The sequence below is a fragment of the Andrographis paniculata genome, unplaced genomic scaffold (genome assembly GCF_009805555.1).
Source record: "Andrographis paniculata isolate CXL003 unplaced genomic scaffold, ASM980555v1 Contig61END, whole genome shotgun sequence".
Lineage (NCBI taxonomy): Eukaryota > Viridiplantae > Streptophyta > Magnoliopsida > Lamiales > Acanthaceae > Andrographis > Andrographis paniculata.
In genome coordinates this window covers 1,280,548-1,352,636 of record NW_026137597.1, presented here as the reverse complement: position 1 = coordinate 1,352,636, position 72,089 = coordinate 1,280,548, and the positions used below count along the sequence as shown (strand labels likewise).

At 34.3% G+C, this 72,089-nt stretch overlaps 4 protein-coding genes across 14 annotated transcripts; 2 read left to right on the top strand and 2 right to left on the bottom strand.

Moving 5' to 3' along the window:
* The first annotated feature begins 1,330 nt into the window (after nucleotides 1-1,330).
* Nucleotides 1,331-7,576, top strand: LOC127260240 (uncharacterized). Of its 6 annotated transcripts, none has more exons than XM_051287942.1 (4): nucleotides 1,331-1,501; nucleotides 1,994-2,015; nucleotides 2,133-2,243; nucleotides 7,325-7,576. In XM_051287942.1, exons 1-4 carry the CDS (start codon nucleotides 1,409-1,411, stop codon nucleotides 7,477-7,479), a joined length of 381 nt encoding a protein of 126 aa, XP_051143899.1. In that variant the 5' UTR covers nucleotides 1,331-1,408; the 3' UTR covers nucleotides 7,480-7,576. The 6 variants fall into 6 exon arrangements, with proteins under 6 accessions (XP_051143899.1, XP_051143895.1, XP_051143896.1 ...); XM_051287938.1 differs by having other exon boundaries at nucleotides 1,331-1,506; XM_051287939.1 differs by lacking the exon at nucleotides 1,994-2,015.
* An 11,038-nt stretch (nucleotides 7,577-18,614) lies between these two features.
* Nucleotides 18,615-39,883, top strand: LOC127260314 (uncharacterized). 5 transcript variants are annotated; one of them, XR_007840702.1, is made up of 5 exons: nucleotides 18,615-18,768; nucleotides 18,854-18,971; nucleotides 19,569-19,656; nucleotides 38,963-39,001; nucleotides 39,547-39,852. XR_007840702.1 is itself a non-coding variant. In XM_051288033.1 (4 exons), the coding sequence occupies exons 2-4, from the start codon at nucleotides 19,610-19,612 to the stop codon at nucleotides 39,797-39,799; spliced, it is 345 nt and encodes a 114-aa protein (XP_051143990.1). In that variant the 5' UTR covers nucleotides 18,615-18,971; nucleotides 19,569-19,609; the 3' UTR covers nucleotides 39,800-39,883. The 5 variants fall into 5 exon arrangements, 1 of the variants encoding a protein (XP_051143990.1); XR_007840701.1 differs by lacking the exons at nucleotides 38,963-39,001; nucleotides 39,547-39,852 and adding an exon at nucleotides 20,185-20,655; XM_051288033.1 differs by having other exon boundaries at nucleotides 18,615-18,971; nucleotides 39,541-39,883.
* An 842-nt stretch (nucleotides 39,884-40,725) lies between these two features.
* On the bottom strand, nucleotides 40,726-47,588 carry LOC127260310 (probable LRR receptor-like serine/threonine-protein kinase At5g10290). Of its 2 annotated transcripts, XM_051288029.1 has the most exons (12): nucleotides 47,325-47,588; nucleotides 46,600-46,750; nucleotides 45,856-45,988; nucleotides 45,677-45,748; nucleotides 44,999-45,142; nucleotides 43,367-43,438; nucleotides 43,220-43,285; nucleotides 43,063-43,127; nucleotides 42,790-42,939; nucleotides 42,372-42,713; nucleotides 41,901-42,295; nucleotides 40,726-41,355 (listed from the first exon to the last, which is right to left on the bottom strand). In XM_051288029.1, the coding sequence occupies exons 2-12, from the start codon at nucleotides 46,739-46,741 to the stop codon at nucleotides 41,020-41,022; spliced, it is 1,917 nt and encodes a 638-aa protein (XP_051143986.1). In that variant the 5' UTR covers nucleotides 46,742-46,750; nucleotides 47,325-47,588; the 3' UTR covers nucleotides 40,726-41,019. The 2 variants fall into 2 exon arrangements, with proteins under 2 accessions (XP_051143986.1, XP_051143987.1); XM_051288030.1 differs by lacking the exon at nucleotides 43,367-43,438.
* LOC127260311 (uncharacterized) lies at nucleotides 43,452-44,978 on the bottom strand. Its single transcript, XM_051288031.1, has 2 exons — nucleotides 44,358-44,978; nucleotides 43,452-44,273 (listed from the first exon to the last, which is right to left on the bottom strand). Exons 1-2 carry the CDS (start codon nucleotides 44,379-44,381, stop codon nucleotides 43,848-43,850), a joined length of 450 nt encoding a protein of 149 aa, XP_051143988.1. The 5' UTR covers nucleotides 44,382-44,978; the 3' UTR covers nucleotides 43,452-43,847.
* Nucleotides 47,589-72,089: the final 24,501 nt, after the last annotated feature.

Below are 72,089 nucleotides of genomic sequence, written 5' to 3'. Positions count from 1 at the left end.
GTATTCGACTTCATCCATATCTTCGGGCTTCTCCTTCAATGTTGCATCTAGATCTTTACCATACATGTAATCTTCTATCTGCATCTTTCAAAAACTGAAGTTCATTCAATCGAATAACTTGACAGTAGTACGACCACCCATCTTGACTCCCTCAAAAGAACCTAGAGTTCTGATACTAGTTGTTATGGAAATTCCAAACAATCAAGAAGAGACAAAAATGACACAAGAAAACAAGAATTTGATAACCTAGTTTGATCAGAATAATCTACGTTTGTGGGCGCTGCCAAACCATGAATTTTACTATAAAGTACGCAGACACATCCCACTATCAATATAATACTATTATTCCTTAATCTCGTGTTCATCCCAAATGTCTTTATGAATTAAAAATTTAAATATAAATACCTAAACTTTTAAAAAATATATTTTTTTTTACTTTAATTTAGAATATTTAAATATAACTAATAAAATTTAAAAATAAATTATAAAAATTTTATAAAAAAATACAATTATATTAAATAATATTTTTTAACTTTAATTTAAAATATTTACTTTAAATATTTTGAGTAATTATAAACTCTATTACATTCAAACAATTTTTTTGTATAAAAAGATTCGTTCAAATACAAAATAGAGCTGCCAATTCTGCTCTGACTTGTTTGTTAAGCCAATTCAAGCATGCCTTAATATTTATTTGCTTTTCACTTATATTTTCTATAATATTATACTACTGAAAAAGTAAATATACATTCATTATGGATAAATGGAAATAATAAAATTAATAAATTAATAATGGACTCAAGGAGCATATTTCTAATACATTCATGTTTTGAACCTAAATTATCTTTTTGTATTCTACTCAAATATCAATTTTATATTATAGTTAAAATAAATTATAAATTATAAATATATCATTATATATATATATAAAATATAAAAAGTAAAAATATTATAATTATCTTATTTATTTCTATTGATTAATAAAATTATTATTTTTTTAATTTTTATCAAATTTATTTATACTGATCAAATTATTTTTTATTTTACTTTTGCCCAGGAAAGAAAAAATATTAACAAAGAATATATTAAATTTTTTTTAGAGAGTGAACATTTGATTCTTTTATTTTGTATTTTTTTATAAATATAGTTTTATGTTAAATATAAAAAAGTATATTAATAATATAAAAATTAATATTTTGTATTAAATTATTTTTTATTTTTAATGAATTGTACAAGTATATTATATATTTTTCCCTAACAATTATTAATTATCTAAGGATAAAATGGATAATATCTTGCCAAAATAAAATAAAATGCGATTGACCCGATCACCATATGGCGTCGCCAAAACCTCGCCGTTTGGCGACGGTCGCCATATGGCGTTGCGGCTTTTCCAACGCCTCGCCGTATGGCGTTACGGCGTCGCCAAAGCCCCGCCGTATGGCGTCGCATTGGTGGCGTTCCGGTGTTGCCAACACCTCGCGGGTTGGCGACGTTCAACGTATGGTGTGGCCTTAACAACCTTAGCTACGATTCTTAGCATCCGTTGCCTCTTATGGATTTTTGTTTATGGTGATATTCTTCAATTACATCAAAAAATATTTCATCTTCTGTTTTCTGGTGGTGTTCATTGAAATTTTCTACTTTTAAAAGCTTTTCAAGAATGTCTTGTCTGAGAATTTTGGAGAAAAGTCTTGCGGGCACATTAATGTCATTATGGGTAACAACCAATAATGAGAAGATATACCTTTCAGTCGACAATATGTTAGATTAAGTAATTGTGTTGGTATACTGTGTGCGACTGAAGTATGCATGCCTCATTGCTCATATGAAAAGCTTAATGCATATATAGCTTGAATGTTTGGCTTTACCTAAAACCTTATTTTAATGTTGATGATGCCTAGAAAAATATTGTTTCTTTTCCAAGGTTGATATTATTACACCGAGTCAGCATATGTAGGCTTGAAAGTTAACTTGTGATCATTTCTTTCAGGGAAAAGCCCTTCTTGTTACTGGTTTGTATCTTTGTCTTATTTTTCCCAGCTACCATTTTAGGATATTCAATCGGTTCATGAAACGCTGAGAAAAAATTATTTATGATTGCTGATGCTGGCTTTTTTATGTGCCTCAAGCCATATACACTCTTAGGAACCCTCAGAGATCTCATAATATATCCGCTATCTTGGGACGAAGCAGAGGAAAGGACGAAGCAGAGGAAAGGGCATTACATTTAATTAAAGAAGGTATTTACAGTTATTCATTCTTTTCTTTTTGTTGCCTCCTGTGTTGTTGCATGTATGAATCCAGCCAATCTGCTAAATTTGCACACTCGATAATCAGTTTCTTACACAGTGTGTGCACACACTGTTTTTATGTTTCCTCTATTTGAGCACTCAACAATGGGTATGTGATCTATCCTTTATATGAATTTCAAACCTCGTACATTTGCATAAGATCAAACTACACCCAACCTCTTTTACATCTGTCTTCAGAAGATTCAACTAAAAAAATTTCATTATTAAATTTGATGAATAGAATTGAATACAAAGCATAGGATATATGGAAAGACTATATGATATGAAAGCAGTTCAGCTGGCACTATCCACAATGAATGCGAAAAAGCCGATCAACTTCATTTTAACTTACCAGGAGGAAAATCGCATTTTAGCCATATTACACTGCTTCTGCAGCTACTGCTGTTACACTGCATATGCTTGTCAATCTACACAGACTTGTCGTATACGACCAGGATAAACATGTCTGTCACGGATGAAGCTGGATTTGTCCTATCATAGATAATATGTGGGTGGGTATCCATGGTGTGTGACTTATGTTCATATTTACAGAGAAGTTGGAAATTCTGTATGATTGCCTGTGTTAATATTTGGGATTTTATAAAAAACTCTTATTTGTCTTTTTGTGTTTAATATTTAATCATTAATATGTTGATGATGTGGCAAGTAGAATGTGTGGCTATTATTTAAGGAATACTCTTCCAAGCTTGCTGATCTTGTAAATAGAATGAAGATTTTGGGAGACGATGTTAATGATCAAAAGGTGGTTGAGAAAATGCTAATAAGCTTGCCATCACGATTCGAAGCTAAAGTGGATGTTATTGAAGAGACATGTGATGTTGCTGAACTTGTTAGCAAATTACAAGCTCAAGAGCAAAGGGCAAGTTTGCGAGATGAAGACACGAGTGAAAGGGCTTTCCAAGTTAAGCAAAAGTGGAAGAAGGATAAGAAAGATTGGAAGAGGCATACCGAGCTGAAATCAATTGTAAGCAAGGAAAAAGAAGGTCCAAGGGGCTGATAGAAGAGGCCAATATCTTTCTTGTAGGTATTGTGCAAGAACAAATCATCTAGAGAAAGATTGTTGGTTGAAAGGAAAAAAACCAATTCAGCGTTGGTTTAGTAAGAAGCAAGGGCATGTAGAAAGAAATTGTAAAGCTAAGCAGCAGCAGCAACAACAACAAAAACAACAACTAAATCCACCACGGCCTGCTCAACATGCTAATATTGTGTAAGAAAAAGAAGATGAAAGAGAAGCTAACTTTTTTATGGTCACTCATAATGTCAGTAAATCAAACAAATATATATGGTTATTGATAGTGGGTGTACGTCACACATGTGAAGAGATGAGAGTTTATTTATTAAACTTGATCGATCTATAAAGACCAAAGTGAAGATTGGTAATGGTGAGATGTTACAAGCCAAAGGGAAAAGGAGACATAAAGGTGAAAACAAAAAAAGGTACTATGCTGATGAAAAATGTTCTCTACATTCCAGAACTAGCACACAACTTACTCAGTGTTGGTCAGTTGCTACATAATGGATATGCTTTATTTTTCAAGCATGAAAGTTGTTTTGTTTATAATATTCACAAGGTTCTTCTTGTTAAACTTCCAATGGTTGACAAGAGTTTCCACTCTATATGCACAAGACTGTGGCATAGAAGATATGGACGTCATCATCATGAAGCTCTTGTTCATATGGTTAAAAGTAATTTGGTTAGAGACATGCCATTAATCTCTAATCCAAATGATGTGTGCACTGTTTTCCAACTTGGAAAGCAACATAGGAGCAAGATTCCCAAGTGAGGAGAATGGAAAGCTGAAAGAAACTGCAGTTTGTTCACTCAGATGTTTGTGGTCCTATGAAAACTGCATGCAATGGAAATCGATATTTTGTGTTGTTCATAGATGATTTGACAAGAATGACTTGGATATGCTTTATCAAGCAAAAATCCCAAGTGTTTGAAGTGTTCAAAAGATTTAAAAAGATGGCTGAAAATCAAAGTGGCTGCAAGTTGTTAGACATTCAAACCGATAATGGGATGGAGTATAATTCAAGTGCTTTCAACATTTTTTGCCATGGTAATGGCATTCATCATCAGCTCATAGCACCATATTCTCCTGAACATAATGAAGTGGAGAGGAGAAATCAAACTATTGTTGAAATGGTGAGATGCATGCTACTTGAGATGAAGCTTCCAAATAAGTTTTGGGCAGACCTCTATTGCTGTCTACCTTCAAAATAGATGCTATACTAGAGATACTACACCAATTGAGAGTTGGAGTGGAAGCAAGCCATCTGCAAAGCACTTAAAAGTTTTTGGGTGCATGTGTTATGTGCATGTTCCAACAGCTACAAGAAGTAAATTGGAGCAGAAATCACAGTTCGGAATTTTTCTTGGTTATGCTTCAAGAATAAAAGGTTATCGAGTTTATGATTTGAAGACAAACGGAGTGAAAATCAATCAAGATGTTATTCTTGATGAAGAAAGCTATTGGAAATTGGAGTTGCAACAGATAGAGAGACTGAAGGAGTTTGGAGAGAATTCATCAAATGTTGGCATTACTGGTTCTACATCTGAAATCGGTGATGATGATTGAGATGAAAATGAAAGCAAAAAATGAAAAGCTTGCAAGAGATATACAAGATATGCAACTTTGCAATTAAGGCTACAAGCTTTGAAAAAGATATGGAGAATGAGATTGGGTTCAAGCAATGAAAAATGAGATTCATATGATTATGAAGAATGAAACTTGGGAACTAGTTACTAAACCATAAGCAAGGTATGTTTTGGGGCTAAAACGGATTGATAAAGCAAAGTTGAATTCAGATGGCGCACTCAACAAATTGAAAGCAAGGCTGGTTGTTAAAGGATTTGCACAAGAAGCTGGAATTGATTATGGAGAGACTTTTGCCCCGTAACAAGATTTGATACCATTCGATTACTTATTGCTCTAGCTGCAAAAGAGGGATGGAAATTTTTTCATTTGGATGTCAAATCTGCCTTCCTTAATGGCAAATTGGAAGAAGAAAATTATGTTGAACAGCCGCAAGGATTCAAAGTTGTAGGCACGGAAGATTTTGTTCTTAAATTGCACAAAACTTTGTACGCCTTAAAACAAGCTCCAAGAGCTTGGAACAAGAAGGTTGATGAATTCTTGCAACAATGGGGATTTCTCAGAAGCCATAATGATGCTACTTTGTATATTAAGAAAGGAAAACTAGGTAATATTCTCATTGTATCTATCTATGTTGATGATTTGTTGGTAACCGGGAGTGATGAAATACAAGTGGCTGAATTCAAGAAAGAAATGAAAAGGGCATTTGAGATGTCTGATTTGGGTGAATTGAATTATTTTCTTGGAATAGAGATTCTGAAATTTTCATTAGCCAAGAGATGTATGGTACAAATTTGTTGAATCGATTTCAGATGTGATTGAGCAAATAAGTTGGTACTCCTCTTGTTGTTAATGAGAAAATTTCAAAGGATGATGGAGGTAATATGGTCAATGCATCTATATACCGTAGTCTAGTGGGAAGCCTAATGTACTTGACTAACACTAGACCCGATTTGATGTATTCTACAAGTTTGTTGTCAAGGTTTGTGCATTCACCTAGACAAGTGTATTTGGGTGTTGCAAAGAGAGTTGATTATGGAATTGTCTATGCATCTCATCATGGACATAAATTGATGGGATATTCTGATTCAGATTGGGCAGGGTGTGTAGATGACATGAAAAGTACATCAGGCTCTGTTATCTCTTTTGGTTTTGGAGTGTTTACTTGGAGTTCGAAAAAGCGGGATGTGGTTGGCCAATCTCAGCTGAAGCAGAGTATATAGTTGCTGCCAATGCTACAAATCATGTGAGATGGTTAACTAAAATATTGAAAGAGTTGAGCATGGATCAAGGAGGAGCTGTCAAGCTGTTTGTGGATAACAAATCAGCCATTGCTATGTCAAAGAATCATATTTTTCATGGTAGAACTAAGCACATTTGTGTTAAGTTTCATTCAATTCATGTAGCTGTAGCTAATGGTGAACTCTGGTTTATTGTCGATCTGAAGATCAATTGGCTGACATGATGACAAAGGGACTCTCCTATGCAACAGGTTTGAGAAGCTTAGGGATGAAATGGGAGTTTTAGCAAAATCTCGAAGGAGGACAATGTTAATATTTGAGATTTTATAAAGAACTCTTATTTGTCTTTTTGTGTTCAATATTTAAATATTAACAGATTGATGATGTGGAAAGTAGAATGTGTGGCTATTATTTAGTTTGAGAAAGGTTCTTGGAGAAGCTAGAGGGATGTATATGTGATTTTGTATATATCATTTTTCCCAGAAATGAAATACAGTAGCTTCCCTCTTGCTCTTTCCTCTCTCGTTTTCTGGGCTTCTACATCGTTGTCTTTGTTTGGAGGAGATTTGTGATCTGTGAGTTGGAAATATGATATGTGCTATGGAGCTTTACGTTTAAATATCTACAGCCTGGATGCCTTCTTTATTTGTGAAGAATAATGCATAATATCTGTGTTTAACTTGGACTGTGGAAGCTAGAATCTGCTGTTTTTTTTTTTTTTTCTATAAACGTATATATGGATAAAGGATCTATTGTTATATGTACTTACAGTTCCATTATAACTTATGAACTCAATTTTCGATCCCTCTTGATGAGTGTATTTGGAGTGATTGAATAGAAGAAGTGCTCCTTAGTAGTAGAAACTGAGAGGAGAGAGTTGATAGGGTGTCCTGATTTCAATTTTCTGTATGTTTCCATTGATTTGAGTCGTATTGAATATATTTTTATCCTAATACATATATGTGATTTGATATAAATTATTATATACAACATGCTCGATAGATACAATTTAAAGATATGTATTGATTGAATGGTCACTATTATTGTGAAAGTTATGTAGATTGTACAATGAAAAATTATAAAGATAATTTACTCTTCACCCATCAGAGTAGGCACTCAAATCCTGATTGTTCTCTCGTATTAACATCTCTTCTTCACTATTCGAATGTAGTGCTACCGGTGTCGATGTTGAAGATCACTTCAACAGGCATTCGGATCACTTCCAACAGGCATATGAATCAGTATCCCGTTGATGTTTTGTATCTTCATTACTTTCAGCTATTCCGCTCTGATGAAATAAATGATCCAACTTTGTTTTTATGGTGATTTTTGTATATAGTACTACGACATGTTACTTAACCATGGCTTGGGGGCAAGATGCAAATTAAGGTGTTATTCTATGATTGCTAAAACTTGAAACTATTAATTTGATATCAACTACTTACTATCTGATGTGAATTGCAATTCAATTTTAGTTGTTGTATAGTCATTCTCTTGTGCTTTACTTTTTTATACTGAGAGAAGGAATATTGCTATCCAAATATTATTTGTTTTGTTTGTGGAACATCGTATATTGGGAATTGGGATCATGGTCATTTGGACGTTTCTTGCTGATAATCGGCTGATAATTTATTGCAACCACAATGATAGGTTTTATTATGTATATATCTTTTGATAATTTAAACCGGATGACATCATTTTTTCTTTGTACTTGTCATCAATTAGCTAAGCTAGCTTGTATCCGGATGTTATATAACTTGTTAATATCTAAACTTAACTTTGTTTAAGGACTAAATGCTTGTAAATCAACAATGTCAATGATGCCAAAACATGGGGAAATTATATGAGTTGGGGAAACTATACGGGTTGGACTTGATTGGTTTCCAGAAGAATTGGAGACGGTCAAGGTCAAGTATGCATATAGGGATGGAAATGAGTCTGAGTATGAGTCGGCTCCAACCGGACCCGAAACCCGACCCAAATTCACATGGTTGGATGTGAAATCCGATTATACCCGGATCCGACCCGAGTAATACCCGACAAGACCCGATGAAATTTTTTTCATAATTCTTAAAATATAATTTAAAATTGGACCCAGATTCGGAGCCGGACCCAACATGTATTAAAATTTATATATTTTATTCAAAAATATTATAATAAAATAATAAAAAATAACTAAATTAAACTAAAAAACATATTTTTAATATAATTTATATTATTAACATTTATTTTTTTCCATATATATAATTAATATATTAGTAATATATTAATCGGGTCCAGGTCCGGCTCTAGTAGAGTTCACCTTGGACCCAACCCGACCCGACGTCGATAAAGGTACAAAATACGTGACCTGGAACCCGACCCGAATAATTGAATTCAACCCCAAATAAATTAGTCAGGTCTGGGTCGGGTTTCGAGTCTACCCGAACCCATTGTCATCCGTATATGCAAATTAAAAAAAAAATAAGCACCAAGGGTTAGTCGTCAATTGGCCATAACACAACTTAGAATTGGTTTGATAAAATGTATTCATGCAAAACATGGAATGATTACTGCATTGAGAATGGATGTTGTTGGTTTTCATTCATCTGATATTTTGAAATTTATTTTAGGATATGGACTTACAATGTTTTTATTATTGTGGTTGTCATGTATATCCATATATAGCTACTAAAAAATCATCAAAGTGATACATCGTATCAAATGCTATAATTATTCTTCTACAATTATTTTCATAGACGCAAGCAAAACAAAAAACTCCATAATTTGTGTTAATACCGTAGGGCATAGACAATAAATGCATAAAATAAAAAAGTAAAAAATAATTCACACAAATCAAAAAAGGCGGTCAACTAATCTAAAAAAAAATCCTCTTAATATCTTTTTGAAAAATACATCAAAATAATTGAAACCGAAAAACTATTTTACTACCTCCGTGCTTACAAATAACCATGAGAAAAAAAAAAAAAAAAAAAAAAAGTGTTATGAGCATCAAAAATATTTGTGGAATCATTCACATATGTAAACAAAACACCGCGTAAATTATATGACAACTCCTAATTACGTTTAGGAATTATATCAGGGACCATTGCCATTGGTGCTCAGTAATTTTCATAGCAATAACCTGAATCAACATTTATTTATTTTTCATAAATCTCATGAAAAACTTTGTAAGAGAATTAAGTTAAAAAAATAAAATAAATTCATATATCTCATGCAAATAAAGATAATATTTACAGCTTCGCACAACGACACAAGTTTCATTTCAAACAAGTATATGTCGCCACAAGATCCATAACTACGAGATAATTGAACCTATATAAATGTAGGTGTTAGTACTTGAGTTAAAATGTGAAACTTTATTTCATTAAATCACGATGTAAATTATAAAAAATAAAAAAATAAAAAATTCTTAAGTAATTGAGGTGTCAATGCTCCGGTGACTCGACTTATGTTTTGAATTTCACTCAATTACAAGTGTTTTTCAATCTATAATAAAGAATATCAATTAGAAAATTAAATCAAAAGATAAATAAAGTTCAAAATACAGTAGAAAAATGAACCTATTATGGGGTTGTTTGATCTTGCCTCAGTGTAGTATCATGTCCTTCAACATGTCTCATTTATGGATGGTTGTTGTAAAAATTAATATAATTATTGTAATATCAATTAAAAGAATGTAATTACGTAACAAAAATAAATGCATTTTTTTTAACTAAAAAAGTATTTCTTTGTACCTCCGTTTGTTTGATTTTTTCTTTTCTCTTGGAGTTTTTTTCGAATTCACTTTTGGTCTTTTAGTTGAATGATCTTGCTCAATAAATCCTAAGGTGTCTCCGCCGTCTGCTTCTTTATCCAAAAGAACACATGAGAGTTTTGGAATAAGTTCCACACTATGCCATCTCAATCTATCGTAGCATAAGCATTATTTATCCTCCTATGCGCCCTTAATGAATGTGTTTCCTAAGGGCTGGTTAGATAATGTCGTATGTTGAGAAATGCACTCAACAATTTAATATTTTTTATTTTCTCTCAATCCAAATTTTATTCTAGCTTTGTAATCAAATCTTTTTATTGGCAGTAGAAATTTCACATTGATAATTCTATAAGCCTCATTTCTTACTAGAAGCTAATATTTTGGATATAATCTTACAATGAAATAAAAGATCCCAAATTTCAATTGATTTACAAACAAAAAGCACACAACAATTACACAAATAAACCCACAGCAACTACACCCAATTTTAAATCAATTTTTCAAATAAAAAATAAACTGCATAAACTCCAAACCCAATACTTTGATGAATAATTTCCAAATAAATTCTCAATAATCAATTTAGCACACAAAAATGTACATTTTTACATTTTTGTGACTATAGAAAGTGAAGAAGAGACCGACGACAGAAGGATGAAAGTAAATTTTTGGTGAGCCGCGGTGATGGACTGCTATAGAGAGAATGAATTATGATTTATTTTTGAAGAGATTTGGGAGAAATTAAAACTGTGGCCTTGGGTTGTGGTGAATGTATAAAATTAGAAAAGAAAAAAAATAACAAAAAGTAACTTTTATAAAAAAAAATAATAATAAGAAAGAGCTTATCCCAATGGATGAAAAAGGAAGATTGGCTGAAGTCATATGTGTTGGAATTAAGAATCACACCAGAAAAATTGAGGCAAATTCTAGGTAGAATACATCAACACACTCTGTTTTGTTTTTGTGTTTTCTATAATTCACACTCTTCTCTTAGGAATGAAAAAAAATACAATAGATAAAATCAAATAAAAAATAAATACATCAAATATAAGTACTAGACAATATTGAAATTTGTTAAAACGTGTCCACCATTTAAATTCCTAATTATTTCTCAATCAATCCCACCATCAATGACCAAATAAATTCCCCTTGACCATATTCAAAATATTCAGAAAATATATCATTCAGAATCAGCAAGAGGACGAGGCAACAAACCACTTCTCCTACCGATGAAACTCAACAAACAAACGCCAACTACTATTGCCATCTCCCCCCAACATACTCAAGAAACAGACGCTGATGTTTAGATCACATACTCGAATTCATAGACTGAAGCTCTTGCCTTAACAAAAACTATAAATATTCCATTCTAACTTCAACTAGAGGGGCTTAGGAGTGAGGTGTCCGCAATATGATCTAAACACTAGGCTGAGAAGGATGGAAACAAACATCTCAATGTTAGTCGGATACTTCCGGACATGGACTGGTGACGCACCACAACGAATTTATATAAAAATATTATTAAGTACTTTATTAGCGTATTCTAATTCTCGAAACCTGATTTTTGACTGTGTACTTAACAACATTTATTTTAACTATCCGTCTATGTTTTTAATTGCACCAGATCCTTATTTTATTATTTCGCAAGCATGCTAATTATTAGTTCTTCATAACTCTCAAGTACGAACATTGTAATTTAAAACTGAACTTAGTCAATAATTTGGATAATCTATAACTCAAATGATGACTTGATTAATCGAATAGGGGAGTGTCCCATCGTTTTATCTGTTCCACACTTAGTTAAATCAATTGAGACCTTTTTTTGCTTTTGCTAAGCTAGCTTGTGATAACACTGCACCCATGCTATTTAATAATGAGATTGAGAGGCAAGGAATGCAATAGAAAATTTATTTTATGTGGCTAAAAATAGAAGAAAACAAAATTGATTGTGAGAAATACACAATATTGAACTCCAATGAATTGTAAAATGTAATGAGTGATTCAAAAGAAAAGATAAAAATTAAATAAACACCAGCACCGTAAAAAGAATATTATCATCTGAAACAGTGTCTGAATAAATATTGTTGCCACTAAGCTTAAAAAAGGGAGGGAGAGTCCCCTTAGTGAATTAAGTCTTTATGGCACGAGGTATTTGCTTCATCGTTGATCAATTTAGCAAAATAGAAGTTCAAGGATATGTTGATTTTATAAGATTCTTCCTTAGCACCATCGTAAATCTTTCCTATAAGAGTCTTACTGGCATGAATGTTTTGTTTATTAACTTTGTTCAGGGATAAACAAAGGCTAGTGTGAGGATGTTTTATAGCATTAATTCTAAGCATATTTTCCTAGTGTTTTCAATCAGTACATATCGTGATTTTGAACTGATAGTGTTAATATCGGTGTCAAAATACCTTGGTAAACGCATTTTATATTTCTTTTGTGATTTGATATGCCTTGTTATTTTTGTGAAGTTTTAGATTTGTTTAAATGAGACAATAGAGAAATATATAATACGTTTTGACGACAATGTGATATAGTATGTTTATATTCGGTTGCGATTGAGAAGGCGTTTTCATGCAATCGGAATCATTTGGCAAACTTTCTGAAGAATGAAGGCTGACTTGATAGGATCCATATCTTAATCCGAGTCAAAGCCATCTTGGATGTTGATTAGAAAATTTCATGTACTGGATTGGACAATGGAGAATTAATTCGTCAGCTGTCAAGGGAAATCTTCAATATTCTAGAATCTTCTCCGATGCCTATAAATAGGACTCAACTTGAGCTTATTTGACAAGATTTTACAAGTTGAAAATCAAATTTGTTAAGAAGAGTTCAAACTGTAAGAAGTTCTGGATACTTAAGAGTAGGGGTCGGTAGCTCTCGTGACAAGAGTCGTGTGCTCACCACCCATCTCACTTACTTCCTGCACTTAGCTAAATTTACAACTTTATAGTGTAAATTGAAATATTTAAGTCATAGTTAAATCATAACATTCAGTTCTTTAATTACTTTTAAGGAATGAAATATCATAATTTCTCCATCGCAATCTCACTCGTGGCTAACATATATTTGAGATACTTGCTTTGTGAAGTACCTCGCGAATCTGGACTAAAATGCTAATATAAATCACTTAGCATAATCTAATTAGATAAATCTGAAAGAAAATCATGCTTCTAGGTAGAATCCAAGACACCCACAAAAGTGACTCCTTGAACTTAATTTGACTTAGAAAATATTGTAAAATGGTAGGTAGTGAACTAATCACTTAATTCATTAGTCACGAGTGTCGATGAGAACGGCCCTTTTCCTTAGAAACAAAATGTTCCAAATGTTCCTAGATCGCAGGGCAATGAACTATGCAACTAGATAATAGGTCATCAACTCAACAATTGAGGATTAGCTTATATTTCCACATTATCTAGAGGCTATAGAAGTCTTAGTCTTGCAAAGTACAGTAGAAAGTTAATATCTCAAGTAATCACTATCATGCAATATTCTAACCTACAAAGTGTATACATATATCACATTCACCTACACCCACTTGGCGGGCATTCTATCCCTTTTCCACATCTATATCTAAGTATCACCCCACTATTATACCAAATTGCATTAATCTATCAATCATAATCTATACATCATCACCCATCACATTCATCTTATCACAAAACCGTAACTCACTTCAATCGCATTCCACCCCTCTATTCACCCTTTTAATTGTGCACTCACATTTCAATTCAGTAGTATAAAATCATATTCAATAGCATTTCTTCAATCTCTGATTCATAAGCCCGCATTTATCTTTCCTCAAATTTTCTTTACACGAATGCCCTGAGTTTGACCCGGTACTCACCAATTAATATGAGAAAATATATTATTTGAATAAATGCTTTTGGTTACAACATGACACACTCTTAACACAAAATTAACACCCGGATAGGTTGCAGGAATCTCGGATGTGTTTCAGAAGTTTTGGGCTAGTTTTCAGAAGGAGTCTGGCATATCAGATGGCTTGAGTGTGTTTTCAGAAGACTAGGCTTGTTTTTAAACGGCCTGGGTGTATTTTCAGAAGTATTAGATGTGTTTCAAAATGCTTGGACATATTTTTAGAAAGAATCTTGATGTCCAGGCATGTTTTATTAAAAGAAGGCCCCTGATTTCTCCAAATTAAAAATATTACTCCCTTCGTCTGTGAAACTTATGTCACATTGTTTGGGCATAGAGACTAAGAAATAATGAAAATTTAATATAAAAATGAGATTGATAAAAAGTAAAGTAGGAGTATTGTAGGAAATTTAGTAAAAAATGATAAAAATGTAATGCAAGAAGTATAAAAAAGTGTGATAAATTGCTTATTATTGGTTCAAGTAAGGGTCATAAAAGTTTTGGTGAATAAGTAGTTTACTATAAATGAGATGTGCATAAGTTTAAACAGACAATAAAAAAAAAAGAAACATGATATAATTATAGTGGATGAAGAGAGTATATTTATTTGTTCCGGTTACCATGTTGATTGGGTCAAATTAATTTGACCCAATTAGCAAATGTCTATAAAGAGAATAACAAATATCGATATAGAATATAACACATATTTGAATATAACATATTATATAATAGTAATTTATTTTGCTATATTATATAATATATATAGCAAAATATATATTGATTTTAGTAAAATATATTTTGATTTCACCATAATAGTAATTTGATCCAATTAGCAAATGTCCATAAAGAAAATAGTAAACCATGACATAATATAGCACATTATATAACTCAATATATGTTATCTTCCTTATGACGATTTGCTAATTTATTTCAAGTTAATGCGCTAACCTAGTGATGTGTTTTATATTGTGTAATAATTGGTCAAATCACCATGGTGCCACCTCCATATTTATTATATAAATCTGATCGAATTTGGGAAATTGGATTGTTTCTAAATTTAGTCATAATTAAAGAAAATTAGAAAATAATTTAATTGTGATTATTTTTGTATCGAATGGTTGCATCTCTTTGCATTGTCAGTAGAGTATAGCATCAGGTCAATTCACAAGAACTGTTTAGATTCTATAATTAGGCATTGTAATCATTGTAAAATGGTAGAGCCAGCATTATCTTTTTCATATTTCTCCTTCTCCCCAGTTTGTTTACTATCAAACGTCAGAGCACTCCTTTTGATACGAATTAACGATTTAATTACTCTAAATTCTCCAAAATGAAGCGCTTAGTTATTATCCGATTGAATATTTTCAACCCACGATAACAAAAGTAAATGAAAAAAAAAATCTGAAAAAGAACAAAGCTTGTGCTTATTAGATTTTAATTGTCATCCTGGATACAACAAAGCATCATTTTTCTAGAGAATGTTGTGTCTACGAATATAATTTTGTAGTTACACTAATATCAGTATGGGCAGCAATCTTCGCGAGAAGTTAATGATTTCTCAGCTTGGAGCCTTAGTTAATACGGACTGACAATTTGTTAGGTTCAATTATAGCATTGTTATTCTGCGTATGCAGCAGTTCCATCCATTAAGGTTATCATAAAAACAGCCTAACCATGCAAAATGATGTGAAGAAAAAACAGAGAGTCGGCATGTACAAAATCACCATTTATAGACACCTTAGCACTATTTTTTACTTTTAATTGTAATCTCATCTTAAAAACAGCAGGTTCCATCCACTAAAGAATTGAAATTAGAGAAACACCTCATCGCATAAACGGTTGATAGGAAGAAAGCCAAGTGATAATAAGTTCTCAACTCCACTTAAGAATCCCAAATTCAAGAAAGATGTGAGAATATGCATCCAACATATTATTTAGAGGGACTGACAATTTTAGATTTGCATAACCATCTACACAGTTCGACTAGCTTAGCAAAAGATGTTGCCCCAACAAAAAATCGATAAAGGAAAAGATACTATATCCATAAAATAAACTTATGCTCATTTGACCGGGTACGAGTTTTACAAAAAGTGAGTAGAAATACAAACTTGTTCTTTTTATAGTAAAGAAAAATTAGAAAAATAATATTTTTTTTACTAAAAAAGAGAACAAGGATATTTTTTTTTTTATGACAACCAAAAAAGAAAAATTGTCATAAATTTGGATGATGTCCAACTATAAAGTATACATATTTCTATTTTGGGACGTCCAATTACAAAGTAACTATTTCATTAAATACCCCATATTTCCAAAAATACCCCTACTTTACATCATATCATTACTTTTATACCAAAAAATTATGGGCAAAAATGTCATTACACTACTTTTACCTATCCACTATAATTAAAATACTATTATTTTTTAAACTCCGCGCCAAAAGTAAATGTATACTTTTTGCTTGGACAGAGGGAGTATTAAACTACATAGTACTCTAATAAATTAATAAAATGTCTGCAGAAGTACATGAACAGAGAATACAAAATTTGAAAAGTAATATTCAATCTAGCAGTCCAAAGCAACTATCAAAAAGGAAAGTATTGTAAAGCCTTCTCGTAGGTCAATCATAGCGCGCCGGATGGCCTCATCCGGAAAGGAAACCGAGGCTCCCCATCTCCTATAATTTGGAGTCTTGGCCAATTCATTCAACACACTGTATTCGAAGACTCGATCAATGATAAATCTCTCTAGACTTTCTTTGCATTGTTATTTGTGTCATTCGAAGTATTTTTCATTGAAAAGTCACCGATTTTGACAAATAATCCAATATTCGTTGACCAATTGATGAAGATAACATTTTTCATCGTATGTCTAAGCCAAAAGAAAGATTAAAGCTCCAAAAGTTGTAGATGAATCCGTCAAAACCAAGACAAAGCCTCCAAAGTTCATTCCAAAACTTCAAGATATTCATCACGTTCTTCATCAAATCATCAAAAAGTATTCAAATCAAAAGTCGATGATCAAATTCGTCCGCACAAAGATCGAATCTTCGAAAGCGATAAAAATTTAAACCAAAGTTCAAATTATTCAAAGAATCCGAATTCAAGATCAAATTCCCAAAAGCCTTCAAATCCGAGTTGGGAAAAAAATAAATTAACCCGAAAAAGAGGATCAAAGGACCCATTTTTAAAACATGACCCACTTTGATTTAAATATATGTAATTTGTAGAAAATTTTGTGTTACGAAATTAACATGGATTTTTATTTTTTTTTGTCTAAAGATTTTTGGCACGCCAAGTCGGAATTCTCTAGCTTTCATCATTCTTTCAGTCGAACTTTCAATGATCAAATAGCTTCCTACAAGATCAAGACTTTCAACGCTGCCTCAAAATTTGTTGCTCAAACTGACACCACCAAAGAAGTCATCGCACAATAACCTCAAGTGCTTCAACAATTTTTTTTCTCAATCTACATACGATTAATTGGAATCCAACCACTGGATTGGAAGAGCAATGAGTTCTGAATACTCTCTGAAAATTTCAGCTTGGTTAATATAATAGAAATCATGAGTCAATGGTGGTGGCAGGTCTAGCAGCGATGGAGGTGGCGGAGTTCCGGGCAGCGGATTCATTCCACAAGGCAAGCAAAGGTCGGTCATTGAGCGAAATTGGCTTTATGTAAAGGAGAGTTAGCCATTGGCGTATATGAAGATTCATTATCACTCATATTTCGCTTTACAATTGTTGAAAAATATAGGGCAATAATGAGGAAGCGATAAGCAAGATGAGTCGAGGAAGACCTCTTCCTGCAGAGAAAAACACAGCCAGTAGCTCTCTAGTGTATCCGTATCACTCTTAAAGGTAAAATGACTTATATCCTCTCGAAGCAGCACCACTAGCAAAAGACTTGACAAACATGAAGAGAGTAGGATAGTTGCCAGAGGCAGAAGAGGAGAATCTCAGGATAAGATGGTGTAGGCTTTTATGTGTAAGCTTATAGGTCTAGGGTTCATGCCTATTATAGGCTCTACACTCAACTCATTTTTGGGGATTCTCTTTTGATATGACTACCAATAATGTAGGTGACAACCATATTAAGAATCATATCATATTTTGTGAGATATGATATCAATCATATCTCACTAGATATGAGATCAAATATACGATATAGAAATCAATTATAAAATATGCTTTATCAATTCAGTGTGGATAGAGTTTTCAGACCTTTCTATCTAACCCATTAGTTCACCGACTCAGTTTGACGCTCTATCCGAGTTCGCAGCTTGGTTTGGCATATCATTATGTGACGTGCATAATAATATCATCTAACCTATTTCTCACTCACCATTATTAGGCTTTGAGAATACATTAAACGTTTAATCATTATTTGATTTTTTTAAATTTTCAAATGAGAATTCCTACGTACTCTTGTTGGGATAAACTTATAGTGCATGATTTCTCCAAAAAAATCTCGAATCTAAACAAACTTACAATTTTAAACTTAAAAATAATTATCTAAACTAAAGAATAAATATCAGACTCTAATATTTGAATGAAAAAAATCATCAAATTCGTTACTAGGATGAAAAATAAATTAAAAAAGTACAATTAATTTTGTCTTAAGTAAAATGAGAATATGATATATTATTTAAATTGTAATAACTATTTCTATTTATTTGGCCTGCATAGACTAATTAATTAAGTTTCGTGAATGTTTGCTTCATTAATTTTAGCGTTTTTGGGCTTATACCGAGGAATTAATTTAAGCCCAACGTAGTGAAACCCTACCCCTATAAAAACCACCTTTGCCACCCCTTAATAAACCACCTTCGCCGCCCCTCAATCTAATTCAACGTAGAAATGTAGATCTAAAAGAAGGGAATATGTTTTCTTGTTCTAGCTATGGCTGAGAAGAAAACTACAAAGTAGAGCAACATTTGGATTCGGACCTTGCAAAAGTAGGTTGGAGAAACAAAGGTAACCATTCTGTTCTTCAAGCTATATGTGACGAGAAATCTTAAGCTGTAGAGACATGAGAACAAATGTTTATTATGTTTTGGAGGCGATTTGAAAAGTCACTTTCACTAAAAGGATTCAAAGAGTTGATTTCAATGACATTTAGAAGATGGCAAGAGTGGAACAACGCATGGATCGGAGTCAAAACAAGCAAAGGACCTAATGTGAGTTTCGTTCAATGATACTTTTTTGGTTGTGTGTATTTCATCTATTTATCAATATTATTATTTTTTAAAAAAAAAAAAACTCTCGCTATTAGTGTATGAGATTTCTTTACCACAAACTAAGTACTTTCTATGATGAAAGATTTGAACAAAACTTTAGAAACGAAATCGGAAGTTTCTGACAAAACAATTGTCTTTATAGATAATCAGTAGAATTAACTAAAAATCAAAATTAGATTTTTTGCTCGTAATGCCCTTATAAATGTGAGAAGGCATGTTTAATTTCTTATTTTGTTTTGCCTTTGCAATTATAATTGAAGATATGATCTCAATTATTATCCATTGTACTCTTTTTAAACAAGTTTTGTTTATTAAAAATATGTGGACAAGAGTTTTATATTCAATTATACACATGCTTCTGTTTATAGTTTTGCAACCATAAGATATATAAATTTTTTAAACATTTATTAGTTTTATTTTCCATGTTTTGAATAAGTTAAGTTAAGTTATAATATATATTTGTTGAGAATTTGATTGATGAATATGTTAATACTCGTGCTTTAAATTTTTAACTTTTAATACAAATTCAATTTTCAGGAATCTCTCAATTTGGAAGACATGCTTGGAAGACATGGAGAATGCTTTCTAGATGTCTACAATATAGTATAAATATAAATTGCACGAGGTATGTAAACTCTGCATAAATAATGTAAAAGTAAAAAAATAGTTTTATAAATAATTTTTCATTATTATTTCTTAGACACCAGATATTATATACCAATTTCACGACTGTTTTTTCAATAACTCTAAAATAACTACATCTACTAATGCTTATTTCTACCATGAAGTTGGATAAGTTGAAAGCAAAAATCTCTTCATTTTTTACTACACACAACCCTATTTTGGGATCCTCTCTTATCAATTAGAAACACCATTACTTTATGTATGTCAATGCGTCTCTGTGGAAATTAGTAATTGTATACATTCTAAAGATGCTGATTTTACTTGTAATATTTATGACGTCAATTATTGCTCTTACTTAGAACATTTTAACTTGTTAGAAATTGACAGTTTTCAAAGTAAATTAAAACAAGAGTTATACATTTTCCAACTCTAACTATAGATTGCCAACATATGTCTTATTTAACTGTATTTGTTTCATGCTTTTCCGTTGCAATAAATTTTTGTAACTGCTAATGAAATTTATTTTTAGGAACAATCTGATTTCCTTTCCATTGACATCATGCTTCGAAGAAATGCATGTCGTTTATTGTCAACGGCTATTGAAAGACATGGTGAATATTTTTAGACTTTTACAATTCAACGATAGCTTAAATTGCGACACATTAGAGATGTATGACGTATGTATACAACAACATATAATATGCAAAACTTAATAAATCATTTCAAATAATACTTCAATAGGTTGATAATGGAAGTATTACAAGATATCAATCGAAAGTGCATGAAAAAGTAAGTGCCAATGAAATTTTCACGTAACGAAAGACAACTCCTTAGATGGATATGGGTTGAGTTAAAAATTTGAAGCATAGGCATCGTTACAATTTGCTCACTCAAGTTGTTAACTCTCATGTCTACTTCATCTTCATGCAGTGTCTATTTATATATTGTAATACTTCCATAATCAACTTGTTGTAACATTATTGGAAAAATACATTTTTAACTCTTTTCGTATCATATAATGTTGTGTACATATCTCATGTATCTCTAATTTGTAGCAATTTAAATTTTCGCTGCATTGGAAAAGTCTAAAAAATATTCTCCATGTCTTTTCATGGGTTGTAGTTGATAAACAACACTAATTTTTTTAAAGTATGTTGTCAATGGAAAATAAATGAGATTGTTCCTAAAAAGTTAATTTCTGGTAGCAATTGGAAATACGATGCAACTGAAGAGAATGAAGCAAATACAATTAAATAAAATATTTTGTCAGTGGCAAATATTATAGTTTTAAAGTGTAGTTATAAAAAAGTTTGAATTTTATTTGAATATTGATAGTATCTAACATGCTGAAATGTTCTTAGTTTGACAATTTTTGGTTTATAATTACTAACGATCATATTAGCCTTTGTAAAATGTATCATTTAGTGACTTCCACGCACAAAAGATCAATGTTTCATATGAATAATATTCTTGAAAGCAGTGTTGTGAATTGTTACAAGAGAAAGTATCCACTAAAAGGGTTGTATGCATTTTTTTTTTTAAAAAAAAGGTTGTGTTTTCATATTAATTATTAATTAGAGGAAATTACTTGTGGCTTATGTCTGCATAAGTATATTTTGAAGAAACAATTGTGATATGTTGGTAGGTGAGGTGTTTAAAAACGACTATTGAGCTTTAGAACTTTTAAAAGGGTACAAATATTAGAGCTGAACAATTGTAAATTTTTATGTTTTACATCGATTTATAAATTTTTGTTAAATATCTTGGCCAACGCCTATAAATAGGAACCAACTCAGATCTCATTTATGAAATTTCATAATCTGAAATTTGCATTTATTTGGAGAAGAGCTCAAGTTGTAAGGAGCTCTGAATACTAGAAGCGGGTGGCTGGAAACACTTGTGAGAAAGTCGCGTGCACGCCATCCATCTCATATAATTTTTGCACTTAGATAAATTTTCACGCTTTGTAGTATAGCATGCAAACTAAAATTTGTTGTCCCAAAGATCAGCAAGTCATCCACATACAAATATATTATAACACCTTCGCCGGCATTATTAAACCCATTGTAAACACACTTGTCCGATTGATTTAAAACAAAACCATTGGACAACACAATTTCATCAAACTTTTGATGCCATTGTTTTGGAGTATGTTTCAAACCATATAAAGACTTAATGAGTTTACATACCTTATTTTCGTTTCCCGACTCGATGAATCCCTCCGGGTGCTTCGTGTAAACTTCCTCACCCAAGTCTCCATTGAGAAACGCCATCTTTGCATCCATTTGGTGAATTAACAGATTTTTTATGGCAGCCAATGCAATTAAAAATCTGATTGTAGCAATCCTTGCAACCGGTGCATAGATATCAAAATCATTGATACATTCTTTTTGAGCCTTAAGTTTATCAATGGTGCCATTAGATTTTAGCTTTCTTTTAAAGATCCATCTACAACCTAAAGGTTTACAACCTGAAGCCGAAAGCACCTAATTGCCATTCTTCATGATAGAATCCATTTCGTCGTTTATTGCCTCCTTCCAAAAGGCAGCATCCCTAGACTTCATAGCTTCACTAAATGTCTTAGGATCTTCCTCAACATTGTAACAAAAATAATACAATGTATCAATTTTTTCCTGCACTTTCAACTAAATAAATCTGAAAATTAGGACCAAACGACTTTGGCTTCCTAGCTATTTTACTTCTACGAGGTTCGATAATTTGTTCCCTCATATCTTTCTCAAATTCATTTTCAGAATTCAGAATATTACTTTCATCTAATGTGATATCCTTTGGTTGACAAAAATTGTCCTTGCGCTCGTCATACTTAATGGATTTCACATTACTTGATGATCCATGAATTGAGGTAAATCGATGCTCATCGAATATTGAATCTCGAGATTCTATAACAGCATGAACTAATAAAAAATCATTGGGTTCCATAACATAGAACCTATATTTTTTAGAATGTTCAGTATAACCAATGCATATGTATTTGATTCCCTTTTCTCCCAATGTTTTTATTTTAGGCTTCGGAACTTTCACAATCGCCCTACAGCCCCAAACAGGCAAATATGACAAATATGGACATTTTTTGAACCAAAGTTCATAGGGGGTGAGTTTGTTTCGTTTGTTGGGAACCCGATTAGGGAGATAACAAACTGTCAACATAGCTTCGCCCCAAAATCCTTCACTCAATCCAACGTAAGACATCATTGAGTTCACCATTTCCTTCAACGTACGCTTTTTTCTTTCAGAAACACCATTTTGTTTCGGTGTATATGAAGTTGTTGTCTCATGGATGATTCCTACAGATTGAAAATAGAGCGGATCATAGAACTCTCCGTACGTAAAATTTTAATCTTAACTCCAAGTTGAAGCTCAACTTCAGCCTTAAAAAGTTTAAATTTATCCAAGGCCTCACTTTTTGAATGCAGCAACTAAACATAGTAGAACCTAGTGGCGTCGTCAATAAATGTCACGTCATACTTCTTATTCCCTAACGAGGGCGCATAATGAAAATCGCACAGGTCGCTGTGAATAAGTTCAAGAAATTCCGATTTTCTAGTTACACCTTTAAAAGGTTTCCTCGTTATTTTAGTTAACATGCAGGTTTTACATTTGTAATTATTCATGTCAAATGCAGGGATTAATTCTGATTTTGACATATCTCGCATCCGTTTGTAATGTACATGACCCAAACGAGCATGCCACAAAGAAGAGTCATTGTTTGATTCGGATACAAAGAAGAGGCATTGTTGGATGCGTAGGAGAATAGGAAAGCACGCCTCTGTCAACCCTACACACAAATATTGTAACAAATAATTCAAATTTTGAGTAACCTGTACTGTTTTAATTAGGTTCCAGGGTTTGGAATAATACATCAATAAGAATTTGCATAGGAGATGTTAATTTAAAGATGTATGTTTGCTAAAAACATCTAGTCCAGACACATATACATAATACATATGATGGAAAAAAAAAATGCAAAGAGAGAAGAGGTAGGTGTTTTCAGAATTGGATTTGGACCTATCTGTGGTTTTCCTCATCTCCTTCATCGCTAGTGTGTCATCACCATCACCATCACCATTACTGTCAAGCAAATCCGAACCAGAGCCAGCATCATAATCACCATTGATTAGACACCAATATATTTTCAGTTTCTTGCATCTCATCTTTCCCTGCCTGCATGAAACTTAGATTGTTGGAAGGCCACCACTTAGGTTCATTAACTGCTTTGGGTTTGCATTATTATTATTGTTGTTGTATCTGTTGACACAAGATTGGGCTCATTTCTCAAGTTTTGCTTGATGTTTACAAGCCCATTTTCCATGTAAGTTGACCCAAGAGGTTTGTCTAAGGAAAATCAAACCCAATGAGGTTGTTGTGGTGGCCTCTTGAATGTTCTTTTGGGTGTGCTGGTTGTTGTAACAGATTGGGGGTGGAGTCTGCATGGTGGAAATTAGATACACTGAAAGATTCTTATTCTGTTGGGAATTAGATACAGTGATATATATATTGTATATGATGAAGAAAAATGTATGGTGAATTGTGTGAGAAAATATTGTTGTTCTTTGATGGATAGAGTATAGTCAGTGTGTGTCAATAGGGTGATATGATACAACTCGAATGTAACTCTAATCTATTGATGAAAAAGAGTGAAATGGTCTGGGTTGGAACCCCCCAGACGTAGGTCTTGTGAGACCGAACTGGGTTAACATTTTTTGGTGTAATTTCATTACTGCCTACAAAAGAGTGCGTGTGTTGTTTGATTTCACAGTATACTACATCTGTGTTGAAATCTGTTTACTCATAATTTCGTTGCTACGTGATTATTGTTGTGCGTTTAAGGATTTCTGGGTTAACAATTGGTATCAGAGCCGGCTTCTCGTCGCATTGAGAAGAGATCAATATCCATGGCAGGAAAGGAAGGCAACTCGATAACAAGACCACCTCTGTTGGATGGAAAGAATTATCAACAATGGAAAATGAAAATGAAATTCTTCATTATGACTCTTGGAGAAGATACATAGGATTCTGTTCTGACTGGGTGGACTCCCCCACAAATGACTGTTATGATTGAGGGAGGAGTCAAAGGAAATCAAATCCCTACCGTTGTTATTGAGAAACAACGAACACAATACCACCAAAAGAGAGTTCTTTGCAATGCAAATTCCAGGGTTGTAAATGCTATTGCAAATGGTGTTGATCAATCATTCTATCAGATCATATCAATGTGTGATACAGCCAAAGAGGCTTGAGACGCGCTGCGTGAAGCATTTGAAGGAGATGATAAGGTTAAGCGATCTAAGTTGCAGATGATCGAGAGAGAGTTTGATAACCAACTGATAAAAGATGAGGAAACCGTATTTGAGTACAACAACAAGTTCAAGAGTGTTGTAAGTCGTTCTCACAGCTTGGGGTTAGCATATGAAGAAAGAAAATTGGTATTTAAAATGATGCGTACTGTGTCAGAGAAGTTCTACAACAAAGTGTCCACTCTTGAAGATATGGAGAAAACCGAAACAATGTCACTAAATGCTCTTATTAGAACCTTGCAGACCTATAAGATGAATTATACCAGGCAGAACCCTAGACGGCATATAGCATTGTTGACAGAAGACGTAACTACTGAGAAGGAGGATAATGAACTTGCTCTTATCTCAAAGAAGCTGTCTAAGATGCTTCAAGATAGAAAAGCTCAACAACTTCGTGAAACTGGATGACAGGCTGGTGGAGTGAATTACGCAAAATCAGTCAATAACGGTCCAGATCAGAATACTCAAAAAGGGAATAGTTCAAAGAAATTCAAAGTGACCAAGAAACCCACAGTACCTGATGACATAATTTTTTACAGCTGCAATGGATGTGGGCACATTCGATCAGAATGTGCAACAACTAAAAGAAAGGATAAAAAGGCAATGGTGTAACACCCTCAGTTAACTTAGACTGGAAATGCTACCGCCACACTGCATCATGAGGTCGTCACCTCCTACTTCGGGCCCCACAATACAGTGTTAAGGCTAAAATTACCATAAAGTGCATTATTATATAACATAATCTGATTTATAAATATTTACAAAACACACCCCTTAACAAGAGGTTTTTCGGGTAAAAAATTTACATATAATACAATAGACGTAAGTTCACTCACTCAGCCCGTTTTTCTATATCCCGAGACGTCCCCTGTCTCGGATGTGCCATGCATACCTGAAACAAATATTTTCTTAAAAGCGGTCCAGAATTAAATCCATTTTAAGAACTAACGTGAAATATGTCATTTCACACCTTTTTAAAATAAAGTCTAATTCCCGTTAATCATAAAATACGTGTCATGTCATGCCAATAGTGAAATGATGCAATACAAATATCAAACTCGACAACAATGCACACCCACATATATATATCCGCCAAAGTGAGCAGCCGGAATAACCTCGGCTGCATAATCATAGGCTCACTACATCTGTCTAAGTGAGCAGCCGGAATACCCTCGGCCCCGTAATAACAAGCTCACTAGACCATCATCAATAAATAGCCGGAAAATCCTCGGCTCAAGGAAGGACCTGATAAACCCATAATAATATAACGGTCATCCGGTCACTTCCATATACCCACCATACGACTCCCACAATCAATACATGGATAGTCGAACGTTATCACTATTAACTACAAGATGCCCTATAGTCTGTGATAGCGAAGATAGGACCCCCACTGACTAGCCCTATCCCGTGTAATGTAGTAGAATCCGTGCAACCTAGAATCACCCAAGGGAAATCCGGAAACTCTACTCCTCCTCGCGCGCCCTAATGGGATCACGGTTGGAGTTTGGCATATGATCCTAAACTACCGGTAGACCTCACCAGTGATCAGTCCAATGAGTGGAACAACACCTAACACGAATTATTAGACCAAATACGTCTCAACTACAATGGGTCTAATCCCTGAATGACCGAGCGACTAAGTCACCCAGTTGTCCGACTACTATCGTCCACTATCGCCAAAGTGTTACAGTACATCGGGGTCGAATATCCTAACCCCAGATGATGCCCTCGCCTAGCACTACCGCACACGGCGACTAAACGATAGATCCATAAAAACATATCTGATAAACCGTGCAATATGTGTGCAACATGCCAAATAAGTGAATTTACCGAAAAGGGTTGGTGAGACAGCTCACCTATCCTCCTTTTCATAAATTCACCAATGCGATCAAATACGTATATCAAATATCATAAACCGTGAAGTCTCCCACATGCATACACACACATATATTATTATTATTATTATAAATATTATCTTCATCATCATTACCTTTATTATTATTATATTATTATATATTTTATATTTTATATTTATATTTATAGATATTTATTCGTTTAACAGTCTTTTCAATCATAATCAATATATAAAATAGGAATAAAATTTATTCCGGAATATTAATTTTTTGATCCCAAAATATTATAAAAATATTTATTTGCTATAATAAATATTATTTTTATACACTCCAAAATCGGGGTATTACAAATGGCGCCACATGGAGTGATGAAGAGTCTGAATCAGGACAAGAGACACAAGGCATTCACAGCGCATGATGATGAAAAGGTCGAGGAAAGTGCTATAGCTGGTGACACAGAGATGAACTGTCAGGAGCTGATCGAAACTTACAAATTAGTCGTTTCCGAATAGAAGACTCTCATCTTCCAAAATGAGAATCTGAAGGCATGTGTTGGTCGATTAGAAAAGAAAAATAATACAGTGATGGAGGTAAATGAACAACTCACTAACATGAATGATGAGTTAGCTAAGGATAATGAAAGATTGTCACTAGAGTCAAGTGAGCAATTGAAGTAAATCAGTTTACTTGAGAGTGAAAAGGAGAAATTGTTGGAATAAATTCATCGCTTAATGAAATGAAGAAAAGTTGGATGAAGTGTTGAGCGTAGGAAAGGCACATGGTGATCTCAGCGGAATTGGATATGTCTATGGTGCTGAAACATCTCGTACTATATTTGTTAGAGGTGGGATGCTTGCAGGTAGAAGCTTGGAAGCATCACTAGAAAAGAGAAGTCAAGAACTAAAAATGAGAGGAGATGAGCAGAACATCATAAGGATGACTGGTTTGCAAGCAAACTGTTACTACTACAGACAACATGGTCATGAAATACTGAGGTGTAAACGCATTATTCAGGATCTATATTTAGGAAGAAGAGTCCATTGGTCATCAAAAACTCTGAAGAACTTGATGTTGAGTAAACTGGAATGGAGACCAAAGAAATCTAGCGGATGTCTAGTTACAGTCTCATCTCAAGGTGTTGAAAAAAATGGAATATGGTATTTTGACAGTGGATGCTCGAGGCATATGACTTATCAGAAAGGACTCCTCACTAACTATCATGAAGCTGATTTTGGAAATGTAATGTTTGGAGATGGCATTAAAGGCATAATCACGGGTCATAGGGAATTGAAACTAGATGGTGTACTTGAACTGCAAAAAGTATACTATGTTGCAGAACTAAGCACAAATCTCATCAGCATCAGTCAACTCTGTGACGAGGGAATGGAAGTAATCTTCACGAAGGATGAATGCTCAGTTACAAAGGAGGGTCAGAAAGTTATAGCTGGGATTCAATCTAAAAACAACTGCTATACTCTGGTCTACTTACAAGAGCCGGTACTGTTAACCTAAAAGGAAGATGTCACACTTTGGCATCTTAGGTTGGGACATGTTAATCTACAGAAATTGATCAAGATCAGCAAATTGGGAGCAATTCGTTGACTACCAAAACTATCAGAACCTGCAGACTTCTCATACGGAGGCTGCTACAAAGGAAAGCAACACAGAGTGGAACACAAACTGTTTGAAAATTGCTCGACCAACAAATGTTTAGAGTTGCTACATATGGATCTAATGGGTCCAACGGAAATAAAGAACATTGGCGGAAAGAAATACATTTTTGTTACTGTGGATGATTACTCAAGATTCACTTGCGTAAGATTTCTAAGAGAAAAATGAGACACGTTTGAAGTATTTAAAATTCTGTGCAAGCAGGTCTCGAATGAAGTTGACTCTAAATTTATGCGCATTCGGAGTGACCATGGAAGGGAATTTGAAAATAAAGAGTTTGAAAATTTTTGCAGTGAGAGTCGGATCTTACATGAGTTTGCTACTCCCAAGACCCCTCAGCAAAATGGTGTCGTCAAAAGAAAGAATCGATCCCTTCAAGAGATGGCAAGAAGCATGATGCATGAACGAGCAGTTCCCAAGAAATTTTGGGCAGAAGCAAAAAACATTGCATGCTATATTATCAATCAGGTGTTCTGCAGGCCTCACACATCTACTACGTCATATGAGATATTGAAAAATAAAAAACCCAAGGTAAGTCACTTTCGAGTCTTTGGTTGCAGATGCTATGTATTGAAGGACAGGAATCCCTTGGGAAAGTTTGATTCCAAAGCCGATGAAGCAATGTTCGTGGGATATTCCCTGAATAGTCGAGCCTATCGGGTGTTCAATCTAAGCAACAAGAAGATAATGAAGTCTAGAAATGTGAAATTTTGTAGCGAACTCACTGATGAACGGATTCATAAATCTGATGATGAAGGACAACTGCTGGGGGAGGAACATAATAAGAAAAATGTGGATACACCCGAAGGGAGTAAAGGGGAGTCAGATTGTGTCCAAGCAAGTGATGAACGACCTGTGATGTCAAGAATTCAGAACTAGAGGCAGACACTCCTACAAAACTCAATAAAACCATCCACCTGAGTTGATTATAGAAGATCCACTCGGACCAAGAATGACAAGAGGTAAAGTAATAGATTTTAAAGAATTAGCGGGTCTACAATGCTTCATATCCAAAGTTAAGCCAAAGACTGTGATGGAAGCCTTAGAGGATGAGTATTGGGTGATAGCCATGCAGGAAGAACTAGTGCAATTTGAGAGAAATAATGTCTGGAAGTTGGTTATTCCACCAACAGGTGCAAATATCATTGGAACCAAATGGATATTCAAAAACAAAACTGACGAGATAGGCAACATCACTCAAAATAAAGCTAGATTGGTATTTCAAGGATATGCGCAAGTTGAAAGGTTTGACTATGATAAAACATTTGTGCCCGTTGCCCGAATTGAAGCAATCAGACTCATGCTTTCCACCGCAAGCTCAATGAACTTCAAGCTTTTCCAAATGGACGTTAAAACCGCCTTTTTAAATGGGTGGTTGAAGGAAGAGGTATATGTGGCTCAACCAAGAGGATTTGAGGATCCAGCTCATCCGGATCGTATTTACAAATTGCAAAAGGCGTTGTATGGGTTAAAAAAGACGCCAAGAGCATGGTATGAACGGTTGCCCACATATCTCTTATCTTAGACATATATGCGTAGATCAGTGGATAAGACCCTGTTTTTAAAGCGAAGTAAAGGTGAGTTGATGATCGCACAGATTTATGTGGATGATTTTTTGTTCGGATCAACGGCAAACCACATGAAGGAAGAGTTTGTCAAACTCATGACAAATGAATTTGAAATGTCTATGATGGGGGAACTAAAATACTTCCTTGGTCTTCAGATCCAGCAATACGTAGACAAAATTTTTTTAAATCAGAGCAAGTACATTTTAAGTATGATGAAGCGGTTCGGTTTGGAAAATTCTAAACCGATGCGAACTCCGATGGGGCCTCAAGACAAATAATCAAAGGATGAGAAAGGTAGCGCAGTTGATCCGAAAACATATCGAAGTATGATCGGGAGTCTGTTATACCTAACTGCGAGTCGACCAGATAAAAATTTTAGTGTGGGAGTATGTGCGTGATATCAAGCAAATCCTAAAAAGTCACATCTAAAGGCTGTCAAAAGAATCCTGTGGTATGTTAAAACGACCACTGATTTGGGACTTTGGTATTCCAGAGAATCGCTCTTGAATTAGTTGGCTACACAGATGCAGACTGGGCAGGCTGTTGTGATGATCGAAAGAGCACCTTCGGAAGATGTTTCTACTTGGGACAAAATCTGGTCAGCTGGTTCTCCAAGAAACAAAACAGTATTGCCTTGTCAACCGCAGAGGCCGAATATATTGTTGTAGCAGGAGTCTGTTCGCAGATGCTCTAGATGCAACAAATGCTTGAAGATTAAGGCTTGGGGAGTAAAGGATTCACTCTTTACTGTGATAATACAAGCGTGATTAATATATCAAAAAATCCTGTTCAGCACAGTCGAACAAAACATATCGACATTCGATATCACTTCATTCGAAGCCTCGTTGAGGATGAAGTCTGCACCTTGAAGTATATTCAGACATCTCATCAACTTGCACACATATTGACAAAGGCGGTTGACTCAAATCACTTTGAAGAACTACGTCGGAGACTTGGTATGTGCTCTCATACATAATTCGAGCGTGTATGGTTTATCCAACTAGTTGATGGGAGTTCGGTTGGAATGTGTTTGTGATTGGTGCCACTGCAACAAGAGTATCTGGGATTGCTGAATATGTTGGATATTAAATTGAAGAAAGAAGTGGGTTCAGGTATCAGTAAGAAACGTTGTCTGGCCCGAATTACTATCTGTATGATTGGGAGCATAGGCCCAAACAGAGCTGAATACTAAAAGTCCCTCAAGCTAGCTTGAGGGTACATTTGGAATTTCATCTGTGTTCTGTAAAGGTATGATCGTGCTGTAGACTGCGTTTCTGTCCTTTCAACTATCCCATAAAGCTGTCGTGGCATACACTGCTCATCTTCCCTAGGGATATTATTGGTCTTGGAAATCAAGTTGAAGATTAAAGGTCGGAAACCCTTTATGGTTGGGTGCACACTTCTTGCCTATATACTGAATCTCTGGTTGTGGATTCCTCTCATCTCCAAGCACACGTTCTTACAATGGTTTTAACACGTCAAGGGAGACAGACTCTTGAGTCACGCAGTCCTCACATGTTCCGTCGAATGGGAAGAAATAGAGTTTCTGCTATGGAAACTATCGTTATTTTTGAGTCGTCACCTCCGGATAGAATAAAATTGTAACATAAATAGAAGTAAGATTTGGTATGAACATATATATCCCTGGAAGTTTTCTTCAAGAAGGACACATCGTATCATCTAATTTCAATCATCTTATTTTTCTGCGTTTATTTACTTTTTTTCTTTTCGTTGCTTCTTTGTATTTTTTTTCTTGATTTCTTGTTTTTTCTTTTCTTTTCGTTTCTTTGATTATTTTTTTTCCCGAACCAACGAGCACAAGAGAACCATGAAATAAATATTGAAGTGTAATCCAAAAGTGAATGAGAATAAAAATGCATTTGAGTGGTTGTCTGACATTCCGGAACATCATTGGGAAATAGCCTATTTCCCGACGAGAACCAAGTCTGATGTTTTGGTCAACAACATTAGTGAGTCCATTAATCACTATATCATGGTTGTTTGTGATCTCCCAATCATTGAAATGTTTGAATGAATTAAAAGGAAGAGCATGACACACATCCAAAGAGGGAATGAATGGAGAAATATGATAGTTCAATCTACCCGAACACTATGAAGAAGATTGAGGTACAAAGAAAGAAAAGTAGGAACTATTTTCCGCGTTGGGCACATAAGAACAAGTTTCAGATCATGCATTGGCAATCAAATCATGTTGTTCATCTTAAGTTGAAGAGTTGTACTTGTGGTATGTTTCAATTAGTAGGATACCCTTGTTGTCATGCCATTGCTGCCATGGACATGCACAAAAAGGATATGTTAAAGTCCGTGGATGTTTGCTGAATGCATGACTTTGAGAAGTCCTCTCTTGAAATTGTTGATCATCCAATTATAAAGAAGCAAGTTGGCAGGCCAAAGAAGATGCGATGGTCTGATGCAAATGATTTCAAAGATTCATCGAAGACAACAATAAAAAAAATTAATTCATACTTGAGCTATATGCCTTGAGTAAGGCCATAACAAAAGAAGCTGAAAAAAAAAAAGAAAAAAAGACACCACAACCAAATTTCATATTTGAAAAGTTAATACTTTAATTTACTGCTCGATTAAGTGATGTATGTATAAGAAAACACTAATATGTATTCTATAGGGACAATGTGAAACATCTATTGATGTTGATGGTCCAGCTCTGCCCAAATAGACTATGACCTGTGATGAGCATGATTAACGAGTGAGTGTACCTTCAACTAAAATATTATATTGTTATAAATTATTGTTATATACTATGCTTGCAATTTTTCGTGAAGTTTCCATACCTACTAATACAATGTGAAAAAATAATTAGTCTTGTCAGGGAAAGATGACTCAAAGTAGCGCACAAGACACGAGAGTATCTTTGCCAATGCATGTTCAGGTTAAAATCAGCTACCTTATGAAACTGTTTTTATTGGAGGAATATAGTAGATTGAAATTTTGAAATTATACATCTTTTGTGAACCGATGTAGGAGGACCCTCAAACCGCTATTTCTGTCCAAGTTGGGACAGATGTTCAAGCCGCAATTGTACGCAAACAAACGGTCAAGTTGGGACAAAAACTACTGATTTTGATCAAAGTCAAACACAAGCAAATTTAATCTCCCGATTTTTTAGTTAACTGCCCAAGTAATAGCTTAATATTTTTAACTTGTTAATTATATTTTTGTTGCTACAAAAAAATATCAATTTTGTAACAAGATTTTTTCGTTCTTAAATCCACTTTTTCCGTTAATAATGATATTAGAGACAGAATTAGGGATGAAATTACGTTAGCTACGTGAACTTTAGGAACGGAATTCCATTACAAATATACTATTTTTTTTTAGTGTATATTTCATAGAAGCAACCCTCAAAAGTTTCCCGAAAATATAAAAAAAAATAAAAAAACAAAAACAAAATAACCATATCAATGTCCCGAAGCAGAGGAAACACGATTACCACATCTAGATCTTAGCCTTGGGTTTTGCCACGTCTAAATGTCATAAATCAACAACCTGGATCATTACTTGATGACTCCAAATATGAGCATATTCTTTAGCTTGACAAAAATGTATATTGCTCGAATTTATGTATAAAATCCATCAAAATAATTTGTAAACGGCATACATTATTGATCTATATCGCTTGGCATGATCTAGAATCCGTTGTTGAGATTATTAACGATTTTTGCCCCTTTAAGCGGTAGTCTGGTGCCAGAAAAGTTAAGGCAGACGCCACAAGCGACAGCCACCTTCGCTCACAAATGCCCAGAAAACACCTTGAAAATACAAAGGCATGATAGGCAAGCAACAGCCTTCACCGGCCGCAAGCGATAGCCTCTCCCGCTTGCAAACGACGACCTAGACACCTACCACTGCAGATCAAGTTCGGATTTCAACTAAGTGTTCCAACTGCAGCGGTACAGCCATTCCATTCCTAGCCAGCATAAGCGAGCCTAGCTACGCTGATGCCCTCCTACCAGCAAGCGAGGAAGATCTGTGCCCTTGGCCTTCAATGCAAGCGAAGCGGGCATCCTGGGAGTTATGGCCAGCAACTGTTTCAACAGAATAACTGCCAGCAACCGCCTAACTGCCCAGCGGTTGGAACCGTCCTGCAACTGCTTGTAACCGTCCCTCTTGCACCTGCTATAAATAGGGCCAGATATCTTTATGTAAAATAATCGACTTTTTGGTGATTTTTGCATACTTTAGCATTCGTCGTCTTCCTGTTTCAGAGAGCTCCAACCCTGTAAGAGAGTTCTCCACAGGAATGGCGAGTAGGGGTTTTCCCCTCTCCCTTGGTCACGCCTTGCTGCTTTCTTAGATTAGATTACTGTTTTCGTTTACAGCTTTGTAGTTCTAATCTTTCACGCTTTCGTAGTATATAAAGGAATATCACTCACTTCTTCAAACTAAATTCTTTCACATTGTTCCACACTTATATAAATCAAATTTAGAGAATTTCATTTCACTGGTTTAGAGCGAGAGAAGAATTGATTATCTAATCCTTGTTATGCGCCAAAAGCGGTCTCAAGGTAGTTCAATATAGTTAAGTACGCGGGAGCCTTGTCGACCTGCTTAACTACTGTGCTAAATTCGATTTTGATTAAATAATAGTAACATCAGGGGGTAAAGCCACTAATGAGGCAGAAACTGGGAAAATTAATGGGACATAGGCGGGGGTCTATTAGGGCACAGAGATTCCTAGTGACAGTAGGGTTTCTTTCTTATAATGTCTTAATTCTGGGTGTCATTGAAGTCTTGTTGTAACTCCCCCCAGGTCAAAATTCCAGTGTTATGAGTTCTTTACAATTTAGTTTATATAATTACAACATCTTCCTCCCATCATTTCCATAATATACATATACTCTTCCGATAACACACTTAAATCATTCGCTCATTACATCCAGGAAAATCTATCCATTTAGTAACGTACAAATCAGACACAGCACATCTCCTTCACTCTAATTCGCTTATATACATATATATATAATGTGCCACTCGTTCATGCCCCGATCATCTAGTAACCGCGATTCATCCATGTCCCGCTCATCTGGTCCCCACTTCCGCTCATGTCCCGATCATTTGGTTACCACTGGCACTCCACCTTTCGCCTTCGCTTCGCTCGCTTCCGCTCACCTCATCTTTATTACTTTATTTACCGCTTTCAGTAGTTAAACTTCGGATCCGCTGCAAGCGGATCCTTTCTAGCATTTTTCGTCGCTTTCTTCAAGATTTTCACCTTTGAAATTCATGACTTAAAATCCTTGTGTTCAACCTGGAAACTCACCAGTAAAAAAGAGTATAAATAATTGTGATAACTACTCAGGGTCTACAACCACACAATTGCTATATCTGATCGTTTTCCTACAAAATCTACTCATTGATTTTCGAATAAAATTCCCTATGAATTTGTATAAAAATTACTGGAAACGAAATTTTAGTTATCATCACTCAATACCGATATTTTGTAACAATATGAGAAAGGTTATTATTGAAGGTATTACTATTTCTTAGACATCTTGTTGGAACTAAAGTTTGTTGCTCTTCTTATTATTCACTTTCTATGCATTATGGAAATTGGATGCATTTAGCATGTAAGCAGACAACATGGAATTGGGAATGTGAAGCAACTTATCGATATTGACTTTATGCTACTGTTTTTTATTTTCCACGATATTAAGGTCAATAGAAGGCATCAAATAACAACACAATAATTTCATACACCAAATACAATCAACACAATAATATACAACATTGTTTGATTCATAACAACACAATAATTTCAAACACCAAATAAAAGATGTCATAAATATAATTCAAACACCGAATACAAGAGATGTAATAACAACGTAACGATTAAACCCCCGAATACATAAAATGTTATCTCTAAATACAACATTGAAAAATATAGACACCTACTTACACATTACCATAAAAGCAAGAGCAACAATAACAATCAGATAAAAAAAAAAAAAAAAAAAAAGCAACAATAACAAAAACACAAAGATATGTAATCATATTCAAATTTTTCTTCGAAACACTTCATCTTCAACTCTATCACTCTAGCAATGTTGTCCATTTCAACCCTCCATATGGCACCATGACCTACATTCATACCCGTTTTGGATTTTGGCATTACTTCATATTCTTTGTTAGAGTTAATGACCCCAAACTTTGATTTTTCCTTCTCTTGTGCATTCAAGAGTTCAAGCCAAAAAAAAAATCACATTGTTTTACTTTTGCAATTGTAAAACAATTTACCTTTTGTATCTTTGGTAGGCCCAACGACTCTAATAGCATCATATTTTCTGTATTTACATATTGGATTCTTGTATCTTAATCCAGTACTTCCGCTCTCAAGCCTCTTTTGCTAATGGAGGATACTGTAGATATTAGTGTCACCTATTCGACAAAAGCAAGGTCGACTATACAATTCAATCCAAAATTGCCTAAGAAAAATAATAAAACAACCCGATTCAACAAAAATTATTCTAAATTAGCAACAAACTCGATCAACAAGTCTTCATCGACAATCGGATGGAACATAAAACATCTATCCCTAACTTCTACTATTGTTTAAAAAAAATAAATAAATAAACTTCACTATTACATGAACACCTAAATCAATTCCACACACAAAAAAATAAAATAAAATAAAAAATTAAAGATTACCACTATCTACAAAATTTGAATAGAATTTTGAGAAAGAGAGCGACACCAACGCATCAAAGGTTAACACTTCTATTATCGTAAAAACAACATAACCTACTTTCTCGACCCAGTGCATATTCTTACCACAAATCAACTTACTCTCAAACAACAACACTAATTTAAGAACCCCTAAGCTCTTATCTGCATGACGAATTTCTGAATCCCTTTCTTGTCAACTTCAATCACATTCGGTAAAGATGCGCTCGATGGTGAAGAAAAGATTTTTCGAGTTAGGGCATACAATCAACAAACAAAAATTATAAATATTGGAAATATATTCACATACAATCGAGGGTATCATGTCATTTCATACGATATTTGGGAGTTCGTCTCACTTATACACACATAAATAGCATGTGTATTCTACTCTCCGTTTATTGTGAACGAATTGGGGTTTCACGCAGAATCTGTCTTATCAAAAATATTAAATACGCAATTAAAATAAACATAGGGTGTTTTAGGAAAATTTCAAATAACACAAGTGCCAGCAGTGGAATATACCCTTATTTTTATTCCTAGGATTATTCTCTTGGTGTTTTTTTTTCTTGGGCTATATTTGTGTTAATATTATGTTTCTTGACTTGCTATAGCCAGCTGTAGTAAAAATGCATGTTGAATTTCTTTATGAGCTAGTATTGCATGTTTTTAACTTTCTTTATCAGATAAAAAGTTTATGTTAGGTATTAGTGAAAAATGTCTATGAGAAATCATAATTGGAAGATAATTAAAAATAAAATTAGTGTTGTTGCATTATATGATTTCTTCGTGAATTAATTGAAATGCATATGTTAAATTCTTAATTTTGTATGTTATGTGATTGTATTAGTGTTTCCTCTATAGCATTCTTTGTGAATAATAAAATGTCAACATGTGAAAAATCAAATTGCGTATTTTTTTGGGAAGATTAGTTGTTAAAAATAGGCATGAGTTGCTAAAAAAAAAAATTAAAACTAATTGTAGAAATATAGGAATACTTGGATGCTTGTTGTTTTGCTTCTATGTGATTTGTTGTTTGCATTTTTTTTATTAAAATCTTTGTGGATAAATTTGATTGTTTAATTGACATTATGTAGATTATTTTTTTAATGTGATTTTTGAGTTCTCGATGTGATATAAATTGGCATGAATCTTTGGTGATAATATGTATTACTTGGATTGCATGTTATTTTTTGTGGACTAATTTCTTTGTGTGAATAAAGTTTGTTCTGTCCTGAATTGATTGTTAGTCTGTGTTGATTGTTGTCTATGTGATTATGTGAATATTGTGTATTCATTCTTAGTGATTCTTTTGAGATTATGTTCTAGGGTATCCTCTGTGGTAGTGTTCGGCCGACTAGGAGCTTAGTGCTTGTGTTCCTCTTAGGTTGCTTAGTGGTCTTCCAAGCTGGGTTGTCCTGAGTGGTTGTGTTCCTCCTAGGTTGTTTATTGTTCTTCCCAGGTTAGGATATTCTAAGGGTATGTTTGTTTGTGGGTTTTAGTTTTTTGATTTGGATTTTTGAATAGTAAAAAGTTGAATTTGAATAGTTGTTTAATGTGATATAAATAAAGGTTGATGTGATGTTTTGAATGTAAAATAAATTTGTAATATAATATAAAAAAGAAAAATAATTGTTTGACGTTATACTTTTGGAGGAAAAAAATATTTGAATAGTAAAAACTTGTGGTAAAAACTACAAAATAACACAACCTAAGCGATTGCATCTCTGGAGATCGTAGTGATAATGTTCGATTGAACTAGGTGCTAAGGCTGTGAGACTTTGTGCTTAGATTGTAGGACTTTGTGCTTAAGTTGTAAGGCCTCATATTGGAGTACGTAAGCTGTAGAGTTGTGTGCCTAAGCTGTGTTTTGTGCCTAGAGCTGTGTAGTCTCTCGTTGACGTCAAATAAGGTGGAGCTCATATTATATGATTCTAAATTTTGTATTCGGCATGTGATTGCATTGATTTGTGAATTTGCATATGTTGTTGGATTGTGTAATAGCTTGTGTGCTCGCTTAGAATTTGTAGGCTCACTGTATTGAATCTGTTTAAATGTGTTTATCTGCGTATTTTTGTAGTATCTGTATGTGCTATGTGCTAGGCTATTGTGTGATCTATCTATGTGCATGTTAGGACTTGTGTGTTCTATATGTGATATGTTTAGTCTGTGTTGACGTTTGTTCGTAAATGCAGTGAGGGACAAAAGGCGATTACGAAACTTATTGGTGCAAGGTAAGTCTATATCTAGCAAATATGTATTTGAGATTTGGTTAAAGCACGGCCAAAGTAGGTGGAGTATGTTGAAAAATTTGGCCGTTTGAAATCTAACCCAACGAGTCTCTTGATAATTAATTGGCCCACTCCTTAGCCTAGCCTACCGAATTTGGTCCAAACCCTTTAAATCCAAAGTCAAGCCCAAAGCATTTGTCCTTAAATCCAACCCCAATTTAATAACCCATTTTAGTTAAGGGTTTGTTATGGAGTAAGTTTTTTAGGGAAGTTTCAAGAAATATAGATATAGAAATTAGTTTGGGAGTTGTGTGAATTGGTTTTTGAAGAGTGAATCCCATAGTGAGAGGGAGAGGGAGAGATCCGGTGAGGATTCGAAGCTTTTCTTTGCCTATTTTCGATGGTTGTCAAAATTTAGAGTGACGTGTCGACCTTCACCTTGAGGTGTGGTTAACTCGGGCCACTTCGCAGCACCATGGGCTGAGCCTTAATTCAACCATTGTTTCGTTGAAGAAAATAACTGAAGAAGTTGTCTTTGTCAGCATCAGTTGCCGGATTTCTCGATGCGATGTCTGGAGTTACCGTCAGGATGAGCCACTGCCCAACCGCGCCGTCGCCGGAGGAGATGAACAAGCAGTTTCCGCGGTTCGGAAGTCATCAGAGCTGTTGTCGTTCCAAAGGAAGATTGGAGACACGAGCCGTTGTCGCGCTGGAGTTCATTGCCGACGCATGGCTGTTCATCAGAGCAAACCTGGAGCCGCAGTCCATTGTCGTCGTAGATCATCCTTGTCAAGGAACTAAAGCAGACGTGGATTTCAATTAGGCGTGCAAATTAATTCACACAAACAGTTTATTTCAATTTCATTTGGTTTAAAATTGTTTTAGACTTTATTCCATTATCGCTTCTGCTAATTAATTTGTATAATTTTGTATACGAGGATTGTTCGAATAAACTTATCGATCCGGGTATAAATTCACAACAATTTCTTTCATTTTTAGCAATATCTTTTAGAAAGTAAAAGTTAGTGAAAAAATCAACAAAGAAAGAACGTAGAAACGTAATATGCGGATTGCGTCTGGGGAAATCTATCCAAACTAGATAGATGGATAGGGCTTTTTTGTTGGTGGAACCGTTGAGCCTTTGTAGTTTTACTCCATGTCAAAAGTTGAGTTCCTTCACCGGTCAACACTTGCTGACTTATATCTAAAGTGTATCAATGATTTTCTTAGAAGAAGAACAGCAAGTTTGAAAGCATCAACATAAAATGCCCATCCAAGATTTAGAGGCTAGTTGGCCGCTAATCACAACTTCTATCTATTTCATCCTAAATATATCAAATCCAATACACCACCATTAAAAATAAATAAATAAATAAAATAAAATTGTTAGTGTCGAAATTCAGCGTAAAACTTTCCTATAATATTGCATAAAACCCCACCGCCACGAAACTTTCATTGTGTAATAAAAAATAATTTTCTATCTATATTTTTCGCATAATATTGAAGTTTCATAGTAACATTTTTTAAAATATAAGAAAACGTCGTGCAATTTTTTAAAATAAATAGGGAATTTACGCTAAATTTTGAAACTACAGAGGGTTTCGTACTAACATTTTTTAAAATATAAGAAAAACCAGACAAATTTTAAAGTAAAAAAAAAATTTACACCGAATTTTGAAACATAAAAGGAAGTTAATAGGCAATTTTGCCAAAAAAAAAAGAAAAATCATCCACACACTATAAATATATGTCAATTTTTTTACATAATAAAAGGAAAAGGTCACACATACATATACATAGTAGTTGGTCCTCATGCCAGCCCTATTACACTACATATATACTCAAAATAGCCCTCGAGCACTCATGCTTGGGCGGGATCTTATATTCAAAGAAAAGCAGCACAGCACCTTACCTCTTACCTGCGAATTCCCGTATCATAAATATAAATACAAATATGAATAGATAAATACTCATCACTATTTGGGAACCCGTTTGGTTTGGTTTGGTCTGGTCTGGTCTATCTATCGACCTCCCGACAGCTCCATAGGGTGTTGGGTGGTAATGGAATTCTCTCCCCCCCAATCGAACCTTCGTTGCAACCTCTGGTACTCCTCCCTCCTCGTAACCTCCACATTCTGCCACACTCTCCATCTCTCTTCCAGCCCTTCTCCCTCCAGCATCCGCACCACCTCCGACATCGCCGGCCGATCCTCCGCCCACGACTGAGTGCACAGCAGCGCCACCTGAACCACCATCTCCACCTCCCCCACATCCACATCCACATCCACATCGTTGCTTCTCTTTAGGTTCCCGTCCACGATTGCGCCCAGGTTCTTCTCGCCTTGCAATTTCTTCACCTAAAAGTTTATCAACAATACTTAAAACTAGAGCTGACAAATGCAGACCCGATACGAAATAATTGGATTTGAATTAAATATTTCAACCCAATTATATATACGAGTTGATACGAACCCGACACGACAATCCAATTATAATATATTTATTATATATGTAAAATTTATAATTTAATAATTTTCTCATAAATTAATTTAAACTAAGTTCAATTTTAAATATTCAACCTAATTTGCGCTCAAATCAATAAAAACTAACATAAGACGCCAACACGACAAAAAATTATTTAATTTGAATCAAGAATTTTGACTTAATTATGTATACGGGTCAACACGAGTCAACCCGAACCCGACATGATAATAAACGGGTCAACACAAACCCGACACGATAATAAACGGATCGGGTTAAAGTTGAATAATTTAACCCGTTTAAAATATTCAACCCGACACGAATCGACCCATTATCAGCTCTACTTGAAACCTTACTAACAAACAAAACCATTCATTCATTTATAATCAATGTTGAGAAGAGAAAGGAGGTGTTTCCTTACATGGTCGAGCAGCAAGACATCGTCTTCGTCTTCCAAACGCGCAAAGTCAATCGCCCGCTGACCTGTGACGAGCTCCAAAAGCATAATCCCATATCCGAAGACGTCTGTCTTCTCCGACGATTTCCCAGTCGACAAATACTCGGGAGCTATGTGGCCCATGGTCCCCCGCACTTGCGTCGTCACGTCAGTTCTCCGCACGTCGACGAGCTTCGCCAAGCCGAAGTCACCGACCACAGCTTCGAAATCTACATCAAGCAAGACATTTGCAGCTTTGACATCCCGGTGGATAATCTTCGGGTCACAATGCTCATGCAGATACTCGAGCCCACGTGCTGTGCCCAATGCTACCCGTTTTCGGGTAGGCCAGTCAAGAACAGGCTCCCCGGGTTTAAGATCTGTCCGTCCGGATATCCAAAAATGAAGTCAATGAATGAGTAGATTGATATTGAGTTTAATGCAAGAAGTTAATACCTCGCAGACGAGCAGCGACGCTCAAGTTTTGCATAAAAGGGTACACGAGCAGGCGTTCGGTTGGTGTAGTGCAAAACCCGAGTAGTCGAAGGAGATTTCGGTGAACTGCTACGCTTATCAGCTCAACTTCACGTTGGAATGCCACATCACTTCCTGGGCTTTCGAAATTTGTCAGGCGTTTGACAGCAACTTTTGTGTTGTCACTAAGAACGCCCTTGTACACCTTTCCGAAACCACCCTGGCCGAGAAGATTCTTCTCACTGAAATTTTCCGTGGCGAGCTGAAGTTCTCGCCATGCAAATCTTTTCAATTGACCGAATTCAATTCTGCAATCGACTTCGCCTGAGCATTACTGAATCAAATCAATTACACAAGATTGGAACAAATAAATTTCAATCTTAAGCCAATTTGCACCTACCTGCAACATCGACGAAAATGTCACTCTTGTGAAAGCTTTTGTGCCAACTCTTTGATAAACACAAAACCAGAAATAATCCGAGGAGGAGAATAACTACAAAAGCAACAACAACTCCCACTATCATGGGAGTCTTGGATTTTCTTGATTGTCCTGCATAGATCACAAACATTAAATTGTTTCCGAAGATCAAAATAAATATTTATGTTGAAGAACAATATTGTCCATAATGTAGGGATATGCCACTAATCTAAACATCTAAATGTATATACATACCAGCATTTTCCGATGCGCAACTGTGAGCCAATTTGATGCCACAGTTCAATTGGTTGCCGGTAAAACTGGAAGAAGCAAAAAAACACAAGCCAGCAATAAATACATGTACATGCACAATCAAGATACATATATGGTAATAGCGCAAATATCCCCGTACTTATGCTTAGAAATTTGGAACAATGGCTCGGGAATTGTTCCATTCAGACTATTCAAATCAAGCATGCTGCAAAAGAATTAAGATCAGTGTAAGTACATCCTTCAAGTTGTAAGTATTTTCTGTGTGATTACTATACAAATTACTCACAGGTAAGTCAAATTTGGAAGACTTGATAGTGATTTAGGAATAGATCCAGATAGATTATTTTGGCTCAAAGTCCTGGTCAGGCAGACAAAAGAATTTGTTATGAAAATTTCAGGAAATCAAGATGAGAAAACAAAGACAATAGAACACAAGAATTTGGTAACCCAGTTCGATCACAAAGATCTACGTCTGGGGGCGCTGCCAAGCCAGGAATTTTACTATAAAGTACGCAGGCACATGTTAAAGTGAGAATACATGGATATTTATAGCCTAAGCCTTTGACAATAATATCCAAATCATATCTCTAAAATCTAAAATATAATATCCAAATCATATCCCTAGATTTTAGGATATAATCAGGCTTCATATCCCAACAATCTCCCACTTGAAGACTGATTTCATCTTCCACTTCAACATACCTCATCCAATCTCCACTCCCCACAATTCGGTGTTCTGATTCGAATCATTCCTTTACCTACAATTTTCAGTGTCTCATCATCTCCAAGATAGACAACACCAAAATTACCTGTGGTATAGGATTACATGATTCTCGAATCACTGCATGAGTGGAATGACGTTCGACCAAAATCCATGACTCCATTGGACTGCTGACGCTCAGAATCAGCGCATCGGATATCTCCTCCGTTGCGTTTGCTGAACCCTGATCCTTCTCCGGCGCCCTGCACTGTCGTTTCAAGTGCCCCTTGCAGTTCCAATATACCACCTGACTTGCATCTTCCTTGTCCTTATTCTTCGGCTTCAACTTTGACCATTCTTGATCTTCACCCTTTCCTTTTGCCTCAAATCTAAATTCAGTCGACACATTCTCCCAAAGGGTTAGTCGAACCGCACTCATCGTCTTCCTGTTGATCTTCTTGTATTCGGCTTCATCCATGTCTTCGGATTTCTCCTTCAATACCGCATCTAGATCTTTACCATTCATGTAATCTTCTATATGCATATTTTAGAAACCGAAGTTCATACCATCGAATACCTTGACAACACGACGATCACCCATCTTGACTCCCACAAACAAACCTAAGGTTCACTTGATATGAGAGCACATCGGATATTCCGCTGCGTTTGCCGAAACCCTTATCCTTCCCTACCAATCTTGCACCGCCTATCACAAAGGGACTCGCTGCCTGACCTACCAGTCGGGACCGACCCAACACCGCCAGGAGACTTTCGACACAAGGTACCTCCGCAGGTCACAAGGGATTCCCACAACGATCCAACGTCCGATTCCTCTCAATCCACCCTATCAACGAACTAGGCTCTGATACCACTTGTTATGAAAATTTCAGGAAATCAAGATGAGAAAACAAAGACAATAGAACACAAGAATTTGGTAACCCAGTTCGATCACAAAGATCTACGTCTGGGGGCGCTGCCAAGCCAGGAATTTTACTATAAAGTACGCAGGCACATGTTAAAGTGAGAATACATGGATATTTATAGCCTAAGCCTTTGACAATAATATCCAAATCATATCTCTAAAATCTAAAATATAATATCCAAATCATATCCCTAGATTTTAGGATATAATCAGGCTTCATATCCCAACAGAATTTTACTTTGAAACTAATAAACAAACAAAGTTACAAACAAAATTTTGAGACCTTTCTAACTTACAGAAATGTAAGCCCCTTGAGATTGCCTAGTGAAGACGGTATTTCTCCAGTTAAATGATTATTTGCAAGATCCAACAGGGTCAAGCTTGTCAGATTTCCAAACTGTTCAGGTATCTTCCCAGTTATTGCATTTCCTTGTAATTCCCTGGATATGAAACAAAACCAATAGTCGAAGCTGATTGAGTAGGATTCAGATCAACTATAGAAAACAAAAGCACAAACTTAACAATCAAGGGATCCAATCCTAAGACTAATTTATTGAAGAGCAACATCTCCTCTATGTAAGTCCATCAATCTACCAAAGCTAACGTACCTATATCTGCTGCCTACTCCCCCGGGACCATAAACCTATTTGGTTACACCTGCTGACCAGCTTAGAGCCACGGAAAAATACATATCAAGTCTAATGGACAGAACTAAATTATCATTCCTTTCAAATCACTAGTAAAACCTATATTAATTAAATATCTACTCGAAGAAATTTACACTACTAATACTTATCACATTTGATATTTTGTTTCGTCTTGCAGGGTGGCTTTCAAAGCTGAGTTATTTGCCCCTAACAGTTTAATGAAATGTTAAGTAGATTTCAAATAAGCTACAAGGATATTGAGATAACCAAGTGAAGAATCATTGCAATTTGAAGAATCGAAAGGAATTAAAAGTTCTTGAAACATACAGTGTTGACAGCTTATTCAATATCTGTATTCTTGGTGACAAGATTCCAGAAAATCCCATGTTAGGCAATACCCTGGCACAAATGCAAACAAAAGGCATAATTCTCATGTTCATGTGTGTTTGTACCGATCAGCAAATGGATGCATTGTAATTTTTATAATATGTTTCTGAATTTCTTACACTGACACCACTTCATAGTTGTGGTTGCACGTAATTTTGGACCAAGTACAGGGGCTAACTTGATCCTTATTCCAATCTGTCAGTTGATTGTCGGAAGCATTAAGCGAAGTCTTCAGAGAAAACAGAGCATCTCCTGAAAATACCCCATCCCCATCGATATGAGTTATATATAGTGACAAAAACTTCAACAACCAAACATTTATACATGGAAAGTTGATGGCATTGGCAACTGATATAATAATTATGTAATTACCAAAATCTGATCACCAATTTCTTGAAGTTCACTTTGTTTAGTTATAACAAAATAGACTTCACAAAAACCCAACTACACAACCATCCCAAGCATAATGGCATATATAGAACAGCTACATTGCTTACGACAAACAAGTAGCTTCAGATGATTCAGTTTACAAGAGATTTTGATTTATATATAAAATAAACAGGCAAAACTTTTTAGTCCTGTAAACAAAAAGCAGTATCATTCCTTGGTAAGTATGTTGACAGTGTTCCCCTCATCATTTTCCAAATCACTTTCAAAATGTGTGCATTTTTGTACATAATATTACTAACTCAACAAACAGTTCAAAACACGGAAAAAGGAGAACTATGCAGCACATTATCATATTAGGAACCAAAGTGCCGCAACCTTCAATTAACTCACATGAAGGACCCAAAAAGTAATTCAATAAATAATAGTTTTATGAAGCAATTGCAGTGACAAGATAAAAAGTTGGAGCAGGATACCTTGGGCATCAGAAGACACATAAGATAACAAATGAGCCAATGCCAAGACCCCAATAAGAAGGTGCATTATTGATAACATCAACTTATCAATGGCGATATATAACCCAATTCTGCGTTTCCAGCAAGATAGAAGCATCAACATCAAGTAAATCTGCCAACAACATTCAAAAAACTCAGTCAATATTAGCAAATAGACACTCTGCTCAAATGCTACCCAGCTATAAGAATTTCATCTGACAGTGTTTGTTTCAAAGCAAGTGTAATCACAAAAAATCTCCACCAAATTCATCTACACTTAAATTTACAAATGAAACTCAACCATGTTTCCATTTCGTTACAGTGATGAAGAAAAGCAGATTGTGAAAAAACCAAGAGCAATTTAGGTACCAAACTAATTCAATTTCAACAACCACGCAATGAAGAAAAGTACCTTCGCTGCAAAAATCATAGATCAAACTAACACATGATTCAACCCAACAATCCCTCATTAATGCGACAGAATCAGAACAATAATATTTCCAATTACCGATGCTACTTCCCCATTCCGAACCCCCATATTTTTGTAACTCAAGCAATATAAACAAAGCATACAAAGATCGAAGCCGCATTCCAAACTCATGAAATTCAAATATTTCCCAATCACAAACATTAGCATGAAATGAAAACCATAAAAATATAAAACAAAGGGTTGGATGAATGTACAAACATTGTGAATCGGAACTCACCAGGAGATTATTGGGAAAATAACCAAAGAGGACCGGAGACTAGACTACTGTTGGATTCCGTAAAGCGGAGTGCATTGGAGTAAAATCTGGTGTCAAAATAACAAAAAGAAGGAGGTTTTCAAAAGACTCTGACGCAGCTGCACAGCAACTCACACACTATTCACAGTTTCCCACGTTTTTCGTCACTCAATCCGCCATTATTACTGCAGAGAGAGAAAAGTGAACGCCATTGCTGGCGGTGGGGGTTGGGGGGGAGAAAGTTTTTTTTTTCTTTTAGCCAAAGTTCATTTTTTTAAATTTCAAGCTAGAAAATTTAGACACGACCATCCGGTTCCGAACCGCCGGTTCGACCCCTTTCAACTGGCGGTTCGGTTTACGCCATTAACCAGAATTGAAACCGTGAACCGCTGATTTTTAGACATCTGACAGCCGGTTCACTTCCATGGGATCTGATGCCCATTCCTTTATCGTGTGTTCATTTAAGATTTTGGATTTTAAATTGGGATTTAAATAGTAAAAATTTTGAATTTGAATAGTTATATAATTTCATATAAATAGACATTGATGTGATGTTTTGAAGGCTAAATTGTACCAAATTCACCCGTAGTTTCATGAAATTGCACAAAATCCTTCGTACTTCTAAAATTGCATCAAACTCCCTTATGGTTTCATAAACTTTGCGTATAACCCCTCAATGGTCTTTATTTAACGATATTTGACTTAAATGCGCTCAAATTGCGAATAAATTTTAAAATCTCAATTTATAAACCCAGAGTTTATTTTTACTATTTTTTTGGGCTAAATATATATAGAAAAAAATAAATATATTTGTAATTTTAGGGATTTAGCATTGTGTAATATAAAAATAATGACATTTGTTTAATATAGTGTAAGTTGGAAGGATATTTATTATATTAGGTATGTAGTACCATTACTAAATTAGTAAATGGTTAATTTTGTTTTGGGATAGACGAAAATGGAAAATAGCAATTTTTCAATAAGACAAAAATTGTATAAAAAATAAAAAATAAATGTTTAATTTGATATTTTTTATAAAAAAAAAAAAAAAAATTGATTGAATAGTGTATTTCGTATAAAATTCCCAAACAAACGCATTCGCTTTGATAGAGAGGGGGTGAAAAAGAAAGAAGGAAAATGAAAAGTCGAATAGGGAAGAAAATGGCTGCTGCTGTGCAGTGATTAAGGGTTAATCGGTAAGTCCCAACATCTGTATTTTTTTTATATTAAAATAACATTTTTATAATTAAAATTATTACTCTCTTCGATTCAAAATAATTTGTTTGTGGATTTCAATATTATATTTAAATTTATAATTAAAATAAACTTTGAATTAATATAATTATTTAATATAATATAAATTAAAATTTATATAATATTTTAAATATAAAATTAAATTTTATTGTATAATATAATAATTAAAAAATAAGCATTTTGTCTGAATTTTTGAAACAAAAATTTGTGAAAGTAAAATTTAAATCAAAATTATACCGGTAAACACAAATTTTTTATTCTAATTTATTCATATTTCTATTTTTATTAAAAATGCACTTATTTAATACATACTTAACAAATAAATCAATTTAAAGTTTATTTAATTTTAATTTAAAATTTATTTAAAATTGTATTTAAATAATATTTTAAAAATACATATATAATTTTTTTTAAAAAAAACCTCTTATCTAACTTCATAAGATATACATACTTACTAGGTAAAAGATTCTTTGAAAATGGGTGTGTTTGTTTGGGAGATTGGATTAGATTTCTACTGTTCATCCTAATTTTTTCTTCCAAAAATATCAAATTAAACACCTATTTTCATTAAATACCTCACTTTTTTTCCACAAATATCCTTACTTTACATCACATCATTACTTTTATACCAAAAAGTAAGGGCAAAAATATCATTGCACTACTTTTAACTATCCACTATAATTAAAATATTATTATTTCTTAAACACCGTGCCAAAAGTAAATGTATACTTTATCCGTGGACGGAGGGAGTATTATACTAAAAATCAATTTTACATTCAAAACATTACATCAACACATATTTATATCACATCATACAACTATTCAAATTCAAAATTTTTATTATTAAATCCCAATTCAAAATCCAAATCGTCAAACAAACACACCCTGTATTGATTTCTCTTATATATAAAAACCTATATTTATCCCCATTTCAAAATCGTAACTTTTATAATATTAATTTATCTCAATCATATTATATGTGTATGTTTTTTATTTATTTTTTAATAATATAAAATTTGTATTTTCCAGAATAATATTTATGTTTCATACATTTAATTGCCATAATTTTTTAAATATTCTGTAGCAATATATAAAATAATAAGATAAACTATATCACTAAGCTTAAACACATAATAAACAATATTCAATACATAAATTAGCAAATTATAGCCATATGTAAAAAAAGAAAAAACATATTAGCAACCGTAAACACATAAAAAAAAATATCGAATATATAAATTAGTATTTGAGAAAAAAAAAAGTATTAAATACGTTATCTTACGAACAAATATTATTATTATATTTAAATTTGTCGGGATTGGTCAACTCAATACTAGTATGATATTGTCCGTTTTGGATATTCTCCAAAAGAAGAATACTAGTGGAGTTCATTTTTCTTCCTCCCCTCAAACCAAGGATCAAGAGACCCGCTACCTGATTACCTTAATCGGGACCGACCTAACACCGCCAAGAGACTTTCGACATCCGCAGGTCACAAGCGCGAACCCACCACCACAACCAATGTCCAATGCCACCCAGTCTACTTCACCATCTAACTGGACTCTGATACCAGAGTTGGGACTGCGTCAACTCAACACTAGTATGATATTGTCCGTTTTGGGCTGAGCCCGCACGGATTTGTTTTTGGATATTCTCCAAAATGTCTCGTGGAGTTCACTTGAGACTTATAAAATATAAAATTTTTCTTCACACCTTCCGATGTGGAATTTGGGTTTGCACCCCAACAAAATTTCTAAAAACGTAAATTAACAAACTAAAACAAATGAATAAGTAATATCAAATACATAAGTTAGCAAACAATAGTAATATCTAAAACAATAATATAAAAAAGTCTATTAGCAAATTTTTAATCAATAAATTAGCACATACAACTATTAATTGAGCAAAGAAAAAAATATAAAATAAAATATGTTATGCTCTACAAAGATATGATTAATTTATTTAAATATCTAATAAATTAAATAAGCAAATGACAAAGGATGAAAAAACAATATTCAAAATATAAATTAGCAAATTATAGCAATATATAAAATAATAAAAAGAAGTATATTAGCAAAAATTTATTAAACAAGTTAGTACCTATGACTATTATTTGAGCAAAAAAACAGAAAAAATATTAAATACTCAAAAAAAATTATTCCCTTAGTCCCGCCACATATGACCAATTTTTCTCTTTTTGTACGCCTCTTTCCATTTTTAATACTTTTATCAATCTTAAAACATACTTAACAAATATAAATTAATTTAATTAAACTTTTAACATTTTTATTTCTATATCTCTCTTCAATTAACATAATTTTTTATCTATATTAAAAACTCCTCATTTTTTTGTAAAACTAATTTATAGTAATGATAAATAAATAAAAATATTATCTACAAATGATATTCATATTGCATATATTTTTTCAAAGTATTATCTTAAAAATTTTTAAAATACCAATAATATTATTCATATAAAAAAGGCAAAATTGCCCATAACTCCCTTGTGGTTTCGAAACTCAGCGTAAATTCCCCCTCTACTTTAAAAATTGCATGGTACCCCCTTATACTTTAAAAAACGTTGCATGAAACCTCACAACCATGAAACTTTCCTCATGTGATAAGAAGATGATTTCCTATCTATATGTTTTGCATGACATGCAGTTTTATGTAATATTTTTGAAAGTATAAGTGAGCGTCATGCAATTTTTTAAAGTAAAATGGAAATTTATGCTGAGTTTCGAAATCACAAATTAGTTTCATGTAATATTTTTTAAAGTATAAGGGGGTACCGTGCAATTTTTAAAGTAAAAGGAGAATTTACGCTGAGTTTCGAAATCACAAGGGAGTTATAGGCAATTTTACCCATAAAAATAATAAACTAATATCATAACTTATTGTTAATAACTTACTAATTTACACTACTTAAAAAATTATGTCCCTAATAAAAGAATTCATACCGCGGGATGGAGGGAATATTATTTTATTTAAATCTCTAAAAATTACATTAGCAAAATGAAACATATAAACAAGCAATATCTAATGTATTAATTAGCAAACCCGGGCTAATTTATATATTGGATATTGTTTATTTATTTGTGTAAGTTTGTTTAATTAATTTTTATTGTTTTAATAACTTACATGTTTTAGAAAATACTTCATCTGTCTCAATACAATAGTCTTGTTTACCATTTTTGTTCGTCCCAAAACAATACTCTTATTTCCATATATAACTCTATCACCATAAAACTACCTCTATTCTTTCATTTTTATTACACAATTGCCACTACTTTTTACACAAAGGCAAAAAAGTATTTTATCTATACTTTTTACCAACTACCAATATAATATCAATATTCTGTGCCAAACTTAATTAAGACTATAATTTTGGGACGGAGAGAGTATAAAATTAGCATAATACTCTGTGTGAATCGTATCCGCTAGATTAAATATTAATCCAACATATTAGGGTTTATTAGCAAGGTAACGGCACCGATTTATCAATTATGATTATATATTCATTATTCTAATAAAATGAATGTTTAATTGAAAATCTATAATCGATAATACATTGTATATTGAAATAGATTTTTGAAATCAGCAAGATTGATGGCGAATCATTGATTTTGTTTATTTGTAAGATTTTATCTCTTATTTTACTATTCTAACTTTCTTTTCCCCTCCAAAAATATCAAATCGAACATCCAATTTTTATTTATTTTATTACACTAAAATCTAATTTTACATTCAAAACATCACGTCAATACATATTTATATCACATCAAACCACTATTTCAATTCAAAATTTTACTATTCAAAATCAAAACTCGAAATTAAAATCTCTCGAATAAACACACATTGTTTTTCACATTTAGATCATTGCACATTTGTATAAATAGTGGTTGTCTTCTTCAATATAATATATTCCTTTTGATAGAATAATATGTAGGAGTATAAACAAAAACTCCTCAAACCAGTACATTGGGGAAGAAGAGGATATGTTAACCAGTAGTAAGAAGTAGCAAAACAAATATCAAATCTTACTATTAATCCGAAACTAAAGATCAAATCAATATGATTGGGTTATGGATTTTATCTCAGGTGGTTAGTACTTGTAGTCCTACTGGTAGTCTTCTAGTCTTGATGTAGATAAAATGTGCACACACGATCAGTTCACTTTTTGTATGAAACAAGAGAATAATTTGGTTTTTTCACTTTGTATATTTGAATGAATTTATTTTTAATATTATGTATGAAAAATTGTATTGAAAATATAAAAAAAATAATATTTTGAGTTGTATTGTTGACTTTTTGTTAGTAAAATTTATATTATATACTCCATCCGTCTCAGAAAAAGTGTCTTATTGGGTGTCGGCATATAAATTAAGAAATAATAGTATTTAATTGAAAGGGATATAAAGTAGAATGTAAAATAGTAAAATATTTTTACTTTTTTGAAGGATTTTAGAAAGTAAGTTAGAGTAATAATTATGGATAGTTTGAAAAAATCGGAATAATTTTGTTATAAAGAAAACATGACAATTGTTTTAGGACAGACGAAAATAGAAAAACAAGACAACAGTTTAGGAACGAAGGGAATATATCGTATATTTAGGGGGTGTATTCAATTGACATTTTAATGGAATTTTTTGGATTTTAAAAATTTATGGATTTATGTGGATTTAGAAAATCCACAGAGTCTCGGTTGAGTTTGATGGATTTTAGTAATTGATTTAAATGGATTTCTACGGATTTAATTGAATTATTTATATGAATTTTGTAGGATTATAAAATAATTTTTTGTAAATATATATTAATTATATAAATTTATATCAAATAACAAATTTTATAAATATAATAAATAATTATTAATGAGATAATATTTAATATTAATAAATAATATATAAGTATTAATAAATAATATATACATATTTACTTTTTTATGTAAAAATGTTATATTAAAATAAATAAATAAATAATTTATGATTTTTTTAAAAAATAAATATAAATTAACGGTTCAACAAAAATTATATATATAAATATCTATTTCACCATTATCGTTATGATAATATAATGTATTCGATAATTGAAAAGAAAAGAAGACAGTAATACATATTTATTGTAATAATAATATTTTTTTAAATTATATTTATAATATAAAAATACATATTTAAAAAAAATCATAATAATTTGCTAATATATTTTAGTTTTAAATTATTATTTTTATTAAAAATTATAATAATAGTAATAAATATTATCGTATTCTTTTCTATACAAAATTTTCACAAAAGTCCATTAAAATCCATAGATTTTGAAAGTCTAATTGTGGAATATCTCAAGATTTTAAAAAACTTTTAAAAACCTATGTTGAATACCTCAGGATTTTAAAAGACTTTTAAAAATATTGATTAAATAATTTTTAAAAATCTTGATTGAATACACCCAAATTTTGAAAGTCCAACAATATGCTACAAAATCTATATTGAATACACCCCTTAATATTTATAGAAATTTGTTCTAGCTAAAATTACTAAGCGAAGAAACAAGTGTCGCAAAATATGTGCTTACGACTCTGGTTTATATATATATATATATGGAAATACAATCGTCCCAGTGCCAACGTGAGTGTTGGTAATTGTACTCCGATGAATGCTGTGAGGGGCAAAGCTTCTCGCCTCTGTAAATGGCAATGTGATGCGGAGAAACGTTTGTATCGATTGATGCTAATGACTACGAATTTTAAAAAAATAGATATCACTATATATACTAGCGTTTTTGTAGTCGTATTTGAATTCATAACTTTACAGTCGTTTTATCGCATCAATTCAACCACATTTTTTTACAAAGCAACAGCTCAATAAAAATCAATGTAAAATTTATTATAAACAAAATTGAACTGTACACTCTCTAAAAAAAACATTGCAATTGAAATACAAATAACACAAAAATATAAGAGAAAACAAATTAAATCAAATCTAAACTAAATAATGCGACCAATATATATATATATATATGTATATATATCAACCGTCTTAAAAACCCATCAAAAGTCGTTTCCTAAAACCTGAACTTCGGATCGCATGATTCCTTCGGTGATTCCTCCCAAGATTGCTCGGGATTATTGAATATGCTCCTCGTCGAAAAAATTAATCCAACGGAGGAGAGACCTGCTCAGTATTGTCGTCGAATGTCTGATCCAATACATTGAGCCTTAGAGCGTTCTGATCCGAACCCACGTAGGCGAGAAACTTGCTAACGTCGAGATCAGAAATGTCCTGCTGAAGCAATGTCTCTAGATGTTGCAAGACGCAGCGCACGTGGTCACTCAACAACAAAAAATAGATAAAAAACATCACATTCGACAGTTATTTTCGTAAAGATTATAGACATGTTTATTTTAATTTTTAAATATTTTTATCCAAAAAATTTAATATTTTTTCTCTCATGTCCCAAATAAAAAACATAAAATTTTTATTATAGCAAAAGTAATTTATATATAAATATATAAATATCAAAATATTTTTAATGTTTATCTGTTTGGTCTGTCCAGCCAAGAGGGATGGAGTAAGAATTACATAGATAATCATGAATTAATCTCACCTGTATAGCGATAATTCATAAGGATGTTCGCCGCATTATTCGAGGCAGTCTGATCGAAGAAATTTAACAGTAAAGAAGGCGGTTGAAACATGGCTGAAAAGACAACAATGCCCCCGAAGACCAAGATAGAAAAGAAAGAGAGGGAAAAAAAAGGGGACAAAACTAAGAAAAGAGGAGGGGGTTGGTACTATTTACTCCATATTATTTACTATAATAGAATAAACTGATAATAATTTATAAATATATAATAACTGTTTATTATATTTATATTATTTATTTAAATATAATATAATATATTTATCTTTTGAATGGTTATAAATTGTGTTAATTAAATTTACATAATTGTAGTATTAAATTTTATATAATAATAACGATAATTATTAGTTTTTTATTTTATTTTATTTTTGTGTGTTAATATTTTATTATATTTTAGAAATAGTAAAATTTAAACGATTTATTGTATTTTTTTTAAGTGATTTATTGTATTTTTTAAGTGATTTTTATATAAACAACAATTTAAATATGTGAAATAATAAGTTATAACTTATAATTGGTTGATTGTAATATAAAATATAAATATTTAAAGAAGTATATAAGTAAATTAATGAAGTGAATAAATTTTTGATAGATTAAATGAATGTCTAAGTAATTTTGATATTCTTTTGTAAATATTTATAAAATTGAAAAATACAAATAAAAAATAGGTAAAAATTATTTATTATGAATGAAAAATACATATTTTTGTGAAAAACAATATAAATTTAGTTGTACCGGAGAAGACAAGACTGAAACCTTCCTATGTGTTGTTGTTCGTATAGAAATTTTGAATTTGAATTTATAAAATTTTAAACTAAAATATTTGTTTTGTATGAAATATGTAATTTTAATATATATATATATATAATTAATTAATACAAATAATTACTTTCTACAGCATAAAATATAATCAATTTCCTAAGACCATCTTCAACCCATCAACTCTATTGTACAGTTTTGATTCTAAATATGTTGTAGACAAAAAATTATGCTTTTTTAATAAACATAAAAATTTGTACAAATTATATTTGATTTGCATTTAAAGTGGGTCTTATTCTCTAAATAGGTCATTTGATTTTCCTTCCAGGTTAATTTGTTTTCCAACTTGGTTTTTTATGGCTTCTTTGATCCGAAGAGATTTGGTCTTCAGTTTGATTTTGCCAGACTTTTGAGGGCTTTGGTCTCCGTGCAGACGATTTGATCATCAGCTTTGGATTTGATGTCCTCTTTGGACGATTTGAGGTTTTGATCTTTGATCTAGGTTTGCCGCTTTTTAAAGAGTTTTGGTTTCCGTGTAGGCGATACGATCATCGGCTTTGGATTTGATGTCTTCTTTAAACTGTCCGAGGCTTTGATCTTTGCTTTGGCTTTGCCGCTTTTGGAGGACTTTGGTCTCCGTGTGGACGATTTGATTATCGGTTTTGGATTTGCTGTCTTCTTTAGATGATCCGAAGCTTTGATATTTGCTTTGGCTTTGCCACTTTTGGAGAACTTTGGTCTCCGTGTGGGCGATTTGATCATCGGCTTTGAATTTGATGTCTTCTTTAGACGATCCGCGGCTTTGATCTTTATTTGGCTTTGCCGCCTTTTGGAGAGCTTTTGTCTCCGTGTAGGCATCGTTGACTTTGGATTTGATGTCTTCTTTGGACGACCCGCGACTTTGATATTTGGTTTGGCTTTTCCGCCTTCTGAAGAGTTTTGTTCTCCGTGTGGGCAATTTGATCGTCGGCTTTGGATTTGATGTCTTCTTTGGACGATCCGCAGCTTTGATCTTTAGTTTGTCTTTTCCGCCTATTGGAGAGCTTCGGTCTCCGTGTGGGAGATTTAATCACCTGCTTTGGATTTGATGTCTTCTTTGGATGATCCGCAACTTTGATATTTGGTTTGTCTTTTCCGCCTTTTGGAGAGCTTCGATCTCCATGTGGGAGATTTAATCATCTGCTTTGAATTTGATGTCTTCTTTGGACGATCCGTGGCTTTGATTTTTGCTTTGGCTTTGCCGCCTTTCAGAGGGCTTTGGTCTCCGTGTGAGCGATTTGATCATCGGCTTTGGATTGATATCTTCTTTAGATGATCCGAGGCTTTGATCTTTACTTTGTCTTTGCTGGTTTTAGAGGACTTTGGTCTCCGTGCGACGATCCGAGGCTTTGATCTTTGCTTTGAATTTGGCGCCTTTTGGAGAGTTTTGGTCTCCGTGTGAGCGATTTGATCGTCGGCTTTGGATTTGATGTCTTCTTTAGACGATCCGCAGCTTTGATCTTTGGTTTGTCTTTTCCGCCTTTTGAAGAGCTTCGGTTTCTGTGTGGGAGATTTAATCATCTGCTTTGGATTTGATGTCTTCTTTGGATGATATGAGGCTTTGATCTTTACTTTGACTTTGCCGCATTTTGGAAAGCTTTGGTCTCCGTGTGAGTGATTTGATCGTCGGCTTTGGACTTGAGTCTTCTTTGGATGATCCGAGACTTTGATATTTGAGGAGGTAGATTTGGTGCTCCATATCACTTTTGGCGGCATGTCCCTTTGACTTTTGGATCGAAGAGAGCCTGATTGATGCTTTGTTGAAGAACGCGATGAACATCTTGAAACTTTGAGAGGAACTTTGAAGACCTTCCCTTGGCTTTGACGAATTCCCCAACGGCTTCGAGAGCTTTGATCCTTCCTCCGGCTTGGGTATACGATTAAGAATGTTAACTCCATCGATTCGTCAACCAATTTTGGATCATTTGTCCAAATAAGTGACTTTCGACGAAGAACGCTTCGAAGAACATGAAGAACAATACATAGAGAGTTTAGGAACTTACCTCTTTGCTTGAATCCTCAATGTAACTTCGATATCTCAAATGAACTGACTATGACTCCTATTTATAAGGGAGGGGTGGCCTCGACTTCCTTTTTTAATGGTGCCACGCGGCGCGTTCTGATTGACCAATAGGAAGATTTTATAATATTTCATTTTCCATCAGATGTTTTCTATTCTTGACGGATTTGATTGTGCACATTCCTTTCTCGCAAAGATCTTTATATCATTGTCCTTTTTCGGAAGATATTAATTTATATACTTCCTTTATTGACAAGATTAATTTATTTTGCTGCCAAATTTATTATGGCTCTATTTATGCACGTAATATTTGTACGATATCTTCCATTTTAAGCCGATTTTTGCATTAATGTTTGATATTTATTGTACAAAAATTAAAATATGTGAATAATTAAATACCATATATTTATTATATTGAAATTTTATTTTCTTCCAAAATACATGATATTTAATTTAATTTAAACATTTAATTTTTAATGCCTACATATGCAGTTGCCAATGCCCTAAGAAATTAAATACTTTTTCCATTCCGCCATATATAACCTCTGTTTTTTGTCCATCCTATAAAAGATGATCAATTTATATTTTAAATAAATTTATTTATCTTAAACATACTAACAAATATAAATCAATTTAATTATATTTCTAACTTCTTACACGTAGGCCCACTCAAAACTCCTTTATTTCTATCTCTTTTCGATAAACAAATATTTGCATATATATATATATTGAAAAGTTTTCATTTTTTATAAAATTAGTTTTAAGTTAATTATAAATAAATAAATATATTTTTTTTATTTATTTGTATTATATAAAATTTTATTATCTACAAAATGATATCCAGCATATATTTTTTTGTAATAATCCTAAAAATACTTAAAATACCTACAACACTACTCATATAAAAAATTAATAAACTAATATCATAACATTATTAATAACTTACTAATTTACACAACTTAAAATACAGTGTTCTTAACCAAATGGTTCATCCTTGCCAGGACGGAGGGAGTACAAGAAAACTAAGTCAAATATCCTATATATATACACGGGTTTAGTTAGGCCCCTACTGAATTATACCCCTAATGTACCGACCAATCACCACTTGACATGTGTAATTTTTAAAATAAAAAAATTAAATACACATGTCGAAAGGTATTGGTCGGTACATAAAATTTACAATTAATTGGAAGTAGGGTAACTGAACCGTATATATATATATATGTATATATACCGATCAATACTCGTATTAAAAGGATAGGATAGGATGTAGGTATAGTTCCTTCGCAGGTATATACGTATAGTTCCTTCCGCGCATGGGGTTAGGCGCAGTTGTCCCCATCTTCCAAAATAATATTCTTTTCGTTCTAAAATAATAATCTTATTTTGTCATTTTTATCCGTCTCAAAACAATAGATCAATTTTATTTTTGATAACTAGCTCCCCATTTTTTTACAATTATTCCAATTTTTTCACAACAATTACATTAAATAAGGGTATTTTTGGTCTTTTAAAAACACTTTTATATCTACTATTAATATAATACTATTATTTCTTAATTTCCGCGTCAATCCCATATGGCTCTATTGACGCGGAAGGAGTAATATGTATATGTAAAAAAATAAGAAAATGATGATTTTTTATTAATTTGTCTCTTCAATTTATTACTATTTTATAGTGTAAAAATAATATTTTTATGTAATTTTATTGATTTAAATGTTTTGCCTTTGTTTTTTTTTTTCTTTTAATAAAAAAATTAAATTTTATGTAGTTTTATGTAGTTTTTTTTAGTACTTTTGTAAAATGGTTTTATTAAAAAAAATAAAGAGATTGCGGATATTTTTGTTACTTATGTCATGACTTTAAAAGTTATAGAAATTATTCGTGTCAATAGTTGTAACAACTTAAAATATTGAAATTATTTTTGTTACTTATACCGCAACTTAAATTAATCACGAAAATATTTAGTTGTGACCAAATAGCGAAAAGACATGGAATAGAAATATCTTGAACAATTTAATTACTTAATCCACTTCATTATTTTTTAAATTAAAAATTTTATATTCACATCTTGTTTTTATTATTTAATTATATTTAGATTATAAAATTAATTTAATATTTTTACCGGATAATAATTTTTTTTGAAATTATTTTGAAAATATAAAATATTCATAAAAAAGTAAAAAGAAAAATTGATTTCTATTTTAAATAAAAATAATAATGCATTATAAATACTATACAAATTAATCAAACTAATTAACTATTTAATATAATATTTTTTAAATTTTGTCCCCGAAAAATTCCACTAATTGTACAGGACAAAGAGAGTAAAATTTAAAATAAAAATTAGTTCATAATTAACGATTCAAATCGAAAAACATAATTATATTTTTAAACCAAAGCTGTTAAATCCAAAAATCAAAACAATAAATTTGAATTTTGATTTGATATTTGGAAACATTAAAATCAACTGCTTCAATGAAAAGCAATGGAAATTGGGACCACTGGGACAAATTGGACTAATTTACAATAAATAGAATAAAAGTAAAAATTGACAGAAACAGACGTGTGCACTAAAAGACAATTTCAGTTATATCATTATTATTTTGTAAGAGTATTTGATCGGTACAATTAGATATTTAGATATCAATATACATATTCACTATAAATATTTTAATGCATTCATATTCAAAATATTCATTATATATATATAGCGACGGAATCAGCGGTAAAAGTTTGGAGAGTAAAATCGATTTTTTTCTTTTTATCGATTCAATATGATTTTTTTTTTATTCATGATACATCTCGACAAAAATAAAAAAATTGGAAAATTTAAATATTTTATAAAAAATTTCAACAAAATTACATAAGATTTAATATTTTTTATTATAAAAAATAAAATTTAAAGACTAAAAATATAATTTATGATTTTTTACATTACAAAATATAAAATTAGAAGAGACAAATTACTATAAAATATATAATTTTTTATTATTTTTTTACGTAAAAAAATACATATATTTTGAGGATTGGGAGTTCAGTTGACCCCGTGTAGTTCCGCCCTTATATATATATATATAAATTAATAAAAATATATTAATTTTTTTTTATTTTTATAAAATATTATTTTAAATACATTTTAAATCAAAATTTAAACTAAAAACAACAAACCATTGTCATCTTTTATTATTATTATTATTATTATTATTATTATTAGTGCCATTGGTTTCAACTTTTTTATTTTCTCTTCTTCAATAAAACTTGCTAAAAGATGAGCTAAGGATATGTTTGGTACAAAAAATTAACAACAGCAAAATAAAAATATATTAATTTCTTTTGTTTGTTGAATCAAAAATAAAACTTGAGAGATAAATAATTCATTTATTTTGTTTTTATTTCTCTTTCTACAAACCATAAATGAAAATAAATGAATATTGAAAAATGATCCAATGTGCTTATTTATAATTTTTTTTTATAAAATTTTTATGTCTTATTGTTACTCTCAAATATTTTCTGGCATTCGGAGGTGATTAATAGTCCCATCCAAGTAGTCCCAATTCAGCACAAATTTGTGTACAGATAAAAAATTATGAGAAAATAATAAAGTAGATAAAGTGGAAAGTTGTTTGATTGGATATATATCGAAGAAAATAATCACTCGGAAGAAGAGAACACTCATCCGGCCAATACCCAAATAATTTTATTTTATTTTTCATTTTCCTTTCATTTTATCTATGCTAACTTAAATTCATACTTTAATTTCTTTTAAACGTTGAATTCAAGCAATTCTCATTCATAATTTTCAATTCAGTTTCTTGTTTTCCGTTTACTTTGTTTTTTTGTTTTTTTTTTTCTACTTTGTTTTCATATTGCAATACCATTCAATTCGATTTGTACCATATTTGGTCCATCGTCGGGCCATCGTTCTATGAATATTTTTTGTTCGGAGGTGTTGCGATTCAATATCCGGTTGCGAGATCAGCCGGGATCATTTCTTGAGGAGGCCGGGGAACCTAATTTACGTTGATCTCGACTGGCCTAATTCATTGGGCCTTCATTGACGAATTTTAGCGATAATAGATTGGCACGCCCAGCGGGACTACAACGAGTCTCGCATTTCATGCAATTAAGGAATCGCAAACTACCATCCGGACAGCATCGCCATGTCGAATGAAAAAAGAGTCACCAACGAAAATTCGGCGCCACATGTTTCCGGAGAGATCACACACGATAAGTAATCTATAGCTTCGAAAGGTGTGGAAAGAATGGTGACGATTCCGGCCAACATTTACAGGATCAGATTTGGAAAGAGATCCAAGCGGCGCTTCACGGGTCGGTGCTGGGGCTTTCCATGTACGTTATGGATATCTTAAAGCCCACCATCCACGATGAATTCTCACGAATGAAGGACGAGGAAACACATGGGGGGCACGGATGGATCACCTCCGGTGTCACTCCAGTATGGCAACGTGACCATAGTAGCCAAAGAAAACGGAGGCAGAGGCCTCCCGGACGAGGCTGTGGTAGAAAGACCTGAGCGGTCCTTGGGGCAGGCCATTTCAGGGCCGCCTTCACAATAGGGACATCCGGGAAGCATCGGATGTGCGCCACCCACATCGCAGTGCCATACTAATTTTCTTTTTGGTAGAATAGGCACCCTTACATCAACCACGAATGTAAACGTTCATGGGAACTTTCCGGCCGGAGGAGGAGCAACCGGCCCTTGGGAGGCATGGCCGACGACAGCCTCGATACCTCCGTTCGCCCTATCAGCCCCTGGAATTGCTTGAAGGGCATACACTCCACCTTTGAACACATCCTGGGGGGTAGACCCGCAACCTCCAGGCCTATGGGGTGCAGCTCCATCATCAATAGCGGTTGCGTGAGGCCCTAGTCTACTAGCTTCGGCCATGCCGCCTCCATCTGAAGAGCAAGCAGCATACCCGAAAGTCCCCCATGCTGGACCAGCCACACAACAAGGGTACGGACCTCCACAATAGGGCCCCCCAATCCACTTCGGTAACTTATGATTCTCTTACCACCTTTTACAGATGCAAACTTCCTAATTTATTTACAATCGTTTGTGAATCATGACTGGTTGAAAACCTCATCGAGAAATGATGGAAATGATAAAGAAAGAATGCTGGAAAAGTTAGGTTGTTATCGTTAAAATTCGTCGATGACAGTTCAATGGATTTAGGCCTGTCAAAATCGACGAGAATCGAATTTTCCGGCCTACTATAAAAAGTATCCGAGGTTGGTCTTGCAATCATGTATGGAATAAGCAAGGGACTTGGGAGTGGACCCCTCAAGCCCAAAGAAAAATAAAAATTTTAATGTAATTTGTTTTTTTTAACCTAATAGTATGGATTTGCCCTCCGCCTCCTCTAATTTATATCTATTATTAATATTTTTAATTATAAATATATTTTATGTGAAATATATTTTTTTTATCTAAAAAATTACTTCTACGCCCTCTATTTTTATTTTTATTTTTATCAACTGACTATATTGTTAAGGGTATCAAAGAAGTTAAGATGAACATCGATTTAGTAGAAGTGAACCGACAACAAGTTCTTACAATTTTTTTTGACAAAAAAAAAACTATCGGTTCAAATAAAAAACTGACAATTTATTTTATGATTCCAAATAGGTTGAAATCGAAATCCATAATATTCCCACTTTCCTCCTTTTTGTTCCATTATTTTCTCCATTTCCCATTTTTTGTTTAAGAAAGTTCTTTGACTCACTTCACCATTATCTCCATCATCAAATTAAGCTTGTTCTTGTTCGTATACAAATTTGGGTTGGATTGGGGCTGTTTAAATCGGCTCATCTATTCCTCCGAGCTAGGTTGTTAATTACCTCCAGAGGCCCAAAATTATTTGAGAGTAACAAATACCGCCCCCAAAAATATTTGGGCAAAAAGTTTGTCGAACTTTGAAGCCCAATTTTTTTGTATAAGATTTCAGCGGTATGGCTCGAGCTTCACAAGACACTCTCATTACGGCAACTCCCTATGCCCAGAACTAGTTCCTCCATCTTCCATCTTTATGCGGCTTCTTTTTTACCTTAGACCGAAACTCCAGGTTGGATCATTATGGGGGCTGCTTATGGAGCCTGAACGACAGCTTTGTAGGTAGCCAATATTCCACCAAACCTCTGGGTAAGCCCGGCATCTTGTGGGGATCCCATGCAAAGCAGCTTTGGTATTCCCGCATCATCCGGGAGTAGCAACGAACATCATCCGAGAGGTTGAATCGTCACCAAGGTTGATTTCTTTGACAGGATCCTAAGCCTCATGGGTTAGCCCTCCATATGAGAGAAGAAAGCTCTTTTTCGTTCTGATCCTCCCAGGAGGACGACAGACCTGAGGAATTTGCTTGCCTCTCAAGAGGATACACCAGGACAGATCCAGATCCTCCGGTGCACCATATGTCCTGTGAATCCGTCCATCAAGGTCGCGTATCATTTCTCAATCCTTATTCATTGCGAACAAATTGGCAAGTAGGCCGTGCATCGGCCTCCGTGTGTATTTTGAATCTTTTCATAGTGAAATTTCATTTCGTCCAAGTCTTTACGAACACCTTGGGCAAGAAGCCGATAGTATTTACATGGATATTTTTTTCATAATATAGCGCCCGTTCCAAGTCCTGGTGATTTGCGATGTTGTCCAGACTAGCAATCGATGTCTTATCATCTTGCAATGCTTCAATGACCGACTCATCCTCCGAAATAGGTGCTACTGGAACCTCCAAGGGAGCCTGCTGCTCCAAATGACCTCTGTCCTCTGGGACAACCTGTTTCAGCCTCCATTCACGTTGCCTTCTCCTGTGAGGAGGTAATTCTTCCACTTTTTGGCACATCTTCATTAGCAACAATCTACCTTTAACCCTTCTGGGGTTGTCTCCGTTGCTACCCTTGTTCTTCCAAAAAAAGGTGTGTTGCCCAGAGCTGACGCTGTTGTCTCATTCGTTGAGTCCTAGTAAGGGGCTGATTCCTCACTTTTCGGTTTTCAGTTTAGCTCTCATCATTCGGGGGCTGTTTCAGCCGTCACATGCCATGAGGAGTTATCACTACTTGATCAATTGAAGTTACTTTCCACACCTCGTCGTTTTTTCTCAAAATTGACCTTGGCAATGGTGTTATGTGATAAGAGGCGACCCACACCGAGTTTCTCCGTGGAGATTTTATGGATCTTTCAAGCCGCTCGAATACGTTCCTTTTTAGGGGCGACTTCTCCTAGGTTACGTTCACGTCGTGGGGCTGATCGGTTCCATTTAGTGCGTAGGATGCCGATAGCGTTGATCGGAGCTGTGAATGGTTCTGTATCGATCACCATCTCCGATTTTTTGGCCAGCTGTAGGGGGCCCTCCTTAATAGATTTTTGTATCGCATTTCTGAAAGCAATACAACTCCCATGTTGATGGTCGTACAGGCTATGCCATTTACAGTAAGCCTTTCCGTTCAATTCCTTTTTGGATGACATTTTATGGCCCTCTTTGAACCGGAGCTGACTATCCTTCAGCAAAAAATTAAAAATTTGTTTGGTTTTAGAGATATCAAACGTATATTGTACCTTAATATTTGTTTCATTCCTTCTAGGTGTTTGCAACGCTAGGAAAGTGTACGTTTTCCCTTCTGAGATCTCGACCAAAAATGTCTTCTTCGAGTCGTCCAAACAGTCGGACTCCTCTTCCTGGACCTGGATAAGGTGTGTTTTTTTTTGAATTTTTTATTTTTGGCATCATGGGTGTCACAGAAGAGTTGTTCCACCTTCACTATTTTTTCGTTAAGTTGCTGAAGGTCGTATTCTTGGAAGGTCAACTTTTCTCGTAGCTAGTGCATCATATTATCGATGGCCATATTGATGACTTGGTTTTTGGGAATCCGAACCTGACATCGTCCTTCCGCTCTTTGAAACATTTCCAAAACATGCTCCACTGGCTCGTTGTATTTTTGTTATAAGTTAGCCAAATTTAATACCATCACCTCCGACAATGGACTATAAAAGCACTCGTGGAACGCCTCTCGAGATCTGTTCATATATGGAATGAATTTTACGGAAAAGATGCGTACCATGTGAATGCCGGCCCGGTGAGGGACAACAAAAATAGTTGAAGCTTAAACCACTCGTTGTTCCTGAATTCTCTTCCGCATTGCACCGTGAACGGGCTGATATGCTTGATGGTGAAACATGAATCATCTCCTGAGAATAGTGTGAATTATGGAATCCGGACATTCTGGGGAAGGGGTTAGTTGATGGTGACCTGATTCAAAAAAGGCCGCTGATAATGCGGCCTAACGGGCACCTGGATGTGGTCGCCATACAGCCTCCAGTCTGCCTTCTTGATGGCCTGCGGGTTGATAATCAACCATGGTGGGGTAGCAATCTCGGCATGTCCTATTTGCTGTCCTGGACCTATTTGAGCACGAGAGAAGGATTGTTGATACCTCTATAGGAGTTGTTCTGAAGGAGGAGGGCGTGCTTGATTCCTCTCGACGGACATTCTTGGTGGTATTGTTGGTGGAGTGGCAAAGTTCTCAAATTGGATCGGAGCCCCCTGATGTGAGGATCCATATCCGTGTGGTTGTTCGGTTGGTCCAGTAGAGACAACTTCTGGGTATGCTGGTTGGCCCCTAGGTGGAGGCGACACAACCAAAGCTGGTAGACTAGAGTTCCACGCAACTGTTACTGATGGCAAAGTTGCGCCCTATATGCCCTGAGGTGGTGGGGCTGCCCCCCAAGATATGATCGGAGGTGGGGCAGCTGTCTCCCAAGCAACTCCGGGGGTCGAGTGAACAGAGGTATCGAGGTCATCGTCGGCCATGCCTCCCAAGGATCAGCTCTTTCTCATCCAACCGGAAAATTCCTTTGGCGGTTCACATCTGTCGGTGAAGTGAGGACGCCTATCCCGCCAAAAAAAAGATTAGGGTGCCACTGGGACGTGGGTGGTGCATATCCGCTGTTTCTCGGATGTCCCTATTGTGAAGGTGGCCCTAAGATGGCTTACCCCGAGGACCGCCCAGGTTCTTCAGCCACAGTCTCGTCCGGGAGGCCCCTGCTTTCATTTTCTTTGGCTAGTATGGTCATATTTCCATACTGAAGTGATGCTAAAAGTGGTTCGGACGTGCCCCTTGCATTGTGCTTGCCGAAAGGTCTTTTCTAGCGATTTCGAGGTTGGCCGCCGGTGCGTTGCCCTTGCACGTTTCCTCCTCCCTCATCCGTGAGAATTCATCATGCATGGTGGGCTTTAAGACATGCATAACATACCAAGAAAGCTCCAGCGCCGACCCGTGGAGTGCCACTTGGAACTTCCGGATCTAGTCCTGTAAAATGCTGGCCGGAATCATCACCATTCTTTCCACACCTCCCGGAGCTATAGAGGACTCATCGTGCATGATCACCCCAAAAACATGTGTCGCCAAAGTTTCACCAGCAATTCCTTTGTCTTTTGACATAGAGGTGTTGTCTGGAGATGGTAGTTTGTGATTCCTTAATGTGGAATCATATTGAATATTTGACGATACAGTCCGTATGTTTTGCATGACATAATAAACTCGTCGAAGTCCCACTAAGCGTTCCAATCTGTTATCACTGAAATTTTTTATGAAAGCTCAACGGATTTAGACTATTCGAAATCGATGAGAATTGGGTTCTCCGGCCTACTGAAGAAGGTATCCAGGCTTGGTTTCGCAAAGAAATTTAATGATTGTAATTGTAAGGAAAATTAATCTACTAAATTGAAAGAATCGGAAAAAAACAATATAAACAAAAAGGAATCAGATTATGAAATAGATAATTGGAAAATAACATGAATTTAGGAACAAAAGTAGGAACAACAAACACGTAAGCAAAATAGAAAAAATATGGATCGTGTATATTGTTTTTTTGGATGGATCATCCATTTTCAAATCTTGATTCCCTTTAAATAGCATTTGATGAGTCTATCCATAATATTCTTATTTTTTCCCTTTTTGTTCCACCATTTTTTCCACTTCCCATTTTTTTTAAGAAAATTCTTTGACTCACTCATATTACCTCTATCATCAAATTAAGTTTGTTCTTATTTGTCCACAAATTTGAGCTTGATTGGGACTGTTTGGGCCGGCCCATTTACTCCTATGAGCTGGGCTGCTAATCACCTCTAGACACCCGAAAGTATTTGAGAGTAACATAGGTATATTTTTATTATTAGTTTAGGCCCAACAAATATAGGTCTAGTCCATTATGTATTTATATTAGTGTATACATTCATTTTAGATTAATAAAATTCATAATTCTCTTGAAAAACAAACAAAGCATTCTAGGTTAAATATAAGGTAAAATTTTGTCTCGTCCATTTCTATCAATTGTCGACTCTTACAACCCACACCATAGTCTTCATCGTGTTCTAGGGACCGTTCTAAAATAATTTTAGAATCATCTGCAATGCGTGTAACCTCACACGCCACCTCTCTCTCTCTCCCATCCATCACCTTTGACCGCCTGTGAGAGCCACTACCGACGTTGATGGTTTTTCTTCTTCTGTTGTTATCGACATTATCGGGAATGCATATAACCTTCACACGCCGCCTCTCTTTGTCTCTCTCTCTCTTCCATAACCTTTGACCACCTGTGAGAGCCACTACTGATGTTGATGGTTTTTCTTCTCCAGCCGTCATCGGCTATATCTTCGTCCTATCATATTTGATTTTTTTGACCTTTTTATTTTTTCCTTATTCAATAATTTTAAATATGGATCTTATGTATTTGTACTTTAATATCTATATTATCTTATTAGGAGATAATTATAATATTTAGATGCAGTTTATAAAAAAACTTTTAATTGATAGAAAACTATGGCATATTGTATTTGGTGATGTTCTGCCACTTTTCCCTGCGCCTCGTATTGTAAATGTGGATCCTACTTCTCAAGAGGTTAAGGATTATGTTACCAAGTGGAAGATTAGGACGATAAGGACCATCAAATTCTTACTTGGTTGAGTAACACTTTTGTCCATGCTATAGGTACAACTTACTTCATTTGATGTTGTAAATGAGGATTGAGATTTTCTAATCGCTCATTTTTAGATTGCAAATCTTGCTCACTACTATAAGTGACACGGCTCCGGATCACCCGAACCCGAACTTAGACAGACCGATTGCAACCCGAACCCGGTCGAAGCTACTTGTTTGCTTGGAGGTTGTGATTCTTTGATCTTAATCAAAATGTGTGGTTTAGATTAGCTTGCCACTTAAGATGTATGGCGTAGATTAATTTGTCATTTAGTATATATAGCCTTGTTTATTTTCTTGATGGACACACAACTTAGATGAGAACATTTTTGAGAGAAGGTTAACCTAGCTTTGGAGAGATTCCTTAGAGTTGGAGTGATTCCATCCGCCGAGAGGGCAATTCGATTGTTGAGCTTCGGATGCAATTGCGTGAGAGACGGAAGATGCATCGGCAGCCTCAGACAGTCCGTGGATTCTCGAAAGTGCTTGCTCGAGAGGAGTGATTGCTTTTGGAATTCAACTTATCCTATTTCTATTTCGATTTTAGATTCAGCATTTGTAAGTTCCCGAATACATATTAGATACTTGTCTTCAAGTTTGATTCATGGAGATGATCCTAATCCATGTCATAAATTGGATAATCATAGTTGAGAGTCACTAAACCAGTTTTGAGGAAGTAGTTCTATCCTTCTGTGGGGGTTCTTTTGAGTTAGGAGAGATTGTCATGATCAAATGATGTGCTAGGGATTTCGATTCTAGCTTGTTGCTTAATTTTGGAATAAGAACTTATGTCAAACTTTCTTTACATTCTGTGATTATAGTTTGGCGTCGAATCCTCTAGTTTGGTTCCTAGTTGATGCGCCTTGTTTTTGTTCGACATTACTTCTCCTTGAGTATTGCATTTGAAGGAATTCCGACGTACTGTTTGAGGTATTTGCAAAACGCTTCTTCTGTTTTGATTGTGGTTGCTTCTGATTTTCCTTTCTGAGAGTTGTGAGAGAGAGTGAGAGCACTTACCTTTCGATATACATATATATAGTTTGTCTTTGTATGCAGGATGGCCACTTTCGAACAATTGAAGGAGCTGTTGGAATCGAGTATACAACAATTGGAGGCCAAAATGGAAAAAACTTTATCCATGCAACAAAGGGAAACTTGGGATCATGTAGAGTACACCGTGAATAAGAAAATGAAGGACCTCAATCACAGGTTGACATCTTTGGAGACAGCACGGACTGAGGTTCCTTCTGGAGTAGCTGATATTCGGGGCAGATATGATGCAGCTGAAGCTTCTCATCATCGTGATGTGAGTCCTTCAATGAGGTCAGACGCACACAATAGTCGTAACTCAGAGCACTCATTCTATGAACGAGACCGAACTTATCATCGACGTGGTGAAGTGGATGACGATCTTTCTACCATTAGGATTACCCTTCCCACCTTTGGAGGATTAAGACGGGCAGAGGAATTTTTAGATTGGACAACAAAGTGCGATATGGCATTTGATTGCCATAATTACTCGGATGGCAAGAAATTCCGAATGGCGATTTGTGAATTCAGGGACTATGCATTGACTTGGTGGGAGAAGGAGAGACGTTATAGAGAACGACATCAATGAAATCCGATTGATACTTGGCCCCGGTTGAAGGAAATCATGAACGAGATATGAATATCAAGTTGTAGTCCTTGGTGCAAGGTTCGAAATCGGTGGAGGAATATATTATGGAATTGGAGATTTTGATGATGTGATTGGATATTGATGAGAGCGAGTCATTGATAGAAGCTCGGTTCATTAAGGGTTTGAGGCATGAGATAGCTGATACGGTTGAGCTGCACCGTTTTTGTTCTCTTCGGGAAGCTGTGGATTTGGCTATCAAACGCGAGGAGCAGCTCAAGAGACCAACCTCAATTGGATTCTCATCTCAAAGGAAGTTTTCAACCAGTTCTGTAGCTCCGGTTGTATCTTTTACCGGATCTAAAGGAATTGTTTTCGCTAAGCCCTTCGATAAAAATATGGATAAAGGCAAATATAAAATAATTGATAAGAAGGATGAGGCTGCGAAGTTCAAAGGAAAGGATTTTGGACAGCAAAATCCTAAGATTGTAACGTGCTATAAGTGTCATGGACAAGAGCACTATGCAGGTCAATGCCCCAATAAACGAACTGTTATGATTTTGAAGAATGGCGAATGGGGATATGTCGATGATGGTGAGGGCGATGAGGTAGTAGAGGCTGAAGCAGAGGCTGGAAGTGATGAAGACGTTGAAGAAGTGTGCGATGAGGATCCATTAAGTTTAGTAGTCATGCGTGCCTTGACATCTTTACCGCGCGAAGATAAGGATGCGGGACAGCGAGAAAATCTATTCCATTGTCATTGCAAGGTAGCGGGACATACTATATCCATGATAGTGGATTCGGGTAGTTGCACCAATGTTATTAGTTCCTATGTGGTAGAGAAGCTGAGTTTGAATACCACCCCACACCCGAAACCATATAACCTACATTGGATGAGCGATGAAGGAGCTGTCCGTGTCGATAGACGAGCGATTGTTACCTTTTCGATTTGTGGTTTCAGCGATGATGTCCTTTGTGATGTGTGTCCCATGACTGCATGCCACCTCCTTTTGGGACGACCATGGCAATTTGATAGACGTGTTTTGTACGATGGATATAAGAATCAAATATCGTTCACTAAAGGTCGTAAGAAGCTGAGCATTTCCGCCTTTCCACTCGAGACCGTCCGTCGTGATGCTGAACATTTACATAGGACTATGCGAGATGTGGTAAAATCAAAAGGGGCTGTTGTTACCGTTTCGGCGAAACCTTCCGAGGGAGACGATAGCAAGCTGATGCTTAGTCTCAAATAGTTCAACAAAGAAGTTCGCCAAAACAGTAACCAAGATGAGGGAAGTTACTTTTATATTCTCTTACTCAAAGAAGTACTTGTTATTGACGATAATTCTTTTTCTCATTCGTCTTCTCCTTTTGTAGACTTGCTTAAAGAGTTTGAGAATATTTTTCCGGATGATATACCACCTG

Excerpts from the sequence above, each read along its gene's own strand:
- LOC127260240 (XM_051287937.1), top strand. The coding sequence starts at position 1,377 with ATGGCGTTGCGGCTTTTCCAACGCCTCGCCGTATGGCGTTACGGCGTC. Across the intron at positions 1,573-2,132 it reads CTTATGGATTTTTGTTTATG|CCATATACACTCTTAGGAAC; the intron begins GTGATATTCTTC and ends ATGTGCCTCAAG. Across the intron at positions 2,244-7,324 it reads ATTACATTTAATTAAAGAAG|TGCTACCGGTGTCGATGTTG; the intron begins GTATTTACAGTT and ends ATTCGAATGTAG.
- LOC127260314 (XM_051288033.1), top strand. The coding sequence starts at position 19,610 with ATGCTTTCTAGATGTCTACAATATAGTATAAATATAAATTGCACGAG. Across the intron at positions 19,657-38,962 it reads ATAAATATAAATTGCACGAG|TGAGGGACAAAAGGCGATTA; the intron begins GTATGTAAACTC and ends TCGTAAATGCAG. Across the intron at positions 39,002-39,540 it reads ACGAAACTTATTGGTGCAAG|CATCAGTTGCCGGATTTCTC; the intron begins GTAAGTCTATAT and ends TGTCTTTGTCAG.
- LOC127260311 (XM_051288031.1), bottom strand. The coding sequence starts at position 44,381 with ATGGGTGATCGTCGTGTTGTCAAG. Across the intron at positions 44,274-44,357 it reads GTGATCGTCGTGTTGTCAAG|GAGAAATCCGAAGACATGGA; the intron begins GTATTCGATGGT and ends GCGGTATTGAAG.
- LOC127260310 (XM_051288029.1), bottom strand. The coding sequence starts at position 46,741 with ATGTTGATGCTTCTATCTTGCTGGAAACGCAGAATTGGGTTATATATC. Across the intron at positions 45,749-45,855 it reads AACTATGAAGTGGTGTCAGT|GGTATTGCCTAACATGGGAT; the intron begins GTAAGAAATTCA and ends CATTTGTGCCAG. Across the intron at positions 42,940-43,062 it reads TTGCGCATCGGAAAATGCTG|GACAATCAAGAAAATCCAAG; the intron begins GTATGTATATAC and ends TGATCTATGCAG.